General features: G+C 40.8%; 1 protein-coding gene and 2 long non-coding RNA genes across 3 annotated transcripts; all 3 read right to left on the reverse strand.

Annotated features, from left to right (window-relative positions):
* Positions 1-19,154: 19,154 nt before the first annotated feature.
* On the reverse strand, positions 19,155-20,038 carry LOC144282929 (uncharacterized). Its single transcript, XR_013351338.1, has 3 exons — positions 20,010-20,038; positions 19,535-19,656; positions 19,155-19,345 (listed from the first exon to the last, which is right to left on the reverse strand). It is a non-coding gene; the product is annotated as an uncharacterized LOC144282929 (long non-coding RNA).
* Positions 20,039-21,352: 1,314 nt separating this feature from the next.
* On the reverse strand, positions 21,353-25,042 carry LOC144283012 (ral-GDS-related protein-like). The gene is made up of 6 exons (XM_077846655.1): positions 24,915-25,042; positions 24,383-24,576; positions 23,949-24,235; positions 22,956-23,171; positions 22,496-22,599; positions 21,353-21,995 (listed from the first exon to the last, which is right to left on the reverse strand). The coding sequence occupies exons 1-6, from the start codon at positions 25,040-25,042 to the stop codon at positions 21,902-21,904; spliced, it is 1,023 nt and encodes a 340-aa protein (XP_077702781.1). The 3' UTR covers positions 21,353-21,901.
* A 30-nt stretch (positions 25,043-25,072) lies between these two features.
* Positions 25,073-29,300, reverse strand: LOC144282930 (uncharacterized). Its single transcript, XR_013351339.1, has 3 exons — positions 29,131-29,300; positions 28,537-28,644; positions 25,073-25,099 (listed from the first exon to the last, which is right to left on the reverse strand). It is a non-coding gene; the product is annotated as an uncharacterized LOC144282930 (long non-coding RNA).
* Positions 29,301-72,089: the final 42,789 nt, after the last annotated feature.

The raw sequence follows: 72,089 nt of genomic DNA on the forward strand, positions 1-72,089 counted from the left end.
AGCCATCTGGCCCTGGACTTTTGTGTCTTGGGAGGTTTTTGATGACTGCTTCAATTTCCTCCCTGGTTATTGGCCTGTTCAGGTTTTCTATTTCTTCCTGTTCCAGTTTTGGTAGTTTGTGGCTTTCCAGGAATGCGTCCATTTCTTCTAGATTGCCTAATTTATTGGCGTATAGCTGTTCATAATATATTTTTAAAATCGTTTGTATTTCCTTGGTGTTGGTAGTGATCTCTCCTTTCTCATTCATGATTTTATTAATTTGAGTCTTCTCTCTCTTCCTTTTAATAAGGCTGGCTAATGGTTTATCTATCTTATTAATTCTTTCAAAGAACCAACTCCTGGTTTTGTTGATCTGTTCCACAGTTCTTCTGGTCTCGATTTCATTGAGTTCTGCTCGAATCTTTATTAACTCCCTTCTTCTCCTGGGTGTAGGATCTATCTGCTGTTTTTCTCTAGCTCCTTTATGTGTAAGGTTAGCTTTTGTATTTGAGTTCTTTCCAGTTTTTGAATGGATGCTTGTATTGCAATGTATTTCCCCCTTAGGACTGCTTTTGCTGCATCCGAAAGATTTTGAATGCTTGTATCTTCATTCTCATTAGTTTCCATGAATCTTTTTAATTCTTCCTTAATTTCCTGGTTAACCCTTTCATCTTTTAGCAGGATGGTCCTTAACCTCCACGTGTTTGAGGTCCTTCCAAACTTCTTGTTGTGATTTAGTTCTAATTTCAAGGCATTATGGTCTGAGAATATGCAGGGGATGATCCCAATCTTTTGGTATCGGTTCAGACCCGATTTGTGACCCAGTATGTGGTCTATTTTGGAGAAAGTTCCATGTGCACTTGAGAAGAATGTGTATTCAGTTGAGTTTGGATGTAAAGTTCTGTAGATATCTGTGAAATTCATCTGGTCTAGCTTTAATCATTTAATCATTTAAAGCTCTCGTTTCTTTGGAGATGTTGTGCTTAGAAGACCTATCGAGTATAGAAAGAGCTACATTGAAGTCACCAAGTATAAGTGTATTATTATCTAAGTACTTCTTCACTTTGGTTATTAATTGATTGATATATTTGGCAGCTCCCACATTCGGGGCATATATATTGAGGATTGTTAAGTCCTCTTGTTGGATAGATCCTTTAAGTATGATATAGTGTCCCTCTTCATCTCTCACTACAGTCTTCGGGGTAAATTTTAGTTTATCTGATATGAGGATGGCTACCCCTGCTTTCTTTTGAGGACCATTTGAATGGTAAATGGTTCTCCAACCTTTTATTTTCAGGCTGTAGGTGTCCTTCTGTCTAAAATGAGTCTCTTGTAGACAGCAAATAGATGGGTCCTGCTTTTTTATCCATGCTGAAACCCTGTGCCTTTTGATGGGGTCATTAAGCCCATTCATGTTCATAGTTACTATTGAAAGATATGAGTTTAGTGTCATCATGATATCTATTCAGTCCTTGTTTTTGTGGATTGTTCCACTGAACTTTTCTTAAAGGGGAATTTTAAGAGTCCCCCTTAAAATTTCTTGCAGAACTGGTTTAGAGGTCACATATTCTTTCAGTTACTGCCTGTCTTGAAAGCTCTTTATCTCTCCTTCCATTTTGAATGAGAGCCTTGCTGGATAAAGTATTCTTGGTTGCATGTTCTTCTCACTTAGGACCCTGAATATATCCTGCCAGCCCTTTCTGGCCTGCCAGGTCTCTGTGAAGAGGTCTGCCATTACCCTAATACTCCTCCCCATAAAAGTCAGGGATTTCTTGTCTCTTGCTGCTTTAAGTATGTTCTCTTTATCTTTGGAATTTGCAAGCTTAACTATTAGATGTCGAGGTGTTGAACGGTTTTTATTGATTTTAGGGGGGGGATCTCTCTATTTCCTGGATCTGAATGCCTGTTTCCCTTCCCAGATTAGGAAAGTTTTCAGCTATGATTTGTTCAAATACATATTCTGACCCTCTGTCCCTTTCGGCGCCCTTGGGAACCCCAATTAAACGTAGGTTTTTCTTCCTCAGGCTGTCATTTATTTCCCTTAATCTAACCACATGGTCTTTTAGCTGTTTGTCTCTTTTTTCCTCAGTTTCCCTCTTTTCCATCAACTTGTCTTCTATGTCACTCACTCGTTCTTCCACCTCGTTAACCCTCGTCGTTACGACTTCTAGTTTGGATTGCATCTCATTCAATTGATTTTTAATTTCTGCCTGATTGGATCTAAATTCTGCAGTCATGAAGTCTCTTGAGTCCTTTAAGCTTTTTTCTAGAGCCACCAGTAGCTGTATAATAGTGCTTCTGAATTGGCTTTCTGACATTGAATTGTAATCCAGATTTTTTAACTCTGTGGGAGAAAGGACTGTTTCTGATTCTTTCTTTTGAGGTGAGGTTTTCCTTCTAGTCATTTTGCTCAGTGCAGAATGGCCAAAAACAAGTTGTATTGGGAAAAGGAGAAAAAGAGAGAGGAAGAAGAAAAGAAAAGAGAAAAAAAAATAAAAAAGGAAGGAAAAAGAAAAAAGAGAAGAAAAAGAGAGAAAGAAAGAAAGGGGAAAAAGGGTGGGGGAAGCAAACAGAAATCAAAAAGAAAAAAACAAAACAAAACACCACGGGGAAGTATCCTCTGATTCTGTATACTTTAAGTCCCTTGGCTTCCCCTGGACCTTGTCCATCTAGCTGGTGTTCTGGGGGAGGGGCCTGTTGTGCTGATTTTCAGGTGTTAGCACTTGGGGGAGCTGCTCTGCCCCCTGCCTGGTGCAGGGCTCAGTGGGGGTTGTTTACCCCGTGAGGCCCCAGGAGCAACAGCCCTAGTGGCGGGGCCAGCTCTGCAGCCCTGGAGTCAGCTCCGGCAGGAACTCCGGAGCTCTCGGTCTGCAGGGCCTGGAGGCTCCGGGGCGGGGCCGCTGATCTGCTCAGCTGGGGCAGGAGCGTCCTTGCTGTCCTGGGCCCTCCCGGCCTCTGCCTGTCCCGGTGGGAGGCCGGATCCTGGGCTGTGTCCCGGCACCCTGTGCTCCGGGGCCTGGGCTGTTGGATTCGCGCTCCCGCCCCGCAGCCCCCTCCGCGGAGCCTCTTCCTCTGCCCGAGCCCCTCCGAGCTGCTCCCGCCCCGCAGCCCCCTCCATGCAGCCTCCCCCGAGCCCCCCCCGAGCTGCTCCCGCCCCGCAGCCCCCTCCGCGGAGCCGCCCCCGAGCCCCCCGAGCTGCTCCCGCCCCGCAGCCCCCTCCGCGGAGCCGCCCCCGAGCCCCTCCGAGCTGCTCCGGGTCCCCCGTGCGCGCTGCAGCCCTTAGGGAGCTCGGCGCACTCTCCCGGGGCGCAGGTCCCTGTTACTGTCCCCGGGAGCCCGAGGGCATCCCCGCCCTCCTGGGTCCTGCTCCACCTCCCTGCGAGCCCCTTTCCGCCCGGGAAGGTCGGTGCAGCTCCTGCTCCTCCGGGACGGGGCTCTCCTGTCCTGGGGACACTCGCCCCAGCCTCAGCCCGGCTCCTCGCGGGGCCCCTCCCCCTTGGAGGCCTTTGTTTCTTTATTTCTTTTTCCCCGTCTTCCTACCTCGATAGAAGCGTGAACTCTTCTCACTGTAGCATTCCAGCTGGTCTCTCTTTAATTCTCAGGCCGAATTCGTAGATTTTCAGGATGATTTGAAGGTTATCTAGGTAATTTGGTGGGGACAGGTGACTTGGGGACCCTACTCTTCGGCCGTCTTGCCCCTCCTCCCCAGAATGTTTTAAATGTATCTTATCATATATTTCTGAAGCCAGCCTTGAAAAAAAATCAGATTTTGGTTTTGGTTTTGGGCTTAGGCTTCAGTTCAGATGAGGGAGAGAGTCTCCCATATGCGGTTTATGATCACCACGCCTGCCTCTGAAGGTACAAAAACATCAAGTTAGCTTGTATATGACTTAAACCCTGATGATGGGAGACAGTACTGCGCTTAATTTTTTTCCAGGTTTACCGAGATATAATTGGCATAGAACATCATAAAAGTTTAACGATAACAAGATCATGATTTCATATAGCCTATATTGTGAAATCATATCACAATAGGTTTACTTAACAGTCATCGCCTCACATAGTCAGAATTTTTTCCTTATGTTGGGAACTTTAAAGATTTTTTCTCTTAGCAACTTTCAAACATAAAAGATGGTATTGTTCATTGTATTTGCCATGTTGAACATTACATCCCCTGAATTTTTTTTTATCTAATAACTGGAAATTTATGCTTTGCGACCATCTTCACGCCTCTTTACACCCCCCACCTTCTACCTACAGCTGGTAACCACCAATCTGTTCCCTACGAGCTGCTATGAGCTTGTTTTTCTTTTCTTTCTCTCTCTTTTTTTATTCCATGTACAAGCAAGATAATACAGTATTTGTCTTTCTCTATTTGACCTATTTCACTTAGCATAATGCCCTCAAGCTTCATCCATGTTGCAGGGTTTCCTTTAATGTGACTGAGTGATATTCTATTGTGTATGCACGCTACATTTTCTTTTTCTTTATCTACTCATACATCAATGGACACTTAAGTTGTTTCTATGTTTGGGCTATTGCAAGTAATGCTGCAATAAATATGGGGTTTCAGGTGAGATGGGAAGATATTGTTAATAGTTAATATGCAAGACGATAAGCTTGAACTAAGGCTGTAGGGAGGGGAAAAGTATAGTGGGATTCATGAGACCCTTTTGGTAGAACTGAGATACGTTGCTTATTCCTTGGAAGTAAAGAGAACGACTACAGAAACAAAATGAAATGAAACAAAATAAAACTGTGGGGCAAAGGGAAAGGGCATGTCTTTTCCTTGAAATGAAGATTTATTTAGTAATGAGATCCCAAAGCAGCATAGAAAAATGACAGATCTGAAAGTGTTGCATGTGGGATGAGTTCAATTTACACAGTCTTGAGGATTTCTGCTCAGGAATGAGAAATTAAAAACCACAGAGGAAAACCAATAGCATGTCAAGCAGTATTCTTGATATTTAGCAAATATATTATCCATTGAATGGCATCCAATTTGAAAAGTAGAATCTAGAGTCTGTAGATTGTTTCAGAAATTAGAAAATACTTCAATGTAGAGGACTCTGTGACAAATCAAGGTATTATAGAATAATGCCATTGGATATTAAATTATGTATCCATGGGACATTAAGTAGCCAGCACACTTACACAAAAGTCAAATAATGTCAAGATTTCCCATTCAAAAGGATGTAAAAAACAAAAACAAATGTTAATAAATCCCCCAATTCTAAGTTTCTCTGCTCAATATTTTTCAACCTTTGAGACCTAGCAAGAAACAAAATAAAAAAAAATGAAATTAATGGAAATGTCAGAAATATGATTACAAGAAAATCTTATATGTATTACTTATAGTTGCAGGAACTTGCTTACATATACCCATGTATTTTGTTTATAAAGTCATTGTTATTTTGCAGAAAAGATTAAATATATCACTTCTCCTGAAATTCTTTAAATAGCACCATTACTCCTAGATTCACTGCCTGCCTCCTAACATCTAGGAAGCTACCCTGAAAACAGGTGGGGATTGAAACGAATAACGAGGCAAAAACAGGAAAGAAAGGCAGAGAAGGGTGATACAAAGGGGAAGTAACTTTGCAACATATGAGATGAAATTTGAGATAAACCCAAGATATTTAAATAAATCCATAAATGAATATATGGTTCATCATGAGAATTCAAGGGAAATTATGACAGTTTGCTCAAGGCCGTGTCTATTCGTATGCATGGCATTTGGCAGAGCACATTCACAGTATAAATGTTCAATAATCAGATGATTAGTTGAAAAGAAGCATTGGTATCAGTAAGGTTCTTAGAGTTAAGCAAATGAAACTGACTCTGCCTGAGTCAAGTAGCAAAAGAATAGACTGAAATATTGGTTGGAAATGTTGGGACATGAATCTTGTAAAAATGGGTGAGGACAAAGATGGTTGGAGGGAAACGAGAATGGCTGAACTGCTCCAGAGAATGAGTTTGGTGAAGACACCAAAAACCATTGTTTTAACCACAGAAACCAGAGCTTGCTCCATTGCCATGGCCCATGCTGGACACCTGAGTCTCCCTTTCGCATTGCTGTCACTATTGTTCCTAGAAATTTGATCATGTGACCGGTGACTCCCATCATTTGCTCACGTCCAGTATTAGGTGCTTGTCTAACCATGTCTCAACTGTTCTGTTTAATTGGAATATTGTACTCTATTTAGAATAAAATAACACCGAAGTAGCGATCAAGGTGCTTAAAGAAGAACTGGTTGAGATATTTAGTTTGAGAAGATGAATAAAAGCTGTTTTAAATATTTAAAAAAACATACCTATGAACTAATTTCAAGTTTTTCAGAGGATAGAGGAAACACTAATGAGTAAAAATCATGACAAGGTAAAATTTCTTTTTAATATAAAGAAGTCCAAAATTGGAATTGGCAAGAGCCCTGCTGCTAAGAGTAATTATTCAGAAACAAGACAGTCACTTCCTAGGATGTCATGGAACCAATTACTGTTTGAGTGTGAGATTGGACTGCATAACTGGTAAGATTACAGTAGCTCCAAGTCTCCACAGGCCTTTGATCTCTGCCTTTGAATTTCATGTAAAATATTTTAAATAGTTTACATTGCTAATTGGTCTTTAAGTTGAAAGAAATGTTACTTTTGTACAAAAGAACAAAAATTTGCCTCCAGCCCCTTGAGCATGATTATTTATGTGTGAAGCCACACCTTTTATTACTTCTCAGTGCTTTTCTGAGCAATTTGTAGTGTTAAGAGATAAATCTCAGTTTGGTGTGGCTAGTGGATTTTTTAAAGATATGACTATCGGAAACATGTATCCTGGGTGTGCTTTTGGAATTTAGGATTTGGATTTTCATTCAAATAGTTTGACATTACAGATATTATAGAACGTTTCCTGCACATTCTTGCATGATTATTTAGCATTGTATTTTGAAAAATTCCAAAGCATAAAAATGTTGCAGAATAGTACAAAGAGTTCCTGCTCAGCCATCACTCAGGTTCCACCAAAATTAATGTTACTATATTCATTGAATCATTTTTTCTACTTTGTGTATGTGTGTGTGATCAAAGAAAAATTGTACTGATGGAGTTAAAAAGGCACACACACACACACAAAATAGGTAAAAAAGACTATTGAAAACTATTGCAATAGAGGAAAAAGACTGAATTCAGTCTCCCTGAAACAAAATGTGGGAGGATTTTTAAACCCTGGAGTGATCTAATGGGTAAGTACTGGAGGACATTATAGAGGGGGCTGGTCCATGTGATTAGGCCATCTATGTTTGCTAATTGAAGCTTATCTAAATTAGGCTCCTACTCTCCCGTAGAGATGAGAAAATTGGGACACTGTCTTTCTTGATGATTACATTTCAAAGGAATGACTCCCAGGTTTTTGAGAAAGATATTGCTAGGCTGTGAACTGGCAAAGGCTAAGGGGTAAGAAAGAATCTACAATCACAAGAGTAAATGTTCTAAGAAAAGTGAAGTCAGGGCCCTAGTGTTTGGAAGGAAACTGTCTAAGGTGAGGAAACTGGTAAGGGTATGTTGGCCAGTGTGTTGTCTACATGGGTTGTGATGGGTACAAATTATGGCATCTAGAAAATAAATTAATGGATGAATACACACACACAAATACATATATACATGCAAATGTGCATGCAAATAAATATGTATATTTATATTTTTTCTAAAATGTTTAATAGAAAAAAATAAAAATAAATAAACAAAATGTTTAATAGTAAGTTGCAGACATGCTACCTCTTTACCTCTAACCATTCAGTATGTACCCATAAAAACAGTATCATTCTTTTATATACATTTTCATATATAGATTTTCTTCCATTACATAACCATAGTATAATTATTAAAATCAGAAAGTTGGAGCACCTGAGTGGCTCAGTGGTTGAGCGTCTGCCTTCGTTTCAGGGCGTGACCTTGGAGTTCCAGGATCGAGTCCCACATCGGGCTCCCTGCATGGAGCCTGCTTCTCCCTCTGCCTGTGTCTCTGCCTCTCTCTGTGTGTCTCTCATGAATAAATAAACAAACTCTAAAATCAAATCAAATCAAATCAAATCAAATCAAATCAAATCAAATCAGAAAGTCAATCTCACATGTTTTTCACAACAACCCCAGACTGGAAGTTACTGGTAGGCTAGTTTCTACAAATGAAAGGACTATGCACATTGACATTTGGCCCCAGTATCAGGGGCCAGAGATCTTCCACAGATTTTGTCAACTTAGGAAAGAACAATTCTTTATGATTTACTACACTCTGTTTGCTCAGGATGCTGAAGAGTAACTGATAGTGGTAGGCATGTTTGGAATGAATATGAAAATTTGTATTTTAGTAATCTCAAGAGAATATGTTTTCCATCAAGGTCTCTAGAATTTTGGAATTCCCTGCCACGTCTGGTTGTGTCAGAAAACCAAGTAGGTTAAATTTAAATGCCTGTGGTGAGGCCCATATGTTGTATTATGCTTTTGCCAGGTTGACGTAAGAAGCTCAGCAAAAGCAAGGGAGTCCCTTCCATTATTAATGATTCTCTAGGCCCTTCGCCACATCCTGTGAGCCATAAAAATAAATAAATGAAATATTCATTAAAACTTTTAAACTATCGATATTGTATAAATGAAGATGAATGACATGGTATGCATAGACTCTCATTAAACCCAGTTACCACGTTAAAATTTTCCAAGAAAAATGGGTAGTTTTTGAAATCCTTCAGAGGATAAATTATTTTGTGTAAGTCTCTATATGCCTTCAGTTTGGCTAGATGCAAAAATCCACAGATATCAGAATGATCATTTTTATGTATTAAAAATATCCATAAGGTAAACAAGGGAATTATACTCCATTTTACTATTTCTAGTAAATTTGCATTTATAAGCTTCTAGACACAAACTAGTAAGTCTCTAATTTAGATTTTAACAGCATCCTGTTGGCATTGGATACACAAGGTAACTGACTGTTGAGCAAGAATTTTTATTCTAAGTCTCCATCAGGAGCTGGCACTCTTTTTCTGTAAAATGAGATAGTAAATATTTTAGGTTTCACAAGTCATGTATGGTCCCAATAACATACTTTTTAAATTTCTTTTACAACTTTATAAAACTTTATAAAAATATAAGAATTATTTTTACTTTATAAAAATATAAGAATTATTTTTACTTCAAAACACACCAAGGATAATATTTGGTTCACAGGTTTAAACAGTTTGCTGATCCTTGGTCTTCCTCAGAAAATCAGGCCTAAGGTCATAAAGAAAACCAAACAGAAAATCACGACAACATTTAGACTTCGAGGGAGAAGATAGGGAGAACTTCTAGAACAGGAAAATGTGACAGGAGGTGAAAGTTAGGGCAGGAAAAGTCCTCCTACTAAAACTGAAACATGAGAACAGTGAAGGACCAACATGAGAACCGAGAAGGACCATGCTGAATCCCTGACCTGCTGGCCTCTCAACACCTGTTCCTCTTGACTAGCAAAGTTGGCCTCTAAGTAGGTCTTGAGCAGACCCTGCAAGTGGTGATCTGATGGTTTCTCTGAAAAAAGGCATCTCCAATTCGCATTTCCCTGATGATGAGTGATGGTGAGCATCTTTTCATGTATTTGTTGGCCATCTGTATATATTATTTAGAAGAATGTCTCGTCAGGGCCTCTGCCCACTTTTAATCAGATTTTTTTGGTTTTGAGTTGTATTAGTTTTTAATATATTTTAGGATATGGACCCCTTGTCAGATATGTCATTGCAAATATCTTCTCCCATGTAATAAGTTGCCTTTTTGCTCTGTTGAGAATTTCCTTCACTATGTGAAAGCTTTTTTTTTTTGAAGTAGTCCCAATAGTCAACAATACAAAAAAAAAAAAAATGCATTCCAACCTAAAAATGACAACTTTGATTTTCAAAGGCAGCCCACCGTATGACATCTAGAAGTTGTTTACTACTTAACTGATTAAAAAAATAAATATAGTGGAAACTGAGTCAAGAGGATCAATAAATTTGTATTTTTAACAGGTTATTTGGATTTATAAAGTATCACATAGGTTTTTTTTTGGTGCTAATTTTAAATACAGTTTTATTTAAGACATTGCATTTTCCACTTAACAATACAGTGCTTATAAAGTGCAAGTATCACATAGTTTTTATGAAATGATTACTAAATATGTTGGGACTCATAGTGACTGGCAGTTTAGTAACGAAACACCATTTTCTTTCCATGAGGATTCATAGTTATTAATTACTCATGATTTTGATATTAATTCTTCAGCTTTTGGACTAATAGCAGTTCAAATCATAAACTTTTTTGACTCTTTCTTTTAAAATCAGAGTAAATATGTGATAAAAAAGTATCATTTAAAGGAACATTCCTCAACATCTTAAAAGACTTCTAAGAAAAGCCCACAGCAAATATCATTCTCAGTGGGGAAGCACTGGGAGCCTTTCCCCTAAGATCAGGAACAAGACAGGGATGTCCACTCTCACTGCTGCTATTCAACATAGTACTGGAAGTCTTATTAGCCTCAGCAATCAGACAACAAAAAGACATTAAAGGCATTCAAATTGTCAAAGAAGAAGTCAAACCCTCCCTCTTCGCCGATGACATGATACTGTACATAGAAAACACAAAAGACTCCACCCCAAGATTGCTAGAACTCATACAGCAATTTGGCAGTGTGGCAGGATGCAAAATCAATGCCCAGAAATTAGTGACATTTCTATACACTAAGACTGAAGAAAGAGAAATTAAGGAGTCAATCCCATTTACAATTGCACCCAAAAGCATAAGATACCTAGAAATAAACCTAACCAAAGAGGTAAGGATCTATACCCTAAAAACTACAGAACACTTCTGAAAGAAATTGAGGAAGACACAAAGAGATGGAAAGATATTCCATGCTCGTGGATTGGAAGAATTGATATTGTGAAAATGTGCATGTTACCCAGGGCAATTTACACGTTTAATGCAATCCCTATCAAAATACCATGGACTTTCTTCAGAGAGTTGGAACAAATTATTTTAAGATTTGTGTGGAATCAGAAAAGACCCCAAATAGCCAGGGGAATTTTAAAAAAGAAAACACAATGCCAGATTTCAGGTTGTACTACAAAGCTGTGGTCATCAAGACAGTGTGGTCCTGGCACAAAAACAGACACATAGATCAATGGAACAGAATAGAGAACCCAGAAGTGGACCCTCAACTTTATGGTCAACTAATATTTGACACAGGAGGAAAGAATATCCACTGGAAAAAAAGTCTCTTCAATAAATGGTGCTGGGAAAATTGGACATCCACATGCAGAAGAATGAAACTAGACCACTCTCTTGCAGCAGACACAAAGATAAACTCAAAATGGATGAAAGATCTAAATGTGAGAAAAGATTCCATCAAAATCCTAGAGGAGAACACAGGCAACACCCTTTTTGAACTTGGCCACAGCAACTTCTTGCAAGATGCATCCACGAAGGCAAAAGAAACAAAAGCAAAAATGAACTATTGGGACTTCATCAAGATAAGAAGCTTTTGCACAGCAAAGGATACAGTCAACAATACTCAAAGACAACCTACAGAGTGGGAGAAGAGATTTGCAAATGACGTATCAGATAAAGGGCTAGTTTCCTAGATCTATAAAGAACTTATTAAAGTCAACAGCAAAGAAACAAACAATCCAATCATGAAATGGGCAAAAGACATGAAGAGAAATCTCACAGAGGAAGACACAGACGTGGCCAACACGCACATGAGAAAATGCTCTGCATCACTTGCCATCAGGGAAATACAAATCAAAGCCACAATGAGATCCCACCTCACACCAGTGGGAAGGGTGAAAATTCACAAGGCAGGAAACAACAAATGTTGGAGAGGATGTGGAGAAAGGGGAACCCTCTTACACCATTGGTGGGAATGTGACCTGGTGCAGCCACTCTGGAAAACTGTGTGGCGGTTCCTCAAAGAGTTAAAAATAGACCTGCCCTATGACCCAGCAATTGCACTGTTGGGGATTTACCCCAAAGATACAGATGCAATGAAATGCCGGGACACCTGCACCCCGATGTTTATAGCAGCAACGTCCACAGTAGCCAAACTGTGGTAGGAGCCTCAGTGTCCATCGAAAGATGAATGGATAAAGAAGCTGTGGTTTATGTATACAATGGAATATTCCTCAGCCATTAGAAATGACAAATACCCACCATTTGCTTCGACATGGATGGAACTGGAGGGTATGATGCTGAGTGAAATAAGTCAGTCAGAGAAGGACAACATTATATGGTCTCATTCATTTGGGGAATATCAAAAATAGTGAAAGGAAATAAAGGGGAAAGGACAGAGAGTGAGTGGGAAATATCAGAAAGGGAGAAAGAACATGAGACACTCTTAACTCTGGGAAACAAACTAGGGATGGTGGAAAGAGAGGTGGGTGGAGGGTGGCGGTGACTGGGTGATGGGTACTGAGGGTGGCTCTTGATGGGATGAGCACTGGGTGTTATTCTATATGTTGGCAAATTGAACACCAATAAAAACAAATTTATAAAAAAATAAATAAAAATAAAAAAATAAAAAAGTTCTGCTGACGATCTACATTTAACAATTTCTTTGCCATACTTTGAGGTAACAAAGCTCATAACATTCTTTAAACCTTATTTTCATTTTTGTGCTTTTTAAAAATTTATTTGAGAGAGAGTGTATTGGGGGAGAGGGACAAAGGGAGAAGGAGAGAGAATCTCAGGCAGACTCTCCATTGAGTGCCGAACAGGACACGGGGGGCTGTCCTCATGTGATCTCATGACCCTGAAATCACGACCAGAAGGAAAATCAAGAGTCTGAGGCTTAACTGATTGAGCCACCCATGTGCCCTTTTGTGCTGTTTTTTAACTTAGTTAAATACAATAAGGGAGAAGGCATAAATATGCAAAATCTCTGAAATATGAAACAACCCGTCCCTTTTTTCTGAGTAATGAAACCATTGTTAATACAGGAAGTTAGAAGATAAACTGCTTTTAGTAGAATATGTAGCATTATTCTAGATCCAGATTCATTTCATATGTAGAATTGAATATAAAGTGATATAGATGTCATTTCTACTCACCTTACCAGTGTCAAATATATTACAATTCTAAGTGCAGATCCTCGATTTTAAGTATTTTAATCATTAAAATCCCTCTGCACCAGGAGAAAAGAAAAAGACAAGAGAGAAATGATAAAGATGTGCAAACTTTATCCTCCCTTTTCTTAGATATGCTGCTTCAATCTTTTGGAAAAATATGGTAGCTGATTCTGTCCCATTCTCACCTTCCTCTTTTTACTCTTAGATCTCTGGATTTCTCAGCATAAAAGAGGTTCCAATGAAAATAAACACACGACACTCTTTGTAATAACATGCAGCCTCTCGAATTAAGTTCAACTCAGAGCGGCACAGATTCTGCATGGAGTGTGAAGGCTTCTTGCACTAGAAATATTTTAAACTATTATAGTGTCAATTTGCTTCCGACTTTTTCTTAAGCTTGACAGTGAGCTCACTTTGCTAAATCGGCCCCATTGAGAATGATATTTGCTGAGGGATTTTTGTACATGGCTTTTAAGATGCTGAGGAATGTTCCCTCTATCCTCACACTCTGAAGAGTTTTCATCAGGAATGGAGGCTGTATTTTGTCACATGCTTCCTCTGCATCTATTGAGAGGATCATAGGGTTCTTGTTTTTTCTCTTCCTGATATGGTCAATCACATTGACTGCTTTAGGAGTGTTGAACAAGCCTTGCATCCCGGGGATACATCCCACTTGGTCATGGTGAACAATCTTCTGAATATCCTATTGGATCCTATTGGCTAGTATCTTGTTGAGAATATTTCCATCCATGTTCATCAGGGATATTGGTCTATAATTCTCCTTTTTGGTGAGGTTTTTGTCTGGTTTTGGAATTTAGGAGATGCTGGCCTCATAGAACGAGTTTGGAAGTACTCCATCTCTTTCTATCATTCCGAACAGCTTTAGTAGAATAGGTATGGTTTCTTCTTTAAACGTTTGATAGAATTCCCCAGGGAAGCCATCTGGCCCTGGACTTTTGAGTCTTGGGAGGTTTTTGATGACGGCTTCAATTTCCTCCCTGGTTATTGGTCTGTTCAGGTTTTCTGTTTCTTTGTGTTCCAGTTTTGGTCATTTGTGGTTTTCCAGAAATGCATCCATTTCTTCTAGATTGTCTAATTTATTGGTGTATTGCTGCTCATAATATGTTTTTAAAATAGTTTGTGTTTCCTTGGTGTTGGTGGTCATCTCTCCTTCTCATTCATGATTTCATTAATTCGTGGCTTTTCTCTCTTCTTTTTAATAAGGCTGGCTCATGGTTTATCTATGTTCTTAATTTTTTCAAAGAACCAACTCCTTGTTTTGTTGATCTGTTCCACAGGTCTTCTGGTCTCTATTTCATTAAGTTCTGCTCGAGTCTTTATTAACACTCTTCTTCTGCTGGGTGTAGTTTCTATTTGCTTTTTTGTCTCCAGCTCCTTTCCATTCAAGGTTAGCTTTTGTACTTGCGTGCTTTCCAGTTTTTGGATGGATGCTTGCATTGCGATGTATTTGCCCCTCAGGCTGCTTTTGCTGTATCCCAAAGATTGTGAACGGTTGTATCTTCATTCTCATTGGCTTCCATGAATCTTTTTAGTTCTTCTCTAATTTCCTGCTTGACCTTCCATCTTTCAGCAGGATGGTCCTTAACCTCCACGTGTTTGAAATCCTTCCAAACTTCTTCTTGTGATTTAGTTCTAATTTCAAAGCATTATGATGCCAAAATAGGCAGGGGACGATCCCAATCTTTTGGTATCGGTTCAGGCCTGATTTGTGACCCAGTATGTGGTCTATTCTGGAGAAAGTTCCATGCGCAGTTGAGAAAAATGTGTATTCAGTTGCTTTTGATGTAAAGTTCTGCAAATATCTGTGAAATCCATCTAGTCCGGTCTATCATTTAAAGCTCTGGTTTCTTTGGAGATGTTGTGCTTACAAGATCTGTGGATCGTAGAAAGCGCTACATTCAAGTCACCAAGAGTAAGTGTATCGTTATCTCAGTATGTCTTAACTTTGGTTACTAACTGGCTGATATACTTGGCAGCACCCACATTCGGGGCATAAATATTGATGATTGTTAGGTCTTCTTGTTGGGTCGATCCTTTAAGTATGATATAGTGTCCCTCTTCGTCTCTTCCTACAGTCTTGGGGTTAAACTTTAGTTTATCTGATATAAGGATGGCTACCCCTGCTTACTTTTGAGGACCATTTGAATGGTACATGGTTCTTCATCCATTCATTTTCAGGCTGTAGGTGTTTGCCTCAAATGAGTCTCATGGATCCCTGGGTGGCTCAGCAGTTTGGCACCTGCCTTTGGCCTAGGGCGCGATCCTGGATTCCCGGGATCGAGTCCCACGTCCGGCTCCTGGCCTGGAGCCTGCTTCTCTCTCCTCCTGTGTCTCTGCCTCTCTCTATCTCTCTCTCTCTGTCTATGTCCATCATCAATGAATCAATCTTAAAAAAATAAAAATGAAATGAGTCTCTTGTAGACAGCAAATGGTTGGGTCTTGCTTTTTCATCCAGTCTGAAACCCTGCACCTTTTGATGGGCTCATTAAGTCCATTCCCGTTCAGAGTTAGTATTGAAAGATAGGAATTTAGTGTCATCATGATACCTATGCAGTCCCTGTTTTTGTGGATTGTTTCCTTGGACCTCCTCTTTCTATTACAGAGTCCCCCTTTGTATTTCTTGCAGAGCCGGCTTGGTGGTCACATATTCTTTCAGTTCCTGCCTATCTTGGAAGCTCTTGATCTCTCCTTCTATTCTGGATGAGAGCCGTGCTGGATAGAGTAATCTCGGCTGCAGGTTCATCTCATTTAGGATCCTGAATGCATCCTGCCGGCCCTTTCTGGCCTGTCAGGTCTCTCTGGAGAGGTCTGCTGTTAATCTCATATTTCTACCCATAAAAGTCAGAGATCTCTTGTCTCTTGCTGCTTTAAGTATCTTCTCTTTCTCCTTGGAATTTGCAAGTTTCACTATTAAATGTCGAGGTGTTGACTGGTTTTTATTCGTTTTGGGGGGGAATCTCTCCATTTCCTGGATCTGAATGCCTGTTTCCATTCCCAAGTTAGGAAAGTTCTCAGCTATGATTTGTTCAAATGCAGTATCTGGACCTCTGTCCCTTGCGGCGCCCTCGGGAACCCCAAGGAAATGGAGATTTTTCCTTCTGAGGCTGTCATTATTTTCCCTTCACCGATCCTCATGATCTTTTAAATGTTTTTATCTTTTTTTCCTCAGTTTCCCTCTTTGCCTTCAACTTGTCTTCTATGTCTCTCACTCGTTCTTCTACCTCATGAACCCTCGTCTTTAGGACCTCTAGTTTGGATTGCATCTCATTTAACTGATTTCTAATTTCTGCCTGGTGAACTCTAAAATCTGCAGTCATGAAGTCTCTTGAATCCTTTATGCTTTTTTTCTAGAGACACCAGTAGCTTTATAATTGTGCTTCTGAATTGGCTTTCTGACGTTGAATTGTAATCCAAATTCTGTAACTCAGTGAGAAAGAGGACTGTTCCTGAGTCTCTCTTTTGAGGTTAGTTTTTCCTTCACTCATTTTGCTCAGTGCAGAGTGGCCAGAAACAAGTTGTAATGGGAAAAGGAGAAAAAGAGAAAAAAAAAAGGAAACAAGAACAAGAACAGGAGGAGGAGGAGGAGGAGGAGGAGGATGAGGAGGAGAAGAGAAACAACGGAGGGGAAGCAAACAGAAAACAAAAAGCCTGGGGGAGTATCCTCTGAATCTATGTACGGTAAACCCCTCGACTTCCCCTGGACCTTTCCAGTGCTGTTTGGGCAATAACTGGCTTTTCTGCTGTCCTTCTAGGTGGCCTTCTGGGGGCAGGTCCTGCTGTGCTGTTTCTCAGGTGTGAGCACCTGGGGGAGCTGCGCAGGCCCCTGCCAGGTGCACGGCAAAGTGGGAGCTGTTCATCCTGTGAGGTCCCTGCTCATCCCAGGTACAAGGTGACCCCAGGAGGAACCACTGTGGCGGCAGCCGGCTCCCCAGCCCTGGAGTCAGCTCCCGCAGTAGCTACCTCAGCTCCCAGTCTCCAGGGGCCTGGATGCTCTGGGGCAAGGCCGTGGACTTGCACAACTTGGATCCCCCTGGGCAGGAACATCCTCCTCTCCTGGGCCCTCTGGGCTTCGCCTGTCCCGGGTGGAGGCCGGGTCCTGGGCTGTGTCCCTAGTACCCTGGCGCCGGGACCTGCGCTGCTGGAATCTGCTCTCGGGGCCCTGGGGGCCCTGCAGCCCTTTAGGGATCTCGGCCGTGGGGTGGGGGCTCCCCCTGGGGCGCAGGTGCTCTGTTAGTGCCCCCGGGAGCCTGAGGGCCTCCCCGCCCTCCTGGGATCCTGCCAAACTCACTGGAACTCATGCTCCTCCGGAGTGGGGGGGGGCTCTCCTGCCCTGGGGGCCTTGCCCTGAAGCCTCAGCCTGGTTCTTCAGGTTCTTCAGGGGGCCTCCCCCTTGGAGGCTTTTTTATTTCTTTACTTCTTCCCCTTCTTCCTACCTTCAGAGAAGCAGCAACTCTTCTCACTGCGGCCTTCCAGCTACTCTCTATTTAAATCTCAGGCGGAATTCATAGGTTTTCAGGATGATGCTAAAGTTATCTAGGTAAGTTGACAGGGGGGGCAGGGGACCTGGGGACCCTCTTCTTCTACCCCCTTGCCCCCTCCCCCATTCGTAGGGGTAATTGATAGGAATATATTTATGCCATTTGATCCTTCAGGTCATCAGCTTGGTGGCATTGCCCTCATGGAAGCCCCTGAATGCTCCTCTCTCATTCATCATCTATCAATGATCCAGAGAGCAAATGCTCATGCGCCCCCATGACATAACCGAAGTATAAGACCTAAGGGGTCAGGCTCAGTTAGCGATTCCAGACAAGACAGTATAAGTGGGTACACTGAGCCTGAGTGTGCAAGCTGCTGAATGTCTGGGACCACGGACATCAGAACAACAAAGACCTGTCTCGCAGGGATATTGTGTGGGTTTCTGCGGCCGAACCATTATTCTGGCAAGGGGGAGCCGATGTCTGACCCATCAGGTCCCAGCAGGGAAGAGCGGCCACTAGGCCCTCCACCAAGAAGCCAGGGCCATCAGGGAATTGCTGCCTTCAGGAGAGCTGCCCAGGGAGGTACAGGGAGGCAGAAGATCCAAGCTCAGGAGTCAGCACAAGTGTTCATGGAACCTGGCCCAGGTGTGGCCTTCATGTACACAAATATCTCTCCCGCTCATGCACACCAAGAGGGAAAAGGACGTCAGAGATCACTGTCAAGGACCCAGGAGGATTCCAGGCTTGGTCAGGGGTGAAGTTGGAACCCGAGAGCGAGACTGAGGATGGAAGCCGTGCCTGCCCTGAGGTCATCCACTAATGATCTTCCCCTGGCCTCATGCCGTCCATGTGCAGCACAGGGTCTCTTTACGTGTGTCCCCACTTTGGTGTTGATGCAATTGCAGAGGTTGACCTAGACGACTCCACGCTCCGAATAATGGGAATGGCAAACCCGAAACCCAAGCCAAAATAATCCACATCAGAAGAAGTGGCAAGAAAAGTCCTCCTTCCTTGAAAGTGTACAAAGGGAGCCCCTGTCCTGGGCAGGAGAGGGTCCTGGCGGGTGGTCCCCTTCAGGACCCCCAGGTCAGGGGTGTTGCTGTTCCTGGGGAAGTCCCTGCACCCTCTGAATATCAGCAGCTCTGAGGGGTGTCTCTGCTGTCTGCCCAAGTTCCTGACACTGTCCTCTGGGGAAGGGGGCCTGGGGATGCACTTAAGGACCTGGGAGGAGGCTGGATCCTCTACTTCTTCCCACATACAGGAGCTGGGGACTCTGTAAGATTTCTCCTTTAAAATGAGCACAAGAGGGTCGCCTGGTAGCTCAGTGTCGGGGCCTCTGCCTCTGTCTCAGATCCTGACCCTGGAGCCCTGGGTTTCAGACCCATGACCGACCCCCCACACGGAGCCCGCCTCTGTCTGTCCCTCGTCAATAAAGAAAACAATATCTGGGGGGAAAAGATAGAAAATGACTATGAGACCTTTTGATTCTCTTAGATTCCAACAGGAAGCAAAAGACCCAAACGACTCCTGGACAGTAAAGCGGCTTTAATATAACAACATTGAAATCTTCCATTTATGAGTTAAGACCATGACATATCATCCTCCCAATAGAAGAGGCGGGAGGAAGTGGTGTCGCACAGACGGGCCCCGTCCCCTTGAGGCCCCTGCACCTCGGCTCAGGCCTGAGGGTGACTGCGGCCGGCTCCTCCTGTCTGGTGGCCGGCTCGGGGCTCCAGCTGGCAGGACAGGGTGTAGCTGAGGACAGAGGGACACGTGTGAGTTGAGCAGGAGCTTCAGGTCCGGAGTCTCCCCTGGGATTTCCAAGGAGCTGGAGCCTGGAGCCCCAGCAGCAGGGCTGGAGGCCGCCCCGGGAGCCAAAGGAGAAGGATCCCTGAGGGGCCCCTGAGCAGGCCGCCCTCCCGCCCTCAGCCCTGGGGGCCTCACCTCTCCTCCTCGCTGAGCCACGTCCCAGACTGGAACCAGGCCCGGAACGGCTGCTCGGGCTCGATGCGGTACCGATCCGCGGCCACCTGGAGCAGCAGGATCTCGGTCAGGACTCGGTACTCCTGGGCCCGGAGAGAGGACGGGGGCATGAGGAGCCTGGGGGCGGCGAGGCCTTCGGGGGCTGCGCCTGGGGACAGGGGCCCGGGGCTGGTCTCTGACACGTGGCGACCCCCCATCCTGCACACTCCTCCCGTCCCAGCTGGTTCTCAGAGGGGAGCACACCCGGCCCAGCCCTGGCCAGGTGTCCCTGATGGCCGCGCCTCTGGCCTGGCCAACTGCGGGGACTTTCCCTTTCTCAGGGAACCGTCCCCGACAATGTGACAATGAGGGGATGGAGGCCCGGCGTGGTGCTCCCGGGGACCCCTCTGACAGCCCCAGCCTCCCCCTCCGTGCGGGAGCTCAGAGAGAGCCTCACCTTGTTCTTCTTCCGGTGGTTGACCTCATTGCCCTGGAAAGCAGACAAGCACAGTCCATCGGGGAGGGGCCTCGGGTGCTACTGGGTGCCGCTACCCACCCCCACTCACGCCGCCCTAGGGCCAGGCACACAGGGGCCAGGACCCCCCGGTGACAGGCCTGCAACCCAGGCCAGGCCCGGGGTCCAGGGAAAGGAGACCTGGCGGGGAGGGAGTGGATCTGGCGTCCCGGAGCACAGGAGGGGAGGCCAAAGCCTCAGGTGGGCAGGAGATGCGAGGCTCACTAAGGGCCTGCTCAGGCCGGGGACCCTGACGTCACTCTGCCCCCACAGGCTGAAGCCCACCCAGCCTGACCTCGGCTGCTTGGCATTTGGGCCACAGACTCGATCTCGGGACCCGTGACCTAGGTGCAGCCTCCCTCACTCCTCCCAGACCTGGGCCCTGGACCCGCGCTCCCAGGGCAGCGGGGAGCCTTTCAGGAGGGGAGACTTGCCAAGGACGGAGAGCTCGGGGCTCGGCTCAGGGGCCCTGTGCTCCCCCACATCAGGACTCCGGCCCCCCGTCCCAGCCCCGGGCCCACGCACCTCCAGGTACTCCTCCATGGCAGTATCCAGCATGAAGAGCTCGGTGAGGAAGGTGCCCAGGAAGGGGACGACACCCTGTGTCGGGGCGGGGAAGGAATGAGGCCCTGCTCTCGGGTCCCCGGGGTCCCTCCCTGGGACAGGTCAGCACCCCGGCCCGCCCGCCCCAGCTCCCACGTGGTGCACACCAGGACCCTTGGGGCCTCCCCTGGGCTCCCCCCCTCACCCTCCCACAACACCAGAGTCCTCCTAAGCGCGTCAAGGGCGAGCTGTAGGACGTCGGGGTGTACAGGTGCTCCGGGCCCTGCCACCACTGACACATTGTTTCCAGCTGTATAGACCCTCCTCCGGGTCACCTCGAAAGAAGGGTTGTCGAAGCTGTGGCTACGGGAGGCAGAGCTGGAGTTGGACGGCCCCACCTGCCTTGATTTGGGGCCTTCCAGCTCTCCGGGGAGAACCCTCTCCTCTGGGCTCGAGGCCACGGATCCGGGGCTCGCTCACCTGCTGCTGCTGCCGCCTCTTCCATGCTGTCTGCATGTTGATCCCCAGGGCTCCAAGCTTAGCCGGCCGGTCCTGTAGGGCCAAGGACAAGTTCCTCAAGACCGTGATCACCTCGGGCCGCTACTCCCACCAAACTTTCTTTTTTCTTTTCTTTTCTTTTTATGTATATATTTATTTCTAATGCTGTTCATTTTGCCAACATATAGAATAACACCCAGTGCTCATGCCATCAGGTGCCCCTCCCAGTGCCCGTCACCCAGGCGCCCCCACACCCCGCCCACCTCCCCTTCCACCACCCATCTTTGACCTCACACCCTGGACATCGACCAGAAGCAGAGGGTAGCCGCGACGTCCTCCTTCAGCCTCCCGTGAGGGATTCCAGAACAACCTCAGCTCCAGCATTCACTCCCTGTGTGACCTGGAGCTTGCAGCCTGGCCTCCCTGAGCCTGGTTCCTCACTGGGAAAGGGGCGAATTCCAGCTCCCTCCCTCGGTCTCCCGAGGACCCAGGGTCCTATTCCTACCATCCCCGTTGGGGCCCTCATCCCATTCAAACCCCTCGCTGGGCGCAGGCCTGTCCTCTGGGCTCTCCAGTTCGGGAGAGGCCCCCATCGGGACCGGCTGGCGACAGGGAGCGCGAGGGTCCAGCTCAGGGATCCTGGTTGAGCAGCAGCTGCTTTTCCACCCCTGGTGGATTTTCACCCCAGGCTGCGTCCACGTTCATGCCAAAGGCTTCACTCGCCGAAGGAATGCTCCGGGCCAGTCCCTAATTCAGTCACGTAGGACACCGTTGCTCCCACGCCGCCTCTCTTTCTATCCCAACACCTCCCATACTACCTTGAGAAGCAGGTTCCTGCTCTGGGGATTGTCCTGGGAGCACAGTTTTTCAAATGCTTGAATCTTCTTCCTGAGGAGAGAGAAAGAAGGCAGGACGGATGTTGGAACACTAGGGTCGGGTTGAGGGCAAACCCTGTGATGTGAGACCTCGAAGGAGTTCAACTGCTGGATCAGGGTTTCCTTGGGTTCCTCTGAGCACTCAGGTCGTTGAAGGACACGGGAGGGAGCTCTTTGGAGGGTCATCCGGTGCATCCGATGCCCTATTAATTGAACAGCTCTGCTTTGGTCAGTTTTGGTTTCAATTGCGAAGAGACTCTAGTTGCTGTCATGTTCGCATCCAAAACCTTGTACCTCAGCTCAGCCCAGACTCCCCAAATGGGGACCTTTGGAGGCATGGTGGCCTCTTGGCCAGGAAGCCTGAGAAAATCCCCTGCCCGCCTGCCCACCCACATCCTGTTGTCATGGATTCCTGCCTCCTAGGAAGTCCAGGGTGACCGAGGAAGCCAGAAAGGACAGGCCTATGGGACATCTCTCATCGTTCATGGTCCTTCTGGAGCAAGGACCCCTCACCTGGAAACTTTGGCCCATGTGTTCTTCAGGCGGTGAATTGAGACACTCTGCAGAGCCGAGAGGATGGCGTGCAGGGAGGAGTAGTTCCGTAAGGTTCGGCAGGCCTGGGGAGGAAGAGCATGAGCTGTCAGGTGGCCAGCAGGAGCCCTGTGTGCTGGAGAGCTGCACTCTGCTCAGTGTCAGTCTCCTCTCCTGCATGAGACGGATGTGCAGGGGCCTACAGAAGGGCGCATGGAGGACCCCCCGAGGAGCCCTGCTGGGGAGAGGCGGCATTTCCCTTCCCTCCAAGGAAAGAGTCATGTGGGAACTGAGCATCCCAACATCAGGCCATGCAAGGGATGGGCAGCATGTTCCCGGGAAGAAGAACTCAGAGCAGAGACTTCAGCCTTGAGGAATGATCAAGGGAAGAGCAGTTGCCAGGCTCAGAAGAGCAGGTCCGCCGGGCCTCCCGCAGGCTGACCTTGGCCACCTTGATCCAGTGCTCCACCACCTCCGCCCTGTCCCGGGCCGTCATGCGTGCGTTGCCAAGGCAGGTGGTGATGACGCAGTTGGCCACGTTGTTGAACTGGGTGACGGTGGCACTGACTGTGCATGTCCGGTGCTCATATCCAGGCTCATTTCTCTTGGACCAGATGGAGCCCAGGCACTGTTGGGGCTGCACCTTCTTGAAAAGATCCTAGAGAATAGGGGGACGCTCGCTCACACAGCCATTGCACATGCAGGATTCATGTCCTACATAGGGGTCCCCTGTCAGAGCCGGGGCTCAGCCAGCACAGAAAGTGGCCTGACCCAGTTAGAGTCCCTGGACTGCCCTCCATTGCTCTTCCCTGAGGGAGCCCAGTGCAGGATGAACGAGGAGCCGGTACTGCCAGGGGGTGGTAGGGGGGCAGGAGGGCCTCTGTACCCTGATCATCCCCACTAACTTCAAGTTACAGGTGGCAGTTTAAGGGGGATCCTCAGGGGGCATCTTCCCCTCCCACTGTTCATGCCCTGGCCCTCCTCCTCTCTCAACAGCACATTCTCACAGAGTGGGGGGCAGCTACACATTTGTCTGCCTCCCTGAACTTCGGTTTCCATTAGATGCCTAATAAGTGTGGGGTGCTCGGCCTCCAAGGCAGGTGCGTGGTGAGTCGTGGGCTCGGCCGCACACAGTGAGTTGCCCCCGCTGCCCGCCCAGGACCAGGGCCTGCCCCTTTACGTATCAGTTCTGGCTCATGTAATCGACACAGGGACTCTGGGTCAGTCCATCCCATGGTCTAGCTCCACAGTCTGCAGCTGGACAGTGAGAGCAAGGGTTTGAGGAACTGGACAGGGTGAGGTGGTTGGTAAGGGATGGAGCTGAGATCTGGACCCCGACCACACAAGTGCGCATCAGGGAAAGGCAGGACTGGGGCAGATGACAGCAGGAAGCAAGCCTGGCCCGGCCCCCCGGCCTGGGCGCCCCGCTGCTCACCGCGTCTATGGAGGTCAACTGCTCTGCCACCAGCTTGGGAGGGAAGGCCATGAGCCCAGGCTGCTCCTCATGCCGCTGGTGCGCGGGGGTTCCCCAGTGGCAGGTGGCCTCTGGGGCTGGAGGTGGCTCCGTCTTTGTGCTTAGGGAAGGAGTGTCAGGCCCCACGAAGGCTGGTGGTGGAACTGACTGCAGTTCAGGACCCGGTACACGTGAGGAAGGCACCAGCTCTGGTTTCAGGTCTGGAGGAGCCGACGGAGGAGACGCCGGAAGGAGCCGTGGAGCTGGCACTGGGACAGGATAAGGAGAAATGTTTGTCCACAGGGCTGACTTGCCCCATGTCCTTCCAGAAACAGGGCAGAGTCCATGGCCGATAGAGAAACACGCAGCCCCTGACCCCATCCCAGATAGTCTGCCCAGCTTGCAATCCCCCTTACCCTCTGACTCTGCGTCTGCCTCCGTGAGCTGCAGAAGTTGCCGTGGCATCACGAAAATGGGGGCATGGCAATACAGGGCATACAGGTTTGCCTGCACCCAGGACTCCTGTACATCGAAGCAGGCCCGGTGCAGGGACGGCCAGGTGTCCTGCAGATTGCGGTCAGGCCAGGTCCCCGAGATGGGAGAGAGGGTGCTGGGGAGAGTCAGGTGCGGAGCCGCATCAGAGCATGGCCTTTCATGCCATGTGGTACTCGCATAGCACCATTCTTTGTGTAGGGGTCCCCGAGAATGTCCTCAGCATGACTTCCAACCCCCCTGTCGCTGGCCTTGCAGTAGATGACCTGGTCATCCAGAAAACCTGTCTGAGTCTGGTGTTTCTACTTCTTCTCTCTTCTCAATGGCCAAGGGCCTCCTCTACTGCATCCTCCACGCACACCGGATTTGGGGCTTAGGTTTGTGGCAGATTGGTGAGTGGTCTGCTCGCCAAAGCTTCTGTTCTTGGCCCCAGTGGTGTATGGGGTGGTCACTCACCTAGAGAATTGCTGGCCCAGGACTCGTTGGGCTGTGGTGAACACTTGGTAGAGACGAGAAAGTACTGGGTTGATGATGAGGCTTCTGTCCTGGAAGGATGGCACCAAGGACTGTAGAAAATCATCCATTCTCCCTTCTCTGAGTGTCAGCATGGTCCTGGCCTCACTCACGGATAGGGTTGATTGCTTTTCACACCAGAGACACAAGGAGGGGCACTGTAGTCAGCCTCCAAACCGGGAACCACTGGGAAGATCAAGGTCTGGCGCCCCGCCCACAGACTCCCAACCCCTCAGAAAGTTGCACAGGACAAGGGACTCGAGTGCCCACACAGAAAAAGGTTCGAGGCTTCAAAGTACCACTGGTTTTAGAGAAGACATGGTAAAGCATTGGCCACTTCAACACGTTCTGTTAGCCGAGCAACAACAGCATTCCTCTCAACTACTAGCTCTTACGAAGACCAGGATGCCACAGAGTCTTCAGTTACATCCCAACTGCCACGAGAACACAGAGGCCTAGACCCTCAAATGCTGTTCAAGATCATATACATCGCAGGTGAGAAGAGACCAGAGCGTGGGCTGCATGGGGTTTCCCCTTAAGCGGATGTGGCTTCGGCTGTCCCTGACCTAGGAGGAAGGCTCAAGGGAAAATTCCCTTCTCCTGCAGGGCCCAAGGGTGTCAGTTTTTTCTAGAGTAGGCTCTTGGCATGCCCTGATCCTCTGTGCATGTGGATTGACCATGAATGGGGGCCTGCTCTCACTGCAGGCCTTCAATGGATGTGGTTTGTGGCCTGATTCCCCTGTGCTTGTCAGGGGAGATGGAGGAGTTGAACTCTTGGATGAGCAACTCATCCAAGAGTTCCTGGGTGGATCATTCCAAAAAGAGCCAGCTACTGGTGCCAGGAGGCATCAGAGGCCTTCCCCCTCATCTGGGGTTCCAGGTTATGGCAGGTCTAGCAACCCAAACAGTCTGTGGGGACACATAAGGTGCTCCTTGCAGGACTGCAGAGATGGCAAGAGAATGGCATCAGGTCAAAGGCCAGGGCCTTGAGAGTCTGCATGCCTGTGGCAGACGGCCCCATTGATGGAGGACTACGAAGATCTATCAGGATACAGCTCATGAGCTGTTGGGCCTACAATGATCTGATGTGTTCTGAGAGATGACATGTTATTAAGAAACATATAGGGAGAAACTATGTAAACATTCGATATGAAAACATATAGGATGACTTCATCCCACCTTTCTTTTGTGTTAAATCACCCTCCTTAGTGTGATGATTTGGAAGGGCTCAGAGAAGGTCGGCAGGGACGGTGGAGCTGGCTTCTCCAAAGCATATCTGGGACTAGTAGGTGAAATAATAAAAACAGAAGACAGAAGATACTCTACATAGAAAACCCAAAAGCCTCCACCTCAAGATTGCTAGAACTCATACAGCAATTTGGTAGCGTGGCAGGGTACAAAATCAATGCCCAGAAATCAGTGGCATTTCTCTACACTACCAATGAGACTGAAGAAAGTGAACTTAAGGAGTCAATCCCATTTGCAATTGCACCCAAAAGCATAAGATACCTAGGAATAAACCTAACTAAAGAGGTAAAGGATCTATACCCTAAAAACTACAGAACGCATCTGAAGGAAATAGAGGAAGACACAAAGAGATGGAAAAATATTCCATGCTCATGGATTGGCAGAATTGATATTGTGAAAATGTCCATGTTACCCAGGGCAATGTACACGTTTAATGCAATCCCTATCAAAATACCGTGGCCTTTCTTCAGAGAGTTAGAACAAATTATTTTAAGGTTTGTGTGCAATCCGAAAAGACAGGGGAATCGCCAGGGGAATTTTAAAAAAGAAAACCATAGCTGGGGGCATCACAATGCCAGATTTCAGGGTGTACTACAAAGCTGTGGTCATCAAGACAGTGTGGTCCTGGCACAAAAACAGACACATAGATCAATGGAACAGAATAGAGAACCCAGAAGTGGACCCTGAACTTTACGGTCAACTAATATTCGATAAGGAGGAAAGACGATCCACTGGAAAGGAAAGACAGTCTCTTCAATAAATGGTGCTGGGAAAATTGGACATCCCCACGCAGAAGAATGAAACTAGACCACTCTCTTGCAGCAGACACAAAGATAAACTCAAAATGGATGAAAGATCTAAACGTGAGACAAGATTCCATCAAAATCCTAGAGGAGAACACAGGCAACACCCTTTTTGAACTCGGCCACAGTAACTTCTTGCAAGATACATCCACGAAGGCCAAAGAAATAAAAGCAAACATGAACTATTGGGACTTCATCAAGATAAGAAGCTTTTGCACAGCAAAGGATACAGTCAACAATACTCAAAGACAACCTACAGAGTGGGAGAAGAGATTTGCAAATGACGTATCAGATCAAGGGCTAGTTTCCTAGATCTATAAAGAACTTATTCAACTCAACAGCAAAGAAACAAACAATCCAATCATGAAATGGGCAAAAGACATGAAGAGAAATCTCACAGAGGAAGACACAGACGTGGCCAACACGCACATGAGAAAATGCTCTGCATCACTTGCCATCAGGGAAATACAAATCAAAGCCACAATGAGATACCACCTCGCCCCAGTGAGAATGGGGAAAATTCACAAAGCAGGAAACCACAAATGTTGGAGAGGATGTGGAGAAAAGGGAACCCTCTTACACTGTTGGTGGGAATGTGACCTGGTGCCGCCACTCTGGAAAAGTGTGTGGAGGTTGCTCAGAGAGTTAAAAACAGACCTGCCCTATGACCCTGCAATTGCAGTGTTGGGGATTTACCCCAAAGATACAGATGCAGTGAGACGCCAGGACACCTGCACCCTAATGTTCACAGCAACAATGTCCACAATAGCCAAACTGTGGAAGGAGCCTCAGTGTCCATCGAAAGATGAACGGATAAAGAAGCTGTGGTTTATGTATACAATGGAATATTCCTCAGCCATTAGAAATGACAAATACCCATCATTTGCTTCGACGTGGATGGAACTGGAGGGTATTAGCTGAGTGAAGTAAGTCAGTCGGAGAAGGACAAACAGTGTATGTTCTCATCCATTTGGGGAATATAAATAATAGTGAAAGGGAATATAAGGGAAGGGAGAAGAAATGTGTGGGAAATATCAGAAAGGGAGACAGAACATAAAGACTCCTAACTCTGGGAAAAGAGCTAGGGGTGGTGGAAGGGGAGGAGGGCAGGGGGTGTGGGTGAGTGGGTGACGGTCACTGAGGGGGGCACTCGACGGGATGAGCACTGGGTGTTATTCTGTATGTTGGCAAACTGAACACCAATAAAAACAACTTTATTATAAAAAAAAAAAAAAACAGAAGTAGAATGCAAAGATACTCATGGCTTTGGGAAAACAAACAAAACAAAGCCCTCCAATTCCTCAAAACATGAACTATATCCTGCACCACACCAACACAGGTGAAGAGTGTCCTCCCACATCCCATGTAGCTGGAGGCTAGGCGTAGAGGTTCAGATCTCTCTGCGGTTGGGCCTGTGGGACACTCATGTGGACACACTAGGGGAGGGCCCCAGCTTTCTCTCCTCATTCGCGTGGGGGCCATATTTCTGGGGTGAGCCCTCTTCCGTTTCTTACCTCAGAGCAGCACCGATCCCTGTTTGTCGGGAGCACCAGATCATTGTCTAGGGAGCTGGAATAGTTGAAGCCAGAGACCATCTCTTCCAAGACCTCCTGGGTGCAGCTCTGCAAATACAGTGCCCCGTAAATACAGGGCCAAGAGACCTTAGGGTCCTCCCGCGACATCACCCCCAGGGGACACCTGCATTAGAAACCACGTTCTCCTGTTCAGGCCAGAGGGGCAGCTGTGGAGACATCTGGCAAGGAGGAAGCCAGATGAAAGAGGCTCTTGGGCTCATGACTCCCATACTGGGAGTTGAGCTTGGTCCCCAGGACTCCCCTTCTCATCTGCCTGCTATGGCCTGGGGTCTGAACATCAAAGGTGTGTCAGGCTGCCAACAGCTGGCAGCTGGTTTGTGCCCAGAAGGGCATGTTCCTCTCCTCGGTCCCCTCTACGCTCGCACACACACATACACACACACACCCAGACACACTCACACACGCATAAACACACAGACACACACACAAGGAGGTGGCAGAGGTGGGAGCCCGCTCAGCTGAGATCACAGTGTGCCTGCTCTCCAGTGGCCTCCCCAGGTTGCCTTGTTGTACCTGTTGAGGTCTCCTGCCACATAAGCAGAAACGTCGGAGAAGAGGGCCGAGCTGACGTCGACAGCTACGTGAACATCTCTCACTCTGGACTCTCCAGAGCCCAGAGCAACTCAAAGTAGGACAACAGCAAGAGGACATCTTGTTCTCTCAACTGTCTCCAGTAAAGTGAGCGGTTGTGGAATGCAGGTGCCTAGTTACCAGAGTTCCAAATCAGTTGCAGGCCTGTCACCAAGGAAGTGACATCACTTTTTCAAGATACTGGGACCTGGGCCCCTTCCTCCAGTCAGCCCTATCCAGAGCCCCTTCTTGGCAGATGAATGCTTACCCCATGCCATCCCCTTAGCTTTACATCATGTGCCAAGAAATGCCATAGACACAACCCACTGAACATGCAATGAGGTCTACCTGTGAGGACACGGAGCTGAATTCAGACCTTTATTTCTGAGTTTTCTCAGTGCTATGTCATACCTAACCCACTGGGTCTCTCAAATAGTTCACAGTTTCCCAACCTGCACTGTGGAGATCAGCCTGGAATCTCCTAGAATCTACTTCCTAGGCACATCACCAGGGGTCTATGCATGATATTTATAAGGCGTGTGGGCTGGTACCCAGTGTATCTGAAGCACAGATATATGGATGGAAGATTGACCAGAAGGGGTGGGATGAGCTATGGAGCACCACTTGAAAGTGGCCTGGGCTCCAGCAATGGAATATCACAATAGCAGGTTCCTCTGGCCTCATTTCAATGCGGACATCACAATGGGGTGGAAATGCTCCAAAAGGCAGACATGGTCATCTTCTGTAGTCCAACTGTCCAATCATTTCCTGTTATATTTAGAAGACCTGGTTCCCTCGTTTCGACCTCTGAGGGCCGCAGCCTTTACATGGCTCCCAGGAACCTGACCTGTGGCATAAGTGTCCCTGTGTCACCCCAAGGTGCTTTGTGACTGGCTTCTGACCCATACGGTACAGCCAACAAGTTGGCATGTCACATCTAAGCTCCAATTGGAAATAGCCTCTACCTTCAATAGCCTCCCTTTCTTGTCCTATCCCGCTAACTCATGTTCCACTTCTTACCCTTTCCCTTTCCCATTTTCTTCTCTATCCCTGAATCATAAATCAACCAGAGATGTTGTGAGCTGCCACATACATAGGCTCACGTGGCAGAGAACTGAATCCACTTGGCAGAAAATCCTCTGCCAGGCTAGCCTCCCATGAGGCCACAGCCACAGCCTCTGATGGACCTGGAGGTGGAGGAACCAAGCTAATTTGGGCCTGGCTTCCTTAGCCACAGAACCGGTGAGAAATTATACAATGTGCAAGATGCAAGGTCCTGGGGAAATAGTGTAGCAGGGGAACAGCACGTTACCACCAGTCCACCGGGCCTCAGCGGCTCTCCCTGCCCTCTTCCCTCTCTCCAGATCCCTCAGCATTTCCCCTCAGCCATGCTGGCTGCCTTTTCCACCTCCTCTGGCCAAACCAGTTTCTGTTAGTCAGTATCTGCAGCAGGGGTCCTTTCTTCCCAACATGCCGCACCCAGATGTGTGCAGATCTAAATCCCTTTTGCTATTCTGTTCTCCCCAATGTCACCCTCACTGAGACCTTTCTTACCTTCCTCTCCCATGGCTCCCCAGCCTTGCTTCCAGCATACAGTCTTGTGTGCATACAGCTCTTTCCTTTCATGCCTTGTTGTTTTTGTGCTTTTGTCCATTTCCAGACCGTTAAGTTCCTAAAGTCAGGGAGCTCGTGGTATTTTCACCTCCACCCCTGGGCCCACCAACGTACCCGAGTGCTTATGCCTAGTTACGGAATGAATCGATGAAAGTTCTTGGAAGCCACCTCCCCTTTCAGCTACCTCGACTGCAGGGAGAGATGCCACTAAGAGTTTCAAGTTGGCTCTGGGCAGGGGGAGGACCACAATGGCCTCTGCAGGAGTCTTACCCCTGCAGTTCCTCCAGCAGAAGTCCCTAGGTACCATTGCAGAGGAGGCCCCCTGCATCATGTTCTCCAGCTCTAGCATTACAGCCCCAGGCAGGTACACCACCAGAGAAAAGAACAGTTTTATTTGGGTGTCCTCAAGGCAGTGTCTTTCCAGAATCACAGGGGCAAAGAGCAGGACCTATGAGCTCCAAGGACAGAGTAAAGGACCTCAGAAGCCTCCCTTTCATCCCTTTCCTGTCCTCTCCATTAGTATCCTCTTTAAAATATGGGATTGCGCCTCAGCCAGAAGAGTGACCCTGCACGCATCCATGTCTATGTAAACAAGTATCCTAAAGGTCCTGTGGAGACTGGTCTTGTCCCTGGAACCCAGACGCAGTGCACGATGCTCTGGCATTTTCCTAGAGAAAGTGAACACATGATAAACAGGTAGACAGCATGACTAACCGTCAGAAAAACGCAAGCCAAGAACACAATGAGACATCACCTCGCATCCATTGCAAGGGCTATCATAGAAAAGACAAGAGATTAGAGATGCTGCTGAGAATATGGAGAAAGGGGAACCTTCGGGCCATGTTGTTGGGATCGCAGGGTGGTACAGTTGCTCTGCAAAAGATATGGTGGTTCCTCAAAATTTAAAAATAAGGCTACTGTAGTATTGAGCATTTCCACTTCTGTGACCATATCCATAGGAAACAGAATATTCTAGAAAGTGCTTGCCCCTCCATGATCGAGAAGCACTATTTTCAACAACCAAGACACGAGAACTTCCGTGCCCATGAACGGTGACTGGATGAAGCAGTGTTACCTGTAGAATGGAACAGGAGTCTGCCATAGGAAAGGAAATCCTGCTACGTGTGGTAACGGTGCTGGACTTTGAAGGCAATACGCCAAGTGAAATGAGTGAGACAGAGAATGGCAAATATATATATATATTCCCTAATATGTGGAACCTAAAACAGAAGAAAGAAGAAAAAACTAATTCAGAAAAAGAGATGAGATTGAAGTAACCAGAATGGTGGTTGAGGGAAAGGTGAAAAGGTACAAACTGAATTTTAAGATAAAGAAGTAGTAGCGATTTACAGTACAACATGACGACTCCAGCGATACTGCTTTATAGTGTATCTGAGAGGTGGCAAGGGAGTAAATATTGAGAGTTCTCATCACAACGAAAATTGTTTTTTATTTATTTTTGTATTGATAAGAGATGATGGTATTTAACCAAACCGATTCTGGTAATTGTCTCACAATATGGGAATGTAAAGTCATTATGCTGTTCACCTTCCACATGCACAGTGCTCTAGGTCAATCATATCAATAAAAGTGGGGCCAACAGTATTGTAACATTCATAAGGAGGTTCGGAAAAGTGGACTTGGTAAAAGTGATGACACCTAAACAAAACGTTAAACAGTAGACCCTGTCTGTAGCCATTAGATTATGAGATGGATAAAAATCTTCCCAAAAGACACGACTGTGGGAGGAAAGGGAAGAGGAAAGAAGAGCAGCTATTTATATTTATATTTTCCATTCAGTTCATCGTCTCTGTTTAACTAGATCTTGCCTTCCTGGTGGGGGTTTGCAACGGTTCTTAAAGTTCAGCCTCCTGGGGCTGGCATTCAGGACTCTTCCAGAAGCTCTATTTTCCCAAGGCAATGGACAGAGGACTTCAATGAGACATTAGCATCTGAATAGGTCGGGAGTCCTGATATTTAGTATGCCAAAGATTTGTAATTTTTATTCATTTAATTATAAATCAAAAGTGGGCTTTTATCAGGTCTTGAGGTTCACGTATAATGCAAAGTTTTCTCTCCAATTAAATCAAATAGCTACTATATGTGCTATTGAAGCAGTAAAAATATATATATATATAATAAGATATATAAGATATATATTATCTTATAAGATATAAGATATATATATATATCTTTCTCTTTCTTTCTCTCTCTCTCTCCCTCTCTCTCTCCATATATATATATATATATATATATATATATATATATATATATAAAATTTCTTATATATCTTTTTATGGGAATGTAATGAAGAACTCATAACTTTGCTCCGTAGAGGTCAAATCTGATTTTACAGTGATTGCTGGCTAGACGGCCTCCTTTTTCTGCCATATATTTATACCAAAAACCTGTTGTCCCTGAGTCTATGACCTATCATTCTATATGTCCCTTTTACAAGCCTCTCTGCTCCTTGCACGAGCTGTCACATTTTAAGGTGATTGTCACCTGAAGTCCCTAGATACTGAACTGAAACATGAAGGAGACATCAAGAAGAGAGATTCATTTCTCTCTGGGTATCACTGTTTTATTGTCATCACTCCTGAGGGCTATGAGGGCTTTTCTTCATCAGATTCTGCAGTGTGTGAAATCTACGATGAAGAAATATAAATACGAAATATGAATGACCTCATTTGCCAAAAAAAAAAAATTGAGCGATAAATTAAGCAAAGATTAAATGATACTCCCAATTACATTTATTTATGAAACTCACTACATGCAAGATATTTTAACGTGTGCACCTCGAGGTAAAACTTGGCCCTTGTCATCTTAGGCAATGTGTGTAAAAGAGAGATTATGTTTTGGACTCTACCGTCTTCCTACCCGTGTAATTGTGGGCACGATGTTTAACCTCTAGGAGTCTTTGTCTCTGACCTATCACCTGAATTTGACCTGCTTACCTTAGAGTTGCAAGATCCAAACAAAATAACACATATGGGAATGTCACTAGAGGCTGAGGGCTTTAATGAGGACAAGAAAGCTTCATACATGTTTGTTTAACTGGAGACTAAAATGGAATAAGAATTCAAGGAGGTCTGATTAGTGTGATGGTTAAGACCACAGATTCTGCATTTAAAACTCGGGTTTGCATTGGCTGTGTAATCTAAACAATTTATTTAGCTTGCTTCAGCTTCTTCTTTTGTAAAATTGGAATAATATTGTATGCAGTTCATAGTAATACTATGCGGCATGTATCAGGTAGCCCTTGCCGCAAAACAAGTGAAACCTAGTGGCTGGATGGAATCCGCTGGGTGACTCCCCTGCTGCTTTTGCTTGAGTCATTCATGCAGGTACAGGCATCTGGTGATTTCATCGAGGATATCTGATGAAAGAACTTGGCCCGGGTATGTGGTAGGTGGGTGTAGTCATTGGCCGTCCTGTAGCTCCACTGGGTGGGTAAGTGACCCTCCAGGAGGCTGCTGTGGATCCCTCTAGCTGGCCACCAAGGGCAGCAGGACAACCAGAGCAGAAGCTGAAAGCTGCCTTTCAGCCCAAACTCTCAGCTCACAAAATGTCACTTGTGCTCCTTTTACTGTCAGAACAAATCACAAGGGCAACGCATTTTAGAGGAGACCTGGGACATGTGGCAAGGTCACATAACAAAAAGGTGTGTGCATACAGACGGGAGCAATCATCGCTATCGTGTGCAATCTCCCACAGGATTGAATGATGTCTTATTTGCAAAGTGCTTAGAGCAGAGCTTGGAACATTTTAAGCGCTACATACACGGTCACTAAATGAATCATTAATACATTTTACTGGAGAATAGACAACATTTACACTTTCTATTATGAGCAGCTAAGGGCCAATAGATTAGGCAATCTAGAAGAAATGGACGCATTTCTGGAAAATCACAAACTACAAAAACTGGAACTGGAAGAAATAGAAAACCTGAAAAGGCCAATAACCAGGGATGAAATTGAAGCAGTCATCAAAAACCTCCCAAGACACAAAAGTCTAGGGCCAGATGGCTTCCCTGGGGAATTCTATCAAACGTTTAAAGAAGAAACCATACCTATTCTACTAAAGCTGTCCAGAAAGATAGAAAGAGATGGAGTACTTCCAAATTCATTCTATGAGGCCAGCATCACCTAAATTCCAAAACCAGACAAAGACCCCACCAGAAAGGGGAATTATAGAACAATATCCCTGATGAACATGGATGCAAAAATTCTCAACAAGATACTAGCCAATAGGATCCAACAGTACATTAAGAAAATTATTCGCCATGACCAAGTAGGATCTATCCCTGGGACACAAGGCTGGTTCAACACTCATAAAACAATCAATGTGATTCATCATATCAGCAAGAGAAAAACCAAGTACCATATGATCCCTCATTAGATGCAGAGAAAGCATTTGACAAAATACAGCATCCATTCCTGATCACAACTCTTCAGAGTGTGGGGATAGAGGGAACATTCCTCAACATCTTAAAAGCCATCTACGAAAAGCCCACAGCAAATATCATTCTCAATGGGGAAGCACTGGGAGCCTTTCCCCTAAGATCAGGAACAAGACAGGGATGTCCACTCTCACCACTGCTGTTCAACATAGTACTGGAAGTCCTAGCCTCAGCAATCAGACAACAAAAAGACATTAAAGGCATTCAAATTGTCAAAGAAGAAGTCAAACCCTCCCTCTTCGCCGATGACATGATACTGTACATAGAAAACGCAAAAGACTCCACCCCAAGATTGCTAGAACTCATACAGCAATTTGGCAGCGTGGCAGGATACAAAATTAATGCCCAGAAATCAGTGGCATTTCTCTACACTACCAATGAGACTGAAGAAAGAGAAAGGAGTCAATCCCATTTACAATTGCACCCAAAAGCATAAGATACCTAGGAATAAACCTAACCAAAGAGGTAAAGGATCTATACCCTAAAAACTACAGAACACTTCTGAAAGAAATTGAGGAAGGCACAAAGAGATGGAAAAATATTCCATGCTCATGGATTGGAAGAATTAAGATTGTGAAAGTGTCCATGTTACCCAAGGCAATTTACACGTTTAATGCAATCCCTATCAAAATACCATGGACTTTCTTCAGAAAGTTAGAACTAATTATTTAAAGATTTGTGTGGAATCAGAAAAGACCAGGGGAATAGCCAGGGGAATATTAAAAAAGAAAACCATAGCTGGGGGCATCACAATGCCAGATTTCAGGTTGTACTACAAAGCTGTGGTCATCAAGACAGTGTGGTCCTGTCACAAAAACAGACACATAGATGAAAGGAACAGAAAAGAGAATGCAGAAGTGGACCCTCAACCTTATGGTCAACTAATATTCTATAAAGGAGGAAAGACGATCCACTGGAAAAAGGACAGTCTCTTCAGTAAATGGTGCTGGGAAAATTGGACATCCACATGCAGAAGAATGAAACTAGACCACTCTCTTGCAGCAGACACAAAGATAAACTCAAAATGGATGAAAGATCTAAATGTGAGACAAGATTCCATCAAAATCCTAGAGAAGAACACAGGCAACACCCTTTTTGAACTCGGCCATAGTAACTTCTTGCAAGATACATCCATGAAGGCAAAAGAAATAAAAGCAAAAATGAACTATTGGGACTTCATCAAGATAAGAAGCTTTTGCACAGCAAAGGATGCAGTCAACAAAACTCAAAGACAACCTACAGAGTGGGAGAAGAGATTTGCAAATGACGTATCAGATAAAGGGCTAGTTTCCGAGATCTATAAAGAACTTATTCAACTCAACAGTAAAGAAACAAACAATCCAATCATGAAATGGGCTGAAGACATGAACAGGAATATCACAGAGGAAGACACAGACCTGACCAACACGCACATGAGAAAATGCTCTGCATCACTTGCCATCAGGGAAATACAAATCAAAGCCACAATGAGATCCCACCTCACACCAGTGAGAATGGGGAAAATTAACAAGGCAGCAAACCACAGATGTTGGAGAGGATGCGGAGAAAGGGGAACCCTCCTGCACTGTTGGTGGGAATGTGAACTGGTGCAGCCACTCTGGAAACCTCTGTGGAGGTTCCTCAAAGAGTTAAAAATAGACCTGCCCTACGACCCTGCAATTGCCCTGATGGGGATTTACCCCAAAGATACAGATGCAGTGAAACGCCGGGACACCTGCACCCCGATGTTCACAGCACAATGTCCACAATAGCCAAACTGTGGAAGGAGCCTCGGTGTCCATCGAAAGATGATGGATAAAGAATATGTGGTCTATGTATACAATGGAATATTCCTCAGCCATTAGAAACGCCAAATACTCACCATTTGCTTCGACGTGGATGGACCTGGAGGGTATGATGCTTACTGAAATAAGTCAATCGGAGAAGGACAAACATATGGTCTCATTCATTTGGGGCATACAAAAAAAAAATAGTGAAAGGAAATAAAGGGGAAAGGAGAAAAAATGAGTGCGAAATATTAGAAAGGGAGACAGAACATGAAAGACTCCTAACTCTGGGAAACGAACTACCGGTGGTGGAAGAGGAGGCAGGCAGGGGGTGAGGGTGACTGGGTGACGGGCACTGAGGGGGGCACTTGATTGGATGAGCTCTGGGTGTTATGCTATATGGTGGCAAATTGAACACCAATAAAAAAATAAGTATATAAAAAATAAATATTGCTATCATGAAAAAATATATAATATTATATATTACAGACACTAGCAAAATGTATGATTTCTGCAATAATAAATCAAGAGTATGATCCGAAGTATATTTAATAATTTTATTTCACAGACAAGGCTGAGTTTAGATGATTTTCTTTTTATTCTTTCAAAACCAAGAATTGGGAAAAATGATCACAAAGAAAATGGAATGGTAATTTTAGTAGAAAATGCCTACACAACTGTGTAGTGCTGTTAGCAATGAACTGTGAGAAAAAAACAGGTGAGTTCCTCTTGTATAATTCCTGATTTTCCTGAATTCCCATCCAGGATAATTGTTGTAGCACTTCATATAGTTCTTAGCATAACATAGTAAAATCCATGAATAATTGATTTGCAGCAAAACCTCAATTTTATATTTATTTTACACAAAACCACAATGTTGGGTGAAGTTTCAGACTATAATGCAATGGTGCACTAAATTGAGCACCTATCGGTTCATACAAGCAAACTGTTTAATTTTCGGGAAAGATGTAAACTTTTATTGACTAATTAAATTGTATGAGCTCAGAATTAAATAAATTACACTAAAAACACAACTAAAATATTCAGAACTCATCATTTCCTCGTCATTTGACTACATTCTGCTACCTTTGACCCTAAGATTATTTATGTCTACTGTTTCCAATTAGAGAATATACCCTGCATCAGGGTATATTAGGGCACATCACTTCCCATTTCTGCATTCAGCGAGGTCATCGTATGGCATGAAAAATGCTATGGTGGAAGTATTTACACTAAAGAAATTAGCAAGCGCTGTAACCCGGAGCTATTTTCCTGCTAGAAACCCGATCATTAAACATTTACCAGCATATCAATTTTCATCAAAACCAACATTTTTTTTTAATTTTTTTTTATTTATTTATGATAGTCACACAGAGAGAGAGAGAGAGAGGCAGAGACACAGGCAGAGGGAGAAGCAGGCTCCATGCAGGGAGCCCGACGTGGGATTCGATCCTGGGTCTCCAGGATCGCGCCCTGGGCCAAAGGCAGGCGCCAAACCGCTGCGCCACCCAGGGATCCCAAAACCAACATTTTTTTTTCTATTTTTAGGATGACCATATACATGTGATGAGGGTTGTGAAAAAAGGGATGGATTCAAAATATTATATAAGAACAAGCGATATGTTCATGCCTATTTACTCATTAAAAGAGTCTTTCTAAATTAGGTAACAACACAGAAACAAACGTCTTACTTGAAGGGACAGCATTATCCATTAAGAAGGCTTGCTAAGGTGGATTAATCAATATGTGATTGTCTCTAAATGGCAAACAAATACGTTATTATAGTCTGTATGTGCTGATGAGCGATATTCATAAAGGTCCAACTTTTTTCAGCCTTGAAAATGTCAGACTTGTTTTTATTTTGGCCTCTACGTTGACCACCGTATCAGTGACTGAGCTTCCAAGTTATCCTTCGGGACATGAGCGAGCTTCCAGAGCACCACGTTGGATTCAGACATTTGACACCTTCAGTAGAAGCCAAGGCTGGAGATTATTACCTTCTCTGAGAAGCCTCTTTATTAGTTCTGCTTCATGTGGAAGGAAGCAAGTTTGGGAGAAAAACTGGCACTCATCCAAGGGAAAATAAAAACTCCAGGGAAAATAGATCAAAGATTAGTTTCAAGACCAGTGTCTACATTTCTCCCTGTTAACCACTGGGCTCGTAAGGATACAGTAAATGAAAGAGGAATTAACAAATAAAATTTCATTTACAAACTCCAGAAATACAAATATGTATATGATGTGTCTATAGAAGTATATTTGCATTCATACACAATAAAGAATCTCCCATCAAACATTGACAGTAGTTGTCGCTGGGTGGTGGCATGTATGGTGAGTTTACTTTTCTTTTTTTTTATTTAAACATTTACCATTGAAAGCTCTTACAATTAGCATGCATTCCTTTATTATAAACAAAACAAGTTAAAATAGTAATTCCAGAGACCTTAAACAATTAAGTTTATAATATCTTCAAATTTGATATGGAGTTAGATTGTTCCTAAATTCCTAAAAAATAATAATAATAATAAAAATAATAAAAAAAGAAAGAATTCAAAGCAAGAAGTCAAGTTTGCTCTCTTTTAAATGCAGTAATATTTCTTTTTGTCGCAAAACAAATCAAAGTAGGAACTAATTCTGTGCAATTATCTCCTGATAGGTTTCTGTTCTTTTTTTTTTTTTTTTTTGCAATGTAAGTATAGAGTATAATTTAAGTATAAAATGCTGGTTAAAAGTAGTAGCTTTAAATGCCGGCAGGTGCAGCTTGAAATCTTCACCACACCACTTCCTATGTGATTCTGAAGCAACTTATTTAACCTCTCTCCTTGTTTTCTCAACCATAAAATAGAGATAATAAAATCTACCTTGTAGGAATTTTATGAAGATTAAATATGAAAATACGTCTAGCATGTAATTAGCAATCAATACAACAGGAGCTTGAAATATCACTGAAAGTGGGAAAGGTATTTCAGGAGCACCTTTCAGCCAACTTCAACGGCCCCCAGATGCGCAGTCTTGGGACTTTTGTTCTAACCTCGGAGCAAACTACCTGCACGTTGGAGAATCCAGCGCTGGGACCTCTGCTATTCAGGAGCGCCGTGATGTACGCGTTCCTTACACCCCGGATTGTGGTGCTGGGAGGTCTGTGTGATGTTTGCTGCTCTCACTTCTGTGGCTGCATTGTCCCCTCTGCACAGGCCCGGGCAGGGCTGCCTGTGTTTCCACCTATTCTAACTCAACCACTACCTTGTGAAGGTCTCCTGCAGGGAGCCAAGGAGCTGTGCAAATTTTTTCACAATGGGTTCACCTGTCAAGCTGTTATTTTGTCATGTAAGAGTCTAGGTATTGCCTACATTCGTTTTTTAATGTAATGAGTGTCTTTGAGTGTGGCTGAAGTCCAACTCAACGTGACACGCGTAGTCACCAGACAGTTACTGAGAGGCCACTATGTGCTGGATGCGATCCCTACAACTAGGAATCCATGTATATCTTATGAAGCTTATCCTTTAGTTGTAGGGAGATAATCACAACAAATAAGTAATTTATAGATATGTTCGAAGGTGAGAAGTACTGTGCAAAAATAGTGCAAGATGAGAGAAGTTGGTCACTTATATTGGCATGGACTTCTAGTCCTTACCGAAATACCACCTCAATGACACCTTGAGGGGCCACACCATAGCAGTCATGACCTCTCCCAAACCCAGACTCCTATTCCGCGCAACTTGCTCTATGCTCTCCACAGCAATCATTGCTATTCTTATGTGTTGTCGTTCTTCTCCCTCCCATTTGAAGGTAAACTTCATGAGTGTGGGGATTTTTGTCTGTTTTTTTTTTGTGTGTGTGTTATTCTCACTTGAGGCAAAACCACTGGGAGATGGTTCCAGGACGCAGGAGATAATCTTGAAAAGATTTTCAAGAGCAAGGAGCCCACGAGGAAGGGCCCTATCAAGGAATTTCATGCTCCTTGACCTGGGCCTTGGGAGCCACTGAGCACACAGCATAATCTGTGTTGCACATTGGGACAGTCATTTCTCTCTTGCAAAAGGATGAGGGATGGATAGAGGCTCCAGGAAGTGATGATTGCCTCCCCCGGGTAGAGGCGAGGAAGCCAAGGATATATGATGCAAATAAGACGTGGGTGGGACTCCCTGTCAACTGGAAATTGAGAGACAGTTAGAGCTTAGAAGGACTTTTAAGCTTCCAGTTTGAATTGCGTGATGGAAAGTAATGCATTTGAATGAACTGTGGGATTTAAAAAAAAAAAAAAAAAGGAGGAGGGGCATTTGAGAATATATGCTCAGTTGAGATATTCTGAGTTTGAAAAAATACGTGGGATATTCAGGTAGAGTAAGTAAACACTCAAACTCAGGACAGGAGTCCCAGAGGTGACAGGAAGGGAATTATAGCTTCGGGAATCATGAGCATGTTGGTAATAGCTGAATAGTGTGACTAAAAAGAATTAAATAACCATGTTTTATGTGCTAAGGGGAAAGCAAATAAAAAGGGGAAATTTTTAGGGCAGCATAAAATCCCAATGGCACAACAATCCAGGCAGGGCACAGGTGAACTAGCTCTCTCCCTTGAAATAGGGCAGGAGGACACAATCACGTTTACCCCGATTCCCATGGACATTGCTGCAGGAAGCTTCCTTTTCCCCTCCTCCACGTGGCCTAGGTACACATCTTAGTAATCGTCCTAAAGAATCAAGACGTCCTTCTTTCATTACCTTTTCCACGTCTGCTGTACTTAGGGAATTGGCTGGTGTTGCCTTCTGCTACAAATCAACTAAAGATCTGAGCTAAAGACACACTTGGTCGGTACCAGCCGATTCCACCTGTCAGAGTCACCAAACCTCTAAAACCCTGTTACTTTTTCCCAAAGACTTTTCATCTGATGCTTAGGTTATAAATCAATCATTTCGATTCTCTCTTCTTAATTGTAAATCCCTTGGGAGTAATATCCTGTATAACAAGAAGAGGTTTTCTATTGCTTCTTTGTTCTCTTGTATCCATTTGGAAAATTCACCAGTACAATCCAGCTTCTACACCTGAACTATTTTGATCTTGAGGAAATCACGGTAAATATGCACATGAGGGTCATCATATGTGTATTGTTAGACATTTTTACCAACGTATCACCAATGGGCAAGAATTTTACGAGTTTTCCTCTTTTTCACCCCACATTTAGAACAATTGCTAGTTTACTTCTTTAGTGATTTCTAGAAGCCTCACCTCCAATACCACCGACTCCTTAATTCAACCCAACTCAATCCTCTTGTTTCAACTTGGTAGCTACCACTGACTTATCTTTCATCCTGACCCAGATTCTAGTGGAAAAATCTATTCTATTCCTGGGTTAAGATAATTTTTTCAGTCAATATCATAATCTTTCAAAAGTTCTACTTTATACTTTTTGCTAAATATTTCCAATTTATCATTATAGTTGCATTTCCAATACTATAATCCATGGCATGCAACAATTTTTCTCTTGATTTTTCTTTCCTTTCTTATTGTATTCTTTTTTCAAATTTACAACCAACCTTCTCATAAAGATTGTCTACTTTCTTTGAATCCACTTCTGAACGTCTAGTTCCCTACAACACACTGCATTATGATTTCTAATATCCACTAAAATTCCTTACACTGATAGACCCAATGGAGAAAAGAACTTTATTACTTTATTTTACATTTCATCTATGGCATTTGATACTTTTATGTAACTTGTACCTTTTGAAATAAAATTCCACCTTGGCTGCTGGTATATGCAATGTGCTCCTTTTTTGTTTGTTTCTCCTTGTTTGTAGTTGTTTTTTTTTCCCCCCCTTGGTTTCTTTTTTTTTTTTCTTCTATCATGTTCTGAATATTTTCCCAAGTTCCACGTAAAAATTTCTTCTCATTCTTTGTAAATAACTAATTTTCTCTCTCTTAGCTCCAAATATCTGTCATTATATCCTGACCAATTGAAATTTAAATCTTCAGCTGACATTATCCCTCTTGAACTCCAGATTAGAATATACAGTTGTTCACTTCTCCCATGAAAACTTCACTTGAGTTTTCTAAGGTATTTAAAGCAGGTTATATTTTATGCAAAGCTCACCCTCTCTCTCATTCACCCCTTAAGACACTTGTGTCTTTTCTTTTACTCCTTACCTTAAAGACATCACAACCTCAAATCAGAAAATTGGAAATAATTCTGAACACTTCTTTTTCTATTGAGTCTCACAGACAATTTGCCAACAAGTTCTTTTTCCTTCTATATCCCTAACACCTCTGTCTTCTCTCAATCAAAAATTCTAAAGCTTTATCCTACATCAGCTTTATTAACTCTCCCAGTTACGGCACTAGCTCTCTGACCAGCCCTCTGTTTTCAGTTTCACACCTTATCCTATGTGCTGCTTTCAGAGCAAGATTTTTTTTTAAGTGATGCTCATATCATGTCAGTTTGCTATGGGATATGTTATAATAGTTACCTTTTTTTCTCAGCAGTTAAACTCTATTTTTAATGCACTACTGAAGTATTACTAAGGATTATTCCCAATCTGTCTTCTGATTGCCCACTTGGTCTGATAATATTCCCCTATGTTATTTACTGCTCATACCATAATCCTTATATGCATTCAAATTTTTGGTTTTGTTTGTCTGAACATATCTCTTCACTTCTTTGGAATGGTCTTTCCTTCTGGTACATTAAAAAATTACATTTATTTTTCTTAATATATTTCATATCTTCTTTAGGAAGCATCCCAAACCTTATACCTATTAGCATACTCATGATACTCCCAACTCTGGGAAACAAACTAGGGGTGGTGGAAGGGGAGGAGGGCGGGAGGTGGGGTTGAATGGGTGACGGACACTGAGGTGGACACTTGACGGGATGAGCACTGGGTGTTATTCTGAATGTTGGCAAATTGAACACCAATAAAAAATAAATTTATTATTAAAAAAATAAAAAGATTATTTTATTGTTTCATTTATAACATTTTATTATGTCAGATGTATTTTTTTAAGATTTATTTATTTATTAGAGAGAGAGAGAGAAAGGGACAGAGAGAGAGAAAGCATGAGTGAGGAGAAGAGCAGACTCTCCAGTGAGTGGGGAGCCTGACTCAGGGCTCATTCAAAACCTTAAGATCATGATCTGAAACAAAATCAAGAATTGGACATTTAAGTGATTGAGCCACCCTGGTGCCCCTACAGATTTATTATTTTCTCTGTATCTTTTTTGGAACTGTAAGCTCTTTGGGCTCTTCTTTCTCTTTTTTTCAGTTCCCTTAATAGTGCCTGAAACATATTAGAAGTTTAATAATTATTTATTCAACTACATTAAGTAAAAAGGTAATATTAGGCACTAAAGAATTATCATATCATTATATCTATTATTTTTTCTTGAGAAATTTTAAGTCCAGTGAAATTACATGCAGTTTTATATTAGTTTAAGGTATACAATATAAATTCCATATATTACTATATAAAAGTAATTCTATATATTACTCAGTGTTTATCACAATAAGTGTCCTCTTAATCCTCTTCATCTATTTCACCCATCCCTCCACCTACCTTCTCTTTGGTAATTATCAGTTTGTTCTTTATATTTAAGAGTCTGTGTTTTTGTCTCTTTTTCTCTTTGGTCATTGATTTTGCTTCCTAAGTTTCACATATGAGTGAAATCATATAGCATTTGTCTTTCTCTGACTGATTTATTTCACTTAGCATTATACTCTCGAATTCCATCCATGTTGTTGCAAATGGCAGGATATCATTCTTTTTATGGCTGAGTAATATTCCATTATATATTTATATATTAAATATATATATAAATATATACTATAGCATTCATCTATTGTTGGACACTTGGACTACTTCCATATTTTGGCTATTGTAAATAATGCTTCAATCAATATAGTGATTGATTGAACATATCTTGCACATATCTTTTTAAATTAGCGTGTTTTCATATTGTTTGGGTAAATATCCAGAAACGAAATTATGGGGTCATAACATAGTTCAATTTTAATTTTTTGCTAAGCTTCCATACTGTCTTCCACAGTGACTGCACCAATTTGCATTCTTACCAACAGTGCAAGAAGGTTCCTTTTTCTCCACATCCTCTCCAACACTTGTTTATTGTATTCTTTATTTAGCCATTCTGGCAGGTGTCTCATTGTAGTTTTGATTTGCATTCCTCTGATGATGAGTGATGTTTAGCATCTTTTCATGCATCTGTTAGCCATCTGGATATCTTCTTTGGAGAAATGTCCAAAGAAGAAAATAGACACACTACACACACACACACACACACACACACACACACACACACACAAACTATCTAAAACTTCTAAAATGTCTTCTGTCCATTTTTAATTGGATTATTTGGTTTTGGGGTGTTGAGTTGTGACAGTTTTTTATTTTGGATACTAACCCCTTAATACACATTTCATTTGTAAATATCTTCTTTCATTCAGTAGATTACCTTTTAGTTTGTTGATTATTTCCTTTGCTGTGTAGAAGTTTTATTTTGATGTAGCCCAAATAGTTGAGTTTTGCTTTTGTTTCCCTTGCCTCAGGAAACATATCTAGAAAAATATTGCTAAGACTAATGTCAAATAAACAAGTTAGTATAAATCTGAAGTAGATTCAGAGGAGTTAAGATATACATGGTAAGCTCTTGAACAACTCCTAAGAAATAGCTTAAAAATATTTAAAACAATATATTTAAAAATGTTATGGGAATTAAAATATTGCACTATAAAATATTCAGTTATTGAAAAAAACATTAAGGAGAGATATAAGAATAAAAGACACATGAGACATATGGAAAAAAATAAAATGGAAGATGTAAATCCAATGACATCAATAATAACACCAAGTATCAGTAGATTAAACAAGCTGATCAAAAAGTAGTTTATAAACTGGATTTTAAAAGAAGCCCACCTATATATAGTGGACAAGTGTCACACTTTAGAATCAAACACCTTAAAAGATTAAAAATAAAAAGTTGGAAAACAGCAACCATAAGATACTGATGTGGTTATGCAAATATCAGGTAATATAGACTTTAAAACAATAACAAAAAAATAGATGAACAGGGATATTTCACAATAATAAGTTTCAGGGGCACCCGAGTGGCTCAGTCAGTTAAGTGTCTGATGCTTGATTTCAGCTCAGGTCTTAATCTCAGAGTCATGAGTTCAGACCTTGCACTGTGCTCCACACAGGGCATGAAATCTACTTTAATAATAATAAAAAAATAATAACGAGTTTTGACCCATCAGGAAGAGATAAAATTATAAACACATATGCATGAAACAACAGGTCCTTGAAATACACAAAATACCAACTGATAGAATTGAAGAGAAAAATAGATGATTCAACAATAATAGATGAATATTTTAATACCCTATATTTAATAACCCATTTTCAATAATGGAAAGATTAGAGAAAGTAATCATGACAAAGAAGAACAATGCTGCATTCATTAAGTTTCAAAACTTACCATAAATTTACATTAATTAAGACAATATAATACTGGCATAATGTTAGAAATGTAGATCAAGGAACAAAATTGAACATCAAAAGAATAAAGTTCCACTTTTATATTCAGTTGCTATTTGACAAAGTGCAAACACAAATGAACGGGAGGAGTGTTTGAAAGTGAAAAATGAATAAATACATGGTAAAACAGCATATTATTCATGTATTTTATTGCTATGAAAAAAATTAAACTTGGAAACAACTAAAAAAAAGTATGAATTTAACATTTATTTTCTACTTTTCCAATCAAGACAAAAAGTGTTTACTTGAGAATAAGCAGAAAATATATACACTACACACACATACACACACACACACACACACACACCTACCTAAAATTTTAAAAGTTCTGCTAAATTAGAAAAAAAATAAATTAGTATGTTTGAAAATATCAATATAAACATTTATTTTACATTTGCTGGGCAAAATTAGCTTTGTTGTAATAATGAATTTAGGAGAAAACAGCATAATTCATATTTTTAAAGATTTATTAATGTATTTTAGAAAAAGAGCACAGGCAGGAGGGGCAGAGAGAGAGAGGGAGAGAGAATCCTAAGCAGACTCTGAGCAGAGTGTGGAGCTGGACATGGAGCTCAATCTCACAACTCTGAGATCAGGGCCTGAGCTAAAACCAAGAGTCAAACACTTAACCAACTGCACCACGTAGATGTCCTCCCAAAGTAGTATAATTCTTAAAACATCAAGGGGCACCTGGGTGGCTCAGTGAGTTAAGCATCTGCCTTGAGTTCAGGTCATGATCCTGGGGTCCTGGGATCCAGCCCCACATGGGGCTTCTCGCTCAGCAGGGAGCCTGCTTCTGCCTCTGCCCTTGGTTGTGCACACTCTCTCTCTGTCAAGAAAATAAATCAAATCTCTTAAAAAATGACAAATTAAAATATATATATATATATATATATATATATATATATTAGGAATAAGAGTATATTATTTTTTTTGAATCCAAAAACAAAGAGATTCATTCACCAGAGGAAGGAAGAAATTTCCCCTTTCTTGAAAATGAGGAAGAATCACATAAACCAAAGAAAAGAACATCTCATTTTCTCTCCCATAGTCATATTAGCTTACATTTGATTGCACTATCACAATGGGATAGACACTGTGCTAAACACTGAATAAAACATTTCATTTAATCCTCATTAGAACCCTATAAAATAGGTATCTCATTTTTTTTTTTTTTTTTTTTTAGATGAAGAAACCAAGACTTAGGACATGTTGGCTTGTCCCAAAGTCCCACATAAAGTGATGGTCTTGCTTCAGGCTTAGGCAGTTTGACTTCAGAACTTGTGTTTTCATTGTATGTGGGAAAGGAGTTCACAGACACAATTAAAAAGAGAGAAAAAAAGAAAAGAATAAATCTTATAGTCATGGTCTAGACATTCAGACCAAGGGTGAAAGTGTGAAGAAGCAACAGAGGAAGGTGTGGTCGTTTCCATTCTCATCATGATGCCACGGCTACCCCAAGAGCAGTGGAGCATGGAAACGGAGATCTAGCAGCCCTTATAAAAATTTTGAATTCTTACTGTTTTCTAGTGAAACTAAGAATTCATCACTTAGATTTAAATTTAACCTCAGAAATACCATCAATATATTTCATTTTCAAAAGTGTCCATTATTAGCCCTACTTTATGCTGATAATATAAGCTTGGTCTTGTTTTCCCTTCTCTCTATAAACAATTTCTGACTTATCAAGTTGTGAAGACCTCCAACCTCAGCTAGTTTTAAAAGTCAGACTTAGCTTCAAAATGCAAAATCTGCTTCTCCTAACTGAGAGGATTTAAATTACATTGCAGATACATTGTTGTAAGCAAACCGCTAAAACAGTGTGTTATTTTGGAGGTAAATGGACTGAAACAGATGGAAGGGGGAAGAGGAGAGCTTTCCTAGAGGCACAGTGTCTGCGTGTCACCAGCTGTGGCTGGGAGATAATGTGCGATGGCAAGTGATGTATAGGAGGAAATCCAATTGCCTGTAGTCCTCTGCTTTGGACCGTTAGGAGAAAGAGCCTCTACTTGAGCTCTTTTAATTGAAGGTGAAGCCTGGAATTTGCAATGCCCACTTAAAATGACATTCCTTGATTTGATTGAAATGTAAAACAGGGCTCAAAAATTGCCTCTTTTATTCCACAGTGGGGTTCAGCTAAAGCTGAATTCATGGAGGTAGCCAGGAGGGGTGCTGAGGGGCAGGGGTGGGGGACAGAGAGGGTAATGGGTAAAAGTAAAGGTAGACTAGATTTGTAGTCATACTGTATAGCCTGTAAACATTTTTTTGTTATTTTGGATTTCAATTAGAATTCATTATTTTAAATGTGGTTATTTAAATATACGGAGGAATAAAAGATGCCACATAGGCCATAATTGCCTGAATTTGCTTTTTAGACGTCTAATTTCTACATCAATCGATTCCTTTATTATGAAAGACAAAATGCCAAGGCTCGATGCGGATAGCCTAGAATATAATAAGGAGGGCTGAGTTTATCTGGGAGTTCTATGTTTTCACAGAGGCTGTATAAAAGGAGGTCTGGGATGAGGAGAAGTAAGAGGAGATATGATTGGGACATGAAGTAAGAGCCTCAGATGATAAAGAAGCCAAAACAAATGGAAGAGGCCCGGGCACAAAGTAAGAGACAGCAGTTGAATACCTGAGTCTTCATGTGGTTCAGTGGCCAGGCAGTGCCTGGTAGGTCACCTCGGGAAGACGGGTAAACGCCACCTGTTGGAAACAGACCATGGGATAGTGGCCAGCACTCACAAGCAAGGAATTTTATTTGCACATACCCACGTGGATGGGTCCAAACAGTGGTGTTCCCAGTGAAAAAATCATTTATCATGAGATGTAAAAATGAGAGTCTTTCTATAAGGTAGACTAAATGCAAGCAGAAAAGACATTTTAGGAGTTTTCAGTGAAATGAAAGCTCTGTTTAACACATGGAAAGTATTACAGAGTGAAGGGAAGGGGTTCGTGGGGACAAAGTGTATGAGGAATGAATAGTCAAGCAAAATTAAGCTAATCCAAGACAGACGAGGGAGGCTGGATTAGCCTGCTCTGGCTGCCCTTACACCATATCACAGGCCACGTGGCGCAAACAATGGGAATTCATTTTCTCACGGGTTGGGAGGCTAGACATCCCTGCTCAAGGTGTCAGCAAGCTCAATTTCTTGTGAAGACTATCTTCGGAGGTTAGGGACAGCCTCTTCTCACTGTGTCCCTGGATGGCCTTTCCTCTGTGCTCTTTCTGAGAGTGAGAGAGAGGAAGGATCTTGGCATTTCTTCCTCTTCTTTTATGACACGGATCTTGTCAGCTTAGGGCTCCACCATCATCACCACATTTAACCTTGATTCCTTCCTCACAGGGATTACTGTATAATAACATTGCAGAAAAAAGTCTGCACTGGAGGAGGACTTACTGCTCTCTTCCACGTCCTGTGTAGTGCCCTGAAACTCAACGAGGAGCCTGCAGGGAAGGGCAGCTCTCAGAATCTGTGGATTTACAAGAGCAACTGGCTGCACATGATCCTTGAGCCCACGCTGCAGCAACACACAAGTCAGTGGCGTGTGTACAAAGAACCTAAGACAGGAGACATTTCACAATTTTTCTTGCTTCGAGTCGCCATCCAACACATGTGTATGTCACACTTCACAGTTTAGATGACTGCACTACGTATTTTGTGACAATGTAATGGATGTAATGGCTCCTTGGCCACTGGAATGAGATCTGCAAGACCCATTGTCTTGTCCGACCATGGTGGCATGATATGGGGGAAACAGCAGGCTTAGGACTTTCAGCAGCTTCAGATCACCTGCTTTAGTGCAAGAAGCAATTGGGTTCATCAGTGGTGAGTTCTTGTTATTGTGGCATTTCTTAATTCCTCTTCAACAGTCACCTTTTCTCCCTTCCTTCCTTCCTTCCTTCCTTCCTTTCCTTCCTTCCTTCCTTCCTTCCTTCCTTCCTTCCTTCCTTCCTTCCTTCTTCTTTCCTTCCTTCCTTCCTTCCTTCCTTCCTTCCTTCCTTCCTTCCTTCCTTCCTTCTCTTTGTTTCTTTGTTTCTTTCTTTCTTTGCTTTCTTTGTCTAAGATTTTTTATGTATTTACTTGACAGAGAGAGAGAGAGAGAGAGAGAGAGAGCCAGAGCGTGCCAAAGAGCACAAGCAGGGTGAACAGCAGAGGGAGACGGAGAAGCAGGTTCCCCTCAAGTAGGGAACCTGCTGAGGAAGTTTATCCCAGCGTCCTGGGATCATGACCTGAGCTGAAGGCAGATGCTTAACCGACTGAGCCACCCAGGTGCCCCAACAATCACATTTTCATAAATTTTATAAGCATACAATTTCCTGCATTAAATCCCTTTTGGTTAAAATATCTGAGTCACTTCTGTTTCCTACCATGATTGAGTAATCATAGTAATTATTTCCTAAGAACATTATAAATCCTCTGTTAATAAATTAAAAATAGAATCTGGTTGCCCTGCATTTAATTAAGTTGAGCTCCTATTTACATTTAAGATTTTATGACCTATAACACTTCCAGCAAAATCTCATCGTGATAATTTCAACTTACGGTAAGTAAATTCTGTTGAAATTTTGTCTAAATTGTGGTGAGTTAAGTATTTGAAAACTATAACTGATACAAGTTGAACTTGAACTCAAATTTATAATAAATGTATTCAAATATCAGAATTTAACTATTAAAGCACAAGCAGAAGTTTGGAAAATATTGACCAATGAGACTAAAAGGATGTTTTTAACTTTAAAGACTATTTTTAAAAATATATATATTAATTTATTTTTTCTTTTTTGTGTGTTTTTCATCATATTGTCCTTTCAGAGAAAAAGAGTAAAGTGTATGAGAAGTAAAAATTTAAAAAAATAAATTAAAATAAGAAAAAATATGTGGCTATTTTTAGGTGGTAAGGGATAACTGAAGTGCCTTGCCTTATCATATTATTTAGATCATTTATTTATTTGAAACAGCTTTAAGAACATTTTTAATGTATAGAAATCTTTAACTCTTTTCAAGAATTCTTTTTCTTCCTTCTAGACGGCTTTTGATTAGGGTTATGGTTTTTCTGAATTTTTTACTTTTAACTTTCTTTATCCAGGTATAATTATAATTCTTTAAGCTTTTGGAAGAGCAAGATCTGATTTGTTAAGGCCTTAGGATCTTTTCTAGGCTTTTAACTTCTTGTCTTCTCAGTTCTTCAATGGTCCACCATGCTATGCATTTCTTTTTTTTTTCTTTTCTTTGTCTTTTTCTTCATCTTTTTAAATGATGATTACATTGTATACTTTTATTTCAGGTGAATCCTGTGAAATAAATAAATAAATAAATAAATAAATAAATAATAAATAAATAATAAAATTCTGTAATAATGGTTGTTATTTAAAAAAATCTTGGGCAGCCCGGGTGGCTCAGCGGTTTAGCTCCTGCCTTTGGCACAGGGTGTGATCCTGGAGGCCCGAGATCAAGTCCCATGTCAGGCTCCCTGCATGGAGCCTGCTTCTCCCTCTGCCTGTGTCTCTGCCTCTCTCTCTCTCTCTCTCTGTGTCTCTCATGAATAAATAAATAAAATCTTTTTTTTTTTAATTTATGATAGTCACACACACACAGAGAGAGAGAGAGAGAGAGAGAGAGAGGCAGAGACATAGGCAGAGGGAGAGGCAGGCTCCATGCACCGGGAGCCTGATGTGGGATTCGATCCCGGGTCTCCAGGATCGCGCCCTGGGTCAAAGGCAGGCGCCAAACCGCTGCGCCACCCAGGGATCCCAATAAATAAAATCTTAAAAAAAAATCTTTTTGTTGGGTTTATAAAATTCTGATTTAAGGAATCTCCCATATTACATTGAGTAGTCAAGCCCAAAAGAGCCTTTTTGATTAATTTAACCTAGATTCTTTTTTTCCACTTTCATTGAGATATTATTGACACAGTTTACTGTATAAGTTTAAGCTGTACAGTATAATGGTTTGACTTACATATATTGTGAAATGTTACTGCGATAAGACCAGATAGTATTGGTATTAGTTTTTGTTGTTTTAAGATTTTATTTATTTATTCATGAGAGACACAGGCAGAGGGAGAGGCAGGCTCCCTGAGGGGAATCTGATGTGGGACACAATCCCAGGACCCCGGGATCACGGCCAAAGGCAGACACTCAACCACTGAGCACCCCAGGTATCCTAATACAGTTATTTCTTCTTCTTCTTTTTTTTTAATCTTTTTTTAAATTTTTTTATTTATTTATGATAGTCACAGAGAGAGAGAGAGAGAGGCAGAGACACAGGCAGAGGGAGAAGCAGGCTCCATGCACCGGGAGCACGATGTGGGATTCGATCCCGGGTCTCCAGGACCGCGCCCTGGGCCAAAGGCAGGCGCCAAACCGCTGTGCCACCCAGGGATCCCCAGTTATTTCTTCTTAAGCTTCCCCCTTGTCTTGTAGATGGTGGTCTTCTGGTGTCTATATGGTGTCTTCATATGTTCCTGTTTGTGTCCTAAACTCCTCTCTTTATAAAGATACCAATCATATTGGATAAGGACCTATCCTAATGATCTCATTTTAATTTTATTACCTGCTTAATGGCTCTATTTCCCAATAGTCACCTTTTAAGGTACTAAGGATTAGGACTTCAAAATACAAATTTTGGGAGAACATAATTCAGCCCAATATACATGTCTACTTATTGACCACAAAATCAGAGAGAACAAAGTTAGTGTGCACCATTATCATCCTCCTAGGTTTGGATTGTAATAAATGTAATGAAATAATATCCTCTATTAAACTATAACCAAAGGTGGGAGATCCACCATATAATTCCTAATAGGTAGAGATAAAAAGGTTTTGAGTTACTTAACATGTATAAACTTTATCATGCAAGACAAAAATTATTTTAAAAATTCTAGAAAATGTGAAAAGTGTTTCAGCACAATAATTCAAACACATTTGAAGAGGAAAAGGGGAAAAATTCTTTAATGCATAAGAAGTGTGATTCCCTAAAGATGTACCATGAATATCATTTGTGTTTTCCCAGAGTATATAATGAAAAAATTTTTAAATGATTAATACTCCATTTTATTATAGGATGAGGCATTGTTTATTTTAAAATTTGAAAACTTTTGGTTCTGGTTTTCAAAATGATATTTAGAATGAGGATATGCAGTTACTAAGTATAGTGGCTTGATTTTTTTTTCTGAAAAAATACTTCTCAGTTTCAACGAGACATGCAATTCTGAAAATGATTCAAATATGACAAAGTTCTTGCAAAATGTTACAGTTTTTATAGGTCTTTGACATTGCTGGGAACAGCAAGTGAGGATTTAGATAATTTTCTATGGTAGTAAGTCAGTGGAAAAATTAAAGGTGAAGATGACAAACTAAATGACTTATTTCACTTTTAATTAATAACTTATGGCAAACTTTGAAATTATTGAACATTTATCAATGTCAAATGTTATTTTTTAAATGTTTCAAAAAGTCTAAATTATTTTGTTATTATTTCCCATGTATATTTCATTTTCCCCTTTGGTAGCTCCTTGTATGTCTTGAACTCCCATCTTGGAAGAATAGGAAAAAATGAATTGGCAACGTTTGTCAAATATTATTTTAGACATGTTGATGTAAAGTCATTATTAATTGTCCTTGATGCTTTCAACCATGAAAAAGTATTTTAAAATTTACCAGTGTTTACTATATCCAAGAAATGGAAAACATTTTCCTCTAAAAAAAAGATTATATTCATTAAAATTAATAATTTCATAACATAATTTTATGTCATGCTGAATTTGTATGTTTGGTGATTCTTAAGATTCACACAACTAAATAAATGAACATAATATCTAAATGTATTTTGTATATTTTTGTTTGCACAATATCTATGTTTTACATTTTGAGGAAATTATTTTTCCTTAGAATGTACCTTACCTACTGGCTTGTAGAAGATTTCAGACATATTTAGTTGCACTGAATAATGTATGTTAATCATGTAAATATAGGTAGTATGTTGTAAATAGTACTAGTAAATATAAGTTAATGTATGTTGATATCATGTAGGTATAAGTATTTTGTATCTATTAGGGACAGAATTCTAGGAAATAAAAGAATCATGAGAGAACTAGTGAGGAAAAACAAAGAAAATATGTATGACTAAGACATTTTAAAATAAGAAAATGTAAAAGAATGCAGCAAATTTTCTAAACTTCACAAAATCTTGAACTCCAGCTACATCTAATACTTTCAATATTGAAATTCTTTTTTTTAAGTTTTTATTTATTTATTCATGAGAGACACAAAGAGAGAGGCAAAGACGAAGACAGAGGGAGAAGCAGGCTCTCTGAGGGGAGCCTGATGTGTGAGTCGATCTGAGGACCCTGGGATCATGACCTGAGCCAAATGCAGATGCTCAACCACTGAGCCACCCAGGCATCCCCAATACTGAAATTCTTAATGGCTCTTTTGGGTTCATCGGATTGCACATGATTTAGCTCTCAGTGGAGCTTCTTTAAGCTATTGGTTATCCTTCTGCCAAAGTGGAAAGATGACATAGGCAGAACAGAGAAAATCTCCTTTGTTCTAGACTTTCCCATCACGACCACCACCTAGTAACCTTCCCCTATATTCTTAGTACATATGCTGTGCCATGATCATTGTTCTGTCATATTTTGTTGTATGTACATCTATTTCCAGTAATGGAATCAATAAGGCAGTGTTTCTCAGTTTAAATGACAATGTTTGAACATTTTAACTCTGTGACAGTCTTAAAATACCAACATCTGAACCACTGCTGCAAAAAAGTATATATATAAGATCTAAATTAAAATAAAAAAGGTGATCAGTTGAATAAGCAAAAGATCAAGTACCAAGGAAAATTTAGAAGAGAAAAAGTGGTTTTGCTACTAGGACAGGGAATACTGCTCAAAAAAAGCAGCTTTTGAGTTGGACCTTATGCATGAAAATTCATTAATTTTCAGGGTGGAATTTTAGATATGTATTATTTATTTTAGCTACCATTTGTCAATGTCATATTCTAGCCTCAAAGAAAAAAATATCAATATGTCATCTAGCCCTTATAAAATATGGTTATACATGAAAAAGAAGATAGAAATTTCCTTTTATATTGTTTTCTCTTAAGTCATTATAATGATATAATTTCAGAAACAGTTTCCAATAAAATTATTCAGTGTTATTTTGTAAGTTTATGATAATAAGGCATAATTTCCATTAAATTAAATTACTAGTCAATAATATTACTTGATATGCTGTAAACACAGGTTGAGACAGAAAGATCCGATTGATTCCCAGAAAATTCATACCTGATGTTCAGCTAAAAACTAAAAATGGTGATACAAAATTAATGAACAGAAATCTGTTGCATTTCTATACACTAATAATGAAGTAGCAGAAAGGGAAATTAAGAAAACAGTCCCATTTACATTTGCACCCAAAAGAATAAAATACCTAGGAATAAAACTAACCAAGTGAAAGATCTGTGCTCCAATAACTATAAAACACTGATGAAAAAAAGTGAAGATGACATAAACAAATGGAAAGATATACTATGCTCATGGACTGGAAGAACCAACATTATTAAAAATGTTCATTAGAAAAGTAAAAATGGAAAATAGTTGAAATTTATTATTATTGTTGTTGTCATCATTGTTTTCTGACAGTAACATGAATGACTAGCTCATGTCTGTAAGTGAACATTCTATGATGAGGACATGCTTGACATGTCTATGCTATCTTCTAAGTTATAACTAATATGTGAAAATCAGATCTTCCTTAGGAAAAAGCCACATTTTATTGTCACCCTTACATGATGTTTCTAAGGGTTTCACCTCTTCAGAAGTAAACGTGATCATTATTTGCCTGCTTAGTCATTTTAATAAGGAAAAAATGGCTGTACTGAAGATTGTTAAGAATTATGCAACAAAACTCATTCTATCCTATGAAATTGAAAGAATTATTTTCACATGCAATCTTTTTTTTCTTTCATTTAAAGTGATACTTTTATCAAAAAAATAAAGTATTGTTGACAATGTTACATTCATTTCGGGTATACAACACAGTAATTGGAGAAGTCTATACCTATACTCATGTGCAATCTTTATACAGTGAGTTCCAACTGAAGGGTAAAAATTCTTGATGTGCCTGATAACTCCATAGAATCTATAAATGCTGAATCTATAGAAATGCCAATCCTTTTCAATGTTTGAAAAAAGACTTTGTAACAATTATTTTTTTGTAACAATTATTGATACCTAATACTATAATGTCCATTAGCACCTGGAATATTGAATTAAGTGTGGTATTATTAAATGGTACATGAAACTATTTAAAAAAAAACAAGTATTACACAAAATAAGTACTGGCTTTAAAATTGCTGTGAATAAAAACTCTGAAACACAGGGTGAATGTATAACAGTATGCTCCATTGCATCTCCTAGATGTTTTTTGGACCATGCAAAACCTTTCTTTGTGAATATATAAATGAGCGAAGTCAGGAAATAAACTATTCTATTCAGTGCCAGAGTGGTCAAGAACAACCATGTGGAGAATGCAATGAAATAGAATCCAATTTCATTTCTTCAGTTGAGTTGCAAATAAAATGTTTTCCAAGTGTATGCCTGAAAGCAGAAAGCCTAACAGCCTCTTCTTTAGTTGACTATGTTTAGTGCATATTATCCGTAGCTTTCCTTGCTTTATATCTAGCATCACAAATTGGATTTAGGTAGGTTGTACTTCTTTTGTTTATCTGGTGTACTTATCATAAAATAATGCATTAAGTAGGCATTCTATACATTTCTATTGATTTTGTGTAGAGTAAAAAGAATGCATTTCTACATTATCTGAATTGAATATTGTCCTATGATAAAAAACAAAACAAAACAAGTGTATCCCATTTGAAAAAGGAATGGTACTCTATGTAAACACTAAGTGAGTTATTTTTTCAAGACTCATGTATATTGCCTATGACCTATTTCATTTTCTAACCCTATGATTTGGCTTAGAAATAACTACCCAGTGTTTCCTATATTTTATTCCTATAGTACTATTTGATTCAAAAGTCTATTTTCTTGCATTAGGTATTCAATGCATACTACAATTCCTGCAAATGATGAGTAGATTTTTTTTTTTTTTTTTTTTTTTTTTTGGCAAGCTTACCTAGGTAGTTTTAAAAATGAATCTAGCCATTGACTGGTGTGTTTTAATTGCTATAATTTGAATAATTAATTCTATGTTTAGAAAATGAGTTCAAGGTGGTGTGTGATTAACCATGTTTAATGAAGTCATTACCTGATTAAAACACATTTCATGCCCATGACTGACTATATCCAAATGCTAATCAATTTGATTTAAATTTGTCTCTATATATTTGAATTTGTTACACTTTTGGGTTATATCTACTGTGATGAGAACTACAGTGACATTCTATTATGGGTAATTGTTTACCCTTTCAGACTTCTTGTTTCTAGAAGTATAGTATAGGAAATAGTGTATCGATTCCACTAGAAAAAAAATCTGCATAAAACATTCTTGGCTTAGGAAATTATTTCATTTTGGAAAGTGGAGATTTTAATAAAAGGGACTAGTTTGATTAAGAAGAGAGCTCTTTAGTGATAAATTAGATGGCTGAATTTCTGAGGGGCTTTCTAATATTTTAACTCTAGCTCCAAGTTTTCACAAATAGAACATGCTAAACTTGCCATGTGGCCTTGAGAAAGTGAGTGATTTTAAAGGAAAGACATTGTAAGTTTCTTTAGTAATAGAACTCAAGACTGTGAAGAGAGAATTTTTAGAAGACAGGCACTGGCTGTTTTTCTTCTACACTGAGCACAGAACAAGATAAAATATAATTAAACTAAGAAATGCCGTATTTTGGTCCTTAGGATTGTTTCGAAGGTATAAACTCAGTCTGTCATATGTTAAATTACACTGCTGAGGTTAGACTATGATACTCCTTTGTAGAATTTTAAAAGGTGCATAATTTCTCATGTGATTTAGTTATATTACACAACTTCCTGCCTGGGGTAGTCAATAGCTTTTTAAGGTTGCTTCCTTCAGCAAACAATCTTTTAATGCCATGGGACAAAATTTTCATTTTTTCAGTACGCATCAGGTTTCAAAGAACAAGCCAGAGTTTACACTGTGAACTCAGCTGTATTGACAATGATCTTTGACATCTACAACAAATAAGTAAATAAAAAGATGCCTACTTGCATACATACACATACATGCATATACAGTGAATCAGTGTGCTTCTACTATACTTTAAAAATGTGTTTCATTCTGCAAATTTTCACATCTGAAGGTAATAGGCTCTTCGATAGTGATTAATAAATTGTTGCTATTGACTGATGGACAAAAAAAAGATATATTTTCAAGGGAAACATGCTTTAGATTTGTTGTATCATTCACGTGACGATTTTGAAAATGTATAAGCAGATCAGGGGTTCTAAGTCTTGCAAAATTGACATTTTGGGCTCGATGACTCTTTATTGTGAGGAACTTTCCTGTGCATGCTATGGTGTTTAGCAACATCTCTGGCCTCTACTCAATTTATACTAGTAGCATCCTAATCCCCAAATAATGGCCATAAAAAATGACCCCAGACATTGCCAAATGTTCCCTGGAGGGTGGAGAATGTGGTAGTGGTGGTGGTGACAAAGGTGCCCTCACCTGAAAACCACTGAGGTAGATAATGACTAGTTCATATCAGAACTGGTTTTGTTAATAAACATATGATCTGAAGTTATGGGATGATAATTAACATAAGGGAGTAAAACAAATATAGTCTCTAGCATATAAGTTCACCAAAGAATACTTTTATAAAAGTGAACAACTGGATAAATAAAATGAGTAAGTGAAAGAGAAGAAAAGTCATAATTACAATGAATACTACAATCTGAAAGATGTTTCTTAAAAGATACTGGCAAGTTTTGTATACATCACTGTTCGACTCAAGAAGAGATTGTCTTAATGTGCAATTTAAACATAAAATCATGTAAACACAATCAAACTGCATTTTTTTTCAAAATTTTCTAAGTTCTATAAACTTTCTATGTATTTTAAAAATAATCAAAAGTAATTTGAATTTTTTTACCATGCTTTACATTTTCAAATATTAAACACATTTTAATACATTTTTACAATAAAATTGATTTTCTTCTTTTTTAAAATTTTATTTATTTATTCATGGGAGACACAGAGAGAGAGGCAGAGACACAGGCAGAGGGAGAAGCAGGCTTCTGGCTGAGCAGGGAGCCCAATGCGGGATTCGATCCCAGGACCTCGGGATCATGCCCTGAGCCAAAGGCAGACACTCAACTGCTGAACCACCCAGGCAGTCCCTATAAAATTGATTTTCTTTTCCACTTTACTTTGCTTGGCACTGGTTACCAGTAGCATGAGATATACCAATGTGACTGATAAAAGGAAGGAATATTGATTAATGGTCATATGTCTGGCAACTCATTTTTTAAAACCACGCTTTTTTTTCCAACCAGGAATCTAGGCTTCCACATATCTAAGAATATCTTTCCTAATGCCTTAAAGAAGATTATAATAGTGACTCTTAAAATGACCAAGGATGATATTTTCACAGGTTGAATTTCTAGGGGCGCCTGGGGGGCTCAGTCAGTTCAGCAGCTGGCTCTTCATTTCATCTCAGCTCATCATCTCTGGATCCTGGGATTGAGCCCCATTTTGGGCTCCATACTCAGCGTGGAGTCTGCTTGAGGATTCTCTATCTCTCAAATAAGTAAATCTTTAAAAAAAATGGAGGATTTCTTCCTCCATGAAAATGTGCATTACCTAGAAAGTGGTCTAAATTTTTTAAAATGAAAGAAAACCACGTAGTTCCACCAGACCTAAAAAATAATTGTTTATCCAAACAGAAGCACATTCATTTCTATAGAATTAATAATGACAACATAAGTAGATATGTATACACATTGCTATAAATATAATCCATATTTATTAAATTTGAACATATTAATATATAGCAGGCATCTATGACTATTAAAATTCTTTATTTTTACCAGTGTTGTTTTACAAAACTTTATAATTTTATTTTCCAGATAGAATGATTACTATATGATACAGTTGATTTTTTAATTTTTTTTATTTTTATTTATTTATGATAGTCACACAGAGAGAGAGAGAAGCAGAGACATAGGCAGAGGGAGAAGCAGGCTCCATGCACTGGGAGCCGGATGTGGGATTCGATCCCGGGTCTTCAGGATCGCGCCCTGGGCCAAAGGCAGGCACCAAACCGCTGCGCCACCCAGGGATCCCTATGATACAGTTCTGTAGCTTAAGTATTTTCTGCTCCATTTAAAATAATTAAACTAGTTTTTTATTTAACTGTTCACAAGTACTTAAAAATCTAGAAACATTTAACCAAACACAACGGGGTGAGGATCATTTGGAAATTCTATCACTACATATAAGTGAAAGAAATATTATCTATACACGTAAGTTTAATCTTGTGACTATATTAACATATTATCAAAGCATTTTAAAAGCCAATAAAGTTATTTCTCTATAAAATTTGAGATAGACATATTATTAATAACTAGAAATCACTAATACATTAGCAGAGTGCGCATTGTTTATCATTGATTCCTTTATAATATTTTTAGTGTCAGGCTTTGGTAAAAGTATAAGAGAAACTAACTTCATAAGATATTTAAAAGGCATGGCATAGAAAAGCAAGATTTCAATTTATTCAGCTTTAAAACTACATGAATTAAGGTGGTATAAAGTATGTACTTGCTAAATATAATGAAGGAAAAATCTTATTAAGGATGTCCACAAAGTAGTGACAGAAACAATAATGTCTTAAGAATTAAGTTAAAAAAATATATCCTCATGGAGTAGAAAATATTCTTTTCTTAGACTTAATAAACCTTATATTTTAGATCAATTGTAGATACACAGCAAAACTGAGCAGAAAATATAGTTTCCATAACCCTATGCTTTTTAGTACAGACATCGCCATCAGAGTGGTACATTTGTTACAACTGCCGAACTACTTCAACACATCATTATCCCGCAAAATTCACGGTGTACATTAAGGTCATTCTCGATGTTTTATGGGCATGCCTTATTATTCTGTTGCACTTCACTCTGTTGCATTTCACAGACATTGCATTTTTCACCGATTGGAGGTTTGTGACAAACCTGTCAAACCAGGCTATCCACACCATTTCTCCAATATCACTTGTTTGCCTCAAGTCACTGTATCACATTTTGGTAATTTTCATAATATTTTAAACTGTTTGATTATTATCATATTTGCTACAGCGATCTGTGATCAGTGGTGTTACTAGTATCATTGTTTTGGAGTGCCATGACCTATGCCCACACAAAACACCAAAGTTAATCAATAATTCTTTGCATTAGGCTGCTTCACCATGGGCTTTTCCCCTGTCTTTCCCTCTCTTTGGGCCTCTCCATTCCCTGAGACACAACAAAGTGGAAATCAGTCCAAAATGAATAACCCAACAATGGCTTCTAAGTGTTCAAGTGAGAGGAAGAATCACATGTCTCTCACTTTAAACCAAAAGCTAGAGATGATTTAGTGAGGAAGGTGTGTTGAAAGCCAAGACAAGCTGAAAGCTAGACCTCTTGCACCAAACAGTTTGTGAAGCTGTGAATACGAAGGAAATATTCTTAAAGGAAATTAAAAGTGCTATTCCAGGGAACACATGAATCATAAGAAAGCAAAGCAGCCTTTTTGCTGATATGGAGAAGGTTTTGGTGGTCTGAACAAAATATCAAACCAACCATGATATCACCTTAAACAAAAGTCTAATCCAGGGCAAGGCCTTAACTGTCTTCACTTCTATGAAGGCTAAGAGAGGTGAAGAAGCTGCAGAATAAAAGGTTGGAAACCAGTATACATTGGTTCATGAGATTTAAGGAAGGAAGCCATCTCCAAAACATAAAAGTGCAGGTGAAGCAACAAGTGCTGACCTAGAAGCTGCAGCGAGTCACCCAGAAGACTAAGATAAGTAATGAAGGTGGCTACACTAAACAGCAGATTTCTAATGACCCAACCTTCTATTGAAAGAAGATGCCAGCAAGGACTTGCATAGCTGGAGTAGAGAAGTCAAGGCCTGGCTTCAAAGTTTCAAAGGCCAGGTTGACTCTCCTTTAGGAATTAACTCTTATGATGAATCTGGGCAAATGAATTGAATTGAAACTCTTCTGGAAATAACTTGTTGTATTTAGATGTTAATCGTGATCCATTGGTAAGAGGCCAAAATATCAACATTGACCAAGGTGTGGAAGATGTGTACTCTAAGCTTCATGGGTGACTTGGAGAGGCTCAAGAGCAGCAGAGAAGGAACTTGCAGATGTGGTGGAAACAATCAGAGAAATAGAATTAGAAGCAGAGCCTGAATATGAGACTGAATCGTTCGTTGCAATCTCATCCTATAAGTTGAACAGATGAGGAGCTGCTTCTTCTGAGCAAGCAAAAAGCAAGTAGTTTCTTGAGATGAAATCTACTCCTGCTAAAGATGCCTTGAAGATTGTTGAGACAGTAACAAAAATTTATAATATTACATGAACACACCTGATAAAGCGGTGGCAGGGTTTTGGAAGATTGGCTCTCATTCCGAAAGCCTTACTGTGGGTAAAATGCCATCAAAGAGCATCACAGGGTACAGAAAAATCTTCCATGAAAAGAAGTGTCAATTAAAGTGGCAGATTTCATTGTTGTCCTAAGAAATTGCCACAGCCACCCCAACTGCCAACAACCACCACCCTGATCAGTCAGCAGCCACCAATACTGAGACAAGATCTTGTACTGGCAAAAGATTGGGACTCACTGGAGGCTCAGATGAAGGATGGGTAGTGCTTTTTAGCAATAAAATATTTTTCATTAAAGTATGTACATTTCTTATGCATAATTTGGTTGCACACTTAATAGACTATGGTTTAGTGTAAAACTAGCTTTTGTGTTCACCGGAAAACCAGAAAATTCATTTCACTCACATTATTGCAATATTCACTTTATTGTGGTGGTCTAGAGCCAAACCTATGATACTTTTAAGGTATGCCTATCATACAAAGTTCTAAGCATGGCAAGTAGTCATCACAGTCCCTTAAGATGAAATTATAAGAACGATATATGAAATGTGTATCTCAAGAACTTTAGTGAATTTATCTAAGGTTGCAGAAGTATATTTGGCATGTTTTCTAAAATGTATTAAATTACATTTGCATATGGATACAATTTAAACATTCACTTCACTCAATCTATCTTTATCCTTAGTGAATTGCAAAATAACAAGAAATGCTAAAAGATGCTTTACCTTTCTCTAAGAATTTGATGACTGAAACATACTTCATTGATTTGTTTGTAGTACATAATTCTATAGAATGTGTGCATATGTTTTAAATTTAGATACATGCTCAGGTGACACCAATACATACAACTTTAAAAGGCTTTATAAAAATAGAAATATTTAATTTACAAAGTTTTGATCTAACAATCATGATATCATAGATTCTTAGATGTTGAAGGGAGTTTGAAATCTCTATTTCAGTCCTTCAGTCATTTATGCATTGGAAAGCTCAAAACTTAGGTTTTAACTCATGCTTTGACAAGTATTTGATGACAATAAAGTAACTAATTCACTTGTTTTGTTTTTCAGACTAATCACTTTTAGTTAGCTCAATGATTATACAGGATTTTATGATTCATTAATAGTATGGGTAGAATTGTTATAATTATGGTGACATCCTTTTCAACATCTAGAAGCTGTCTGCATTCCTTGGCTAGTGGCCTTTTCCTTGCACTATACCAACATGGTGATTTATCATCACATCTCCTTCTGATTCATCATGATCTTTCTGCCTCCCTCTTACAATGACCCTGTGATTTCATTGGATTCATCCAGATAATCCAGGATAAACTCTCATCTTAAAATCCTTAATATATTCACATTTGTAAAATCTCTTTTTACAATGTAGGGTACCATACTCATAGGTTCAGGAGATTAAGATTTTATATCTTTGCAAGGGTGGGGGACTTTACTTGACCTACTACAAGTGCCCAATATGGACCTGCAATCTTTACTTGACCTACTACAAGTGCCCAATATGGACCTGCAATAGTCAAGAATCTGGAGATATGGTAGTAAACAAATATTTGAATATATGTTCATAGATCTTGTATTCTGGAGGATAGAAGTCATCAACCATAGCATAATGACTGCTTTTAGAGCTCTGAAATATTATGTGTGGGATAAGAGGCCTTTAAGATGGCCCTCAAGGACCGCCATGCTCTAACATTCATGCTTTCGTGTAATCCCCTCCAACTGAGTATGAGCTAGATCAAGAGACTCATTTCCTAAGAAGAGGATATATAAACAGTGATAGAACATCTTTTTCTAGATCACTCTACAAAAATCCCGTGGCTTCTATTTTGCTTCCCATTTTTACTCACTCACTAGCTTGCCCTAAGGAAGCCAGCTGACATGTTATGAGCTTCCCGGCCGAGAGGACTATCTGGTGAGAAACAGAGGAATGCTGTTGCCCAACAGTCAGTGAAGAACACAGGGCTTAATGTTCCTATAATACAGAAAGAAATAAATCTTGTCAACTTTTAAACTCACAGGAGTGAGTTTAAAAGGATCCTCTCCTGGTTGCATTCCTGTGAGAAACCCTGAACCAAAGGCACCCCACTAAGCTGCACCCAGATACCTAAGCAATGAAAACTTTGAGATAATAAAAGTGTAATGTCTGAAGTCACAAAGTTTTAGGGTCATTTGTTATGTAGCATAGATATCTAATGCAGTGTTTATTTAAACTTGAATTTGAATGCCATTGAGAAGGGCGGGTACTGGGTACTGTCTAAATCATACAAAGTTCATGCCTTTCCTATTGTCTGACAACAAAACATCTAGTAAATACATATTAAATAAACTATCCAATTGTTTTTAATGTATTTTAAACATATTAAATTAATTAGAAAAAAATAATTTGCTATAAATACTATGAAGTGGGGGAAAAGAAAGTGTCCCGTGATAGCAGATAACTGGGAAACCTGAATAAAAATCAGGGAAAATCTCTCTGTGTATATCTTTTTCAAGGACCTAAAGGAAAAGAAGAATAATTTTAGCAAAGGACAGAAAGAATATTCCAGACAAAACAAATGATCGCACATAAAGGCCTAGAAGTAGGAACAGGCATGGTCTCCAATATCAAAATAAGACAAAATTGCTTTCCATTTGTATAGGGGCATCAGTGGGCAATAATGGGTTAGTAGTAGATGAAAGTGAGTGATCATTATTATAGCATGGCTTGGAACATCATGATAGAAAATGAATTTTCAATTCAGTGCAATGGGATTATCCAAAGGGAATAATTGAAGATGAATACAGATTTTAATTTGAGCACTTTGATAGAGGTGATGGCTAATTTTTGTATCAACTTGACTGGGCCACCAAGTGCCCTGACATTTGGTGAAATATTATTCTAGGTGTATCTGTGAGGGTGCGTGTGGTTGAGATTAACGTTTGAATCAGTAGACTGAGTAAAGTAGATCACCCTTCCCCGTGTGGTTGGGCCTCATACAATTCACTGAAGGCCCACAGAGAATAAAAAAGGTTGAGGCAGGGACAATTTGCTTTCTTGCTCTCCCTGTCTTCAAGCTCAGACACTGCTCTTCTCCTGCCTTCAGACCTGGACTTAGCCTGGAACTTATACCACCAGCTCTTCTGGAGCCTGGAACTTCAGACTTGGACTGGACTAGATCTTAGGATTTCTCATCTTCCACAATCATGTGAGTTGATTCCTTATAATCTCTTTAAACATATCCTGTTGATTCTGTTTCTCTGGAGAATGCTCACAATTGCATGTTGTCCCATTTGCTTAAAAATTATGATGGAAAAAATGAATTCTAGAGCAGAGGGAAATGAAAACTCCAGCTTTGACTATACTATATTTGATTCGGAACATCCAATTTCAGATGTCAAGAACGAATTTTGTTAACAGATCGTGTTCTTTTTGTTCATTAATTATTTAACACATTGTGTCTTATGCCAAAGATGGGACAGGAAGTCTGGGAAGTGTAGTTTAAAAAGACAACAGTGCACAGATGCTGTATCAGTTAATTATGCCCTCCTTATAAGCAACAAAATGTCTGACAAATGATGAATTAAATAGAAGTTGTTAATTTTCTCATATAGTAGGAACTTTGAAAGTAAAGGCTTGCTATGGTCAAGGAAAAAGTAAGAACATTGGTTCAGGAACTCAACAATGTTAGGAACCTGTGTGTTTGTCTGTAGGTGTGTGTGTGTGTTTAATCTTCCTTTCACTGTTGCAAGTTCACGATAGCAGCTCCAAACACCACGCCAAGTCATGTTCAAACATGGGAAAACAGAGCCACACAGAGTGGAATCCTTTTTAGCACATGCTTCCTTCTTTTGAGAGATTCAAAATCATTCCCAAAAGCCCCTCAGAAAATTTTCTCTTTCCTCTAATTGGTGAAAAAAAAAAAATCAACCATAATTTCACTCCTAGACTGTGGGCTGGGTTTACTTTTTCAAAGATCTAAGGCTCTTGTGTCTCTGCCTCTCTCTCTCTCTATGTCTATCATAAATAAATATAAAAAAAATCTAAGGCTCTTGATTTGATACATGAAAAGAAAAATAACATTCTACTTGAGAGAGAGAGAGAGAGAGAATGATTTTAGAGTGGGCATCTAATAGAACTCCAAATTTATATAGGAACTAATTCAAGGCTAGGAAATGAATTAGTTTGACTTTAATTAAATTACGTTAAGCTTTTCCATATTGACAACAATTCATCTTTGAGTGAGCATGTGACCCAGTTCTGGCCAATAAAACATAAATATTTCTGAAAGTTTCTATCAATGTTATCCTTCCTGTTATATGAAGACATCAGGAAAACAGGTGTTTGTTGGTGTTTTTTTTTTTTTTTTTTTTTCCAGCCCTTCCTCTTGCTTTCAGCTCAGGATGGTATTGTATAAAAATAGAATGATTCAAGGTGTGGCAGTTATCTTGTAACACTGAGATAAAAACCAAATACCAATGCTCCTTACAACACAGCTTCCCAACTCCGTTCTTTTACTCAAAAAATCCTTTATTATTTAAACTAATCCAGTATGGGGGCACCTGGGTGACTCAGTGGTTGAGCATCTGCCTCAGACTCAAGTGGTGATCCCAGGGTCCTGGAATCAAGTCCCACATCAGGCTCCCTGAAGGGAACCTGCTTCTCCCTCTGCCTGTGCCTCTTCCTCTCTCTCTGTGTCTCTCATGAATAAATGAATAAAATTTAAAAAAATATATAAACTAATACATAATATAATATGGAGACTCTGTTCTTTGTAACTAAAAAGAGCATATATAATATAGATATCATTTAAATCTATAGAAATGAAGGTATTTGTGGCAAAGGGGAAAAATGCAGAGAATGAAGAAAAGGGTGTCATTACTGAGGTTTGGCAGCATTTAGGGAGAAATAGATAAGGAACCTGCTAAGGAGACAGAGAAGTGGCAAAAGGACAACCTAAAGAGTAGCGTGTTCTGGAAACTTGAGGGGATATTTCAAGAAAAGAAGTAAATGCTCCTGAAAGTCTTAACAGATTGAAAACTGCAATTTAAAAATAATTTTGGCAATATGGCGGTCTTTGGAAACTTTGAAAGGACTTCTCTGAGTTACTGGGAGAAAGAAGCTATATTAGAACACATAGGTTCAAGGAAGTGTGTCTAGGAAATATGTGTTCAGTGTTTGGCCATGAAGTAAAATTGATAAAAAGCAGTAAATGAGGCATGCCTTGTTGTTGCGGTTGCTATCTAGGGGAATGTGCTAAAGGAAATTTGCATGGGGATGAGGTTATAAGCAACGGAGAAAGAGATATTTATGATGCCGGAGGGGGAAAAAAAAAGAAACCACAGAAGTACTCTTGAGAGGAGATTATCTCTGAGTACAAGAGAAGAGATTAGCTTCTGATTGAGGATGGTTGCTTTATTGTAACAAGATGTGGTGATGAGGTAAAGACATTTCTTGGTTGGCTTGTGAGAGGCTGAGACACCTTTTCTGGCCCATTTTTCTCAGAGAAGGATCTGTTTACTCAGTTTACCAATTCAAATATTAATCTCATTCAGAAACACCCTCACAAAGACACCCAGAAATAAGGTTTAGCCAAACATCTCAATACCCCATGGCCCAGTCAAGATGACACATAAAATTAATGATCATGATCATCATGGAAGAGTGAGGGGAGCTTATGGAGAATGTGTGAGCTATCAGACTTTACTTAAGTTCAGCTAAAATGTCAGAACATTTTCTTGTGAATGAACTTGGTGTTAGGGATCCCTAATCTTGTACTGTACAGTCAACGCTTTGACATTAAAGGCAACATTTTCAATTTATTCTCATTAAATTATATATTCACAGTTTTACAGAAGAATACCTTTCTTCAAATTATTTTAATCATGGTTTTTAATTGCCAGTGTTATTTCTCCTTTCTAGTTTCTTGGCTCTGCAATTCTGGTAAACACGTGTTTTCTGTTGGCTTGTCATTCAACATTAGTCAGCATTGGGCCCAAGGCAGAGGTAGGTGGCACTTTCTGAAACATTAGGATCATTACTGGTAGTAATATTGGCAAATATTCCTAAAACATTAAAAAAATAATATTCACTGTAGACCTCAAAATTGAATCTGATTCATAATTTCAGAAAAATCTAAATCTTAATAAATTTTTATCAAATCTGATTTAAAGATGAAATTCCCTCAAATTTTATTTAAATATCATTCAAATGTAGAAATTATTATAGGCAACATGAATCTGGTTTCTGTTTTGCAAATGGTTCATTCATCCACATTCAGTGCTTTTTATTTATTTTGTTCCATTTTTCTATACTATGTATATTTCACAGCAATCAATTATTCTTTAGTCTAATTTGAGAGTAAAATACAAATATTTCAAAGTCAATTCATATGTCCTGCTGCCTCGCTAGAGGTGTCATGGAAACCAAGAATGTAGGCACTGGAGTATATCTACTTAGCTTACAGTTCTGGCTGTGACATTTATTAAATGTGTGATCTTTAAAAACTTACTGTGTCCTCTCTGTATGAAAGAAAAAAAGAGTTAGTTGGTTTAGGCTACAAAGTAAAATAGATGGAGTAGTTTACAAACAACAAACATTTATTTCTTACAGTCTGGAGGCTGGAAGTCCAAGATCAGGGTACCATGTGGTTGGGTTCTGGTGAGGGTCCTCCTCCAGGGTGGACTTTTTGTATCTTCAAATGGTGGAAAGAGAGCAAGGTAGCTCTCTGGCCTCTTCTGGTAAAGTCATTAATCTTATTTCTGAGGGTTCTAATCTCATGATCTAATTACCTCCCAATGATCTTACAACATAGAAATTTTGAGACAACATAAATATCCATTCCAGAGCAGATAAACACTTCTCCATATTTATACCATCCAAACATCTTTCACACAGTGTTGTTAATCATGTAAAAATGTATTTAAAAATTCCTCTCTGCAGGGGCCCTGGGTGGCTCAGTCAGTTAAGTGCCTGCCTTTAGCTCAGGTCATGATCCTGGGGTCCCGGGATTGAGCCCCAGGTCAGGCTCCCTGCTCAGTAGGGAGTCTGCCCTTCTCTCCCTACTCATGCTCTCTCTCACTCTTTCTCTCAAATAAATAAAATAGAAAAATAAAATAAAATAAAAAAATAAAATAAAATAAAAATTACTCTTTGCAAAGCATTGTTCCAAGTGCTTTAAGTGTATTTCATGTTATCATCATAGCAAACCATGGAATAAATATGTTAATATTCCCACTTAATGGATGATAAAAATCTAAGTAACTCGCTGCTGGTCACACAATTTATAAGTGGTATAACTGGGTTAGACTCAAAGCAAAATTATGCGTAAAATTTAAATAATTCAATTATACTTAGAAATCCAGTAGGCAACCAATCCATTTATCTGTGATCTTTGTGAATTGAAGCAGATTTTGTAAAGCCATTAAGAGAAACAGCAATCAAACAAATAAAAAGCAGATACGCTGCAAGGTTCACTTTATACTTCACATCACATCATATTTAATGTATGATAATGTTAAGAAATAAATATAAATATATTAAATTGCCAGCTTATGGATCTTGAGGCTCATTTTAATCCTCACATATTATTTTTAATACATAAAAAGGTTATCGAGCAGTCTAAACTCAGTATATCTGTGACATAATTTTATATGCCTTCAAGGACCTCTCTTTAACTTTGCTTCCACATCGTTTAATTGCATTTTAAGCAAAACCCACAGCTTTGTGGTCATTTTCAGTTATTGAGCATAATCCAACATAGTTTAAAATATCAGTGATCACAGATAGGGTGAGCGAGCCATCCCAGTGCTGTAGCCTCTCTCCATTCTATGATGTCTCTGCAGTATGTGCTCAAATCGACCTGAAAAGAAAATCAGCAAACAGATTCTCAAACAGTGAATGAAATTCTTTTGTTAATTTATTCATCCCTTCAGCAAATATTGAGTAACTAACATTTGCAGGTACTAGGGAATTAAACGATCAACAAAACTAATAGAACACATTAGAAACATTAGAAAACTAATGGACCTTATATTCTAATGGGGGAACAGGGTCAATTGGTGATAGGTGTTTTGAAGAGAAACTGTAGCTAGGTAGGAGGAGAGAAGTTCATGGAAAATTATTTTTTCAAGCTTGCCAGGAAAAGTCTCCATTAATAGATAACAACTGAGTGGAAGTTCGTGAAGGAAGGGAGGACTGTTCCAGGCTGAGAGACGAGGATTGGAGGGACACCGTCATAAAAGCATGTTTGGTGCCCTAGAAGGTGCGTGAGTCATCAAGAAGGAAGGTAGGAGCTGATGTTCAAGAGATAGATAGGTCCTTTCCAACTGGACCTTCCAGATTACGGCAAGAGCTTTTCATGTTATTAGACCCCTTTAGAAGGTTTCAAGAAAGAAGGAATGTGATAGAACATAGGTTTTAAAAAGAATTACCTGTCCAAAGGTGAGTCATCAACTGGGGTCAAGACTGGAAGGATTAGCTAAGTGGGGAAGCTTTTGCATTCTAGGCAAAAGTCAGTGGCAACGTGGCCTGTCCTCAGTGTTTTTTTTTTTGTTTGTTTTTAATTTTATTTATTTATTTATTTATTTATTTATTTATTTATTTATTTATTAAAAAAAATTTTTTTTTTTTTGTCCTCACAGTGTTGACGCTGGTGGGAACCTGTTGGATTTCTTGATGGATTTATATAAATGTGGGGAAAAGAAAAGAGTTAAGAATGATTACAAGATCTGTTTGTTTATTTGGAGGCTTAAGCAACAAGGTCAATGGTAGTGCTATTTTCTGAGATAAATAAAAGTTAGAATACAAATACCAATGGTTTTGTTTATAGCATATAAATTTGAGATGCCTTTTAGTTAACCTGGTGGAGTCATTAAGATTCCTACTGCCCTGATGAATATAAATTGGGTTAAAAAAAGAAAAAAAAAGTATATTTAAAA

Source organism: Canis aureus, chromosome 14 (genome assembly GCF_053574225.1).
Source record: "Canis aureus isolate CA01 chromosome 14, VMU_Caureus_v.1.0, whole genome shotgun sequence".
Taxonomy (NCBI): Eukaryota; Metazoa; Chordata; class Mammalia; order Carnivora; family Canidae; genus Canis; species Canis aureus.

Excerpts from the sequence above, each read along its gene's own strand:
- LOC144283012 (XM_077846655.1), bottom strand. The coding sequence starts at position 25,042 with ATGGATGATTTTCTACAGTCCTTGGTGCCATCCTTCCAGGACAGAAGC. Across the intron at positions 24,236-24,382 it reads GGCAGACGCAGAGTCAGAGG|TGCCAGCTCCACGGCTCCTT; the intron begins GTAAGGGGGATT and ends ATCCTGTCCCAG. Across the intron at positions 23,172-23,948 it reads AGTTGACCTCCATAGACGCG|GATCTTTTCAAGAAGGTGCA; the intron begins GTGAGCAGCGGG and ends CCTATTCTCTAG.